Source organism: Petromyzon marinus, chromosome 26 (genome assembly GCF_048934315.1).
Source record: "Petromyzon marinus isolate PM22_M1 ecotype Great Lakes invasive population chromosome 26, UKy_Petmar_22M1.pri1.0, whole genome shotgun sequence".
NCBI classification, from domain to species: Eukaryota; Metazoa; Chordata; class Hyperoartia; order Petromyzontiformes; family Petromyzontidae; genus Petromyzon; species Petromyzon marinus.
Window position 1 is genome coordinate 11,729,928 of NC_133692.1, and position 60,948 is coordinate 11,790,875.

The following is a 60,948-nucleotide window of genomic DNA, read 5'->3' on the forward strand; positions in this document are numbered from 1 at the left end:
CTTTCTTTACAGTGGGGGTGGTAGGAATGAATGTGTCTTGAAGTTAGCAAACGTTGGTGATGTTGGTGGTGCCGATGGTTCCGCTTGTGGTGTTGAAAGTGGTAGTGCTGAGGGTAATGGTGCTGCTGTTCGTTCTGGTAATGCTTTGCTAGTGGTGGTTTGCTGGAAATAATTGTGGTGGTATTTATGGTTGTTGTAATGGTGGCTGTTTACGAGGCAGCTGGAAGCTCCTTTTGAAGTTAAGACGGTAGCCACTGGGGGCCCATGATCGGTAGCCAGGGCTGCCCACATGGCTGTTGGCAAGAATAGTCAATGCATTCTTCCACTTTCCTAAAGTTTAGGGGGGCAGTTGAACCCCCCCCCCACCCCCCTCTGCTCCCTATGTTCTTACACTTTTTTTAGTCACATACTGTATTATAATAATGCAGTCCGCCTGCTGTATTTTTTCACCTGAAGACGGCTGACACGACACAGTCCAACCATGCCCACCAAACGTGCAAGATCATCGCTCGTGATTTTTTATTAGTTTATTAATTTTTCTATCTACGCGACTTGACCGAAAGATCCAAAGAGAATGCATGTACATTTTTTTCATGCCCATTTGGATTAGTGGTGGAAATTCCACAGTTGCACGACGGGTACCGGGTACCATTTTGTCCGTGGATACAGCCAGCCAATGTTTACTTCTCACCAAGTAATGCATGGCTGCCGTTGTGTGTTTTGACGAACCCAAAAGGGCCCTTAAGCCCTTAGCAAGTACAGCTCCTTGAGACAAAGGAAACTCTTGAATGGCTATGTTCATCTGTTTGGTGATTGTACCAGGGTGTGAGTACACACAGGTTTAAAGCTGAAGTTGGAGTACTTAATAATAATGGCTGTATTGTACTGATGATTCCTAGCAAAAATGAAAATGGCATAGAGTTATATGACTGTCCTATTGCCATCTACAATAAAACTAATTTGAGTTGGTAGTCTAATACAAGGATGTGTGTGCATCGTACATGAAGTGTGCTGATGTCTCATGGCATGTGAATCATGTTGGGCAATCCAATGTTATGGTCAAAATCGCACCTTTTGCTGTCATGAAATTACACTTTTGTGTGTGTTACTGATATTTTTTCCAGCCTGCACACTTTTATATCTGATGAGTTTTGCAACATTTACAAAGCGTGTTAGAATTTCATTCACAAATATATGTGGTAAATGCAGACATGGTTCCTTGCAAAGGTTTCAGTTTGGTGTTTGAACGTCTTAACACCTGTTTTAGTGCCAGAAATAGGAAAACCATATCATAACGTGTTAGAATTTGCTTAAGTAAAACAAAATAAAATCTGAGTTTTTAAACTTGGAAATTATTGTTGAACATACACAATGAAGACATTTCAATTAGCATTGTAGATGTTGGGTGGTTGCTGGTTATAATGTTCATCATTACCAGCAGCATCTATCAATTGCATAAGTATCACAATAATTAATCATCGGTAATATAATTCATCATAATTAGGAACACTAACTTTACACCATCAACATCAGTGATGTCACCGGCAGATACAGCAAAGATGGCCACTAACAATGCATTGGTCCATAGGTTTAGATTGTTATGTTCAGATACGTTTAAGAGACATTTAATATGCATGTAAATGATAGAAAATTAATATCATGCTACATTTCGGTGAATAGAACAAAAGCATTTCTACAAACTGGACAAATAAATGAAAAACAATCCAATGAGGCCAAAAAATATGATTCTGGAATCAAATCATGATTTCAAATCAAATCATTATTGCAGAATCATGAGAGTCCATCGAGTTGCTTGGGGATTTCAACACCATACGTTTAATGGCCACCATCAGCTTTGGTATCGGACACGTTGCCAGTATTGTTTTCATCAGCTGTTCCCAGTCAATTGTGGAATCAAAGCCTTTAGCATATTGGTGGCCTTACAGTGTCATATCCTTCCCACATACTTTCGTCTCACCCCCCAATGCTCCATTTGTATCCACCTGGGTTGATCCCACATGTGTTCAACCTTTCTTAGATGCCATACAAAGTAACAATTTTTGCTCCTCACTTGTCGCCTCATTAACATGTCCTCTAAAGTCCTCTTGTTTCGTATTAAAGGCAAAGGACGATTCCTGTTCTGCAGGCAATGTGGCTGATCTGTCATGGATTTTGGAGTTATTTCTAACACATTTTCCCATAGACATTACCACTGTCGCCACATGTCTAATATGACGTTATCATTGCACAGTTGCAATAAATTATAGTTAAAAGATACTGTACTAAATGAGTAAAATGAATGTGCAGATGTTCCATTTGTTGAACGACAGAGCATATGACTTCCATTGACAATAAGTTACTTCTCTAAATATATACCGTCTCTTTAATGTTATTTTGTTTAATATACAAAACGTGCTTTAATGGTTTTGATAGCTTTTAATAGATTCTGACAAGGTACTCCTGAATTATGATTACAGTGAGGGTAAAAAGTATTTGATCCCCTGCTGATTTTGTACGTTTGCCCACAGACAAAGAAATGATCAGTCTATAATTTTAATGGTAGGTTTATTTGAACAGTGAGAGACCAAACAAAAACAACAAAATCCAGAAAAACGCATGTCAAAAATGTTTTAAATTGATTTGCATTTTAATGAGGGAAATAAGTATTTGACCCCCTCTCAATCAGAAAGATTTCTGGCTCCCGGGTGTCTTTTATATAGGTAACGAGCTGAGATTAGGAGCACACTCTTAAAGGGAGTGCTCCTAATCTCAGCTTATTACCTGTATAAAAGACACCTGTCCACAGAAACAATCAATCAGATTCCAAACTCTCCACCATGGCCAAGATCAAAGAACTCTCCAAGGATGTCAGGGACAAGATTGTAGACCTACACAAGGCTGGAATGGGCTACAAGACCATTGCCAAGCAGCTTAGTGAGAAGGTGACAACAGTTGATGCGATTATTCGCAAATGGAAGAAACACAAAATAACTGTCAATCTCCCTCGGCCTGAGGCTCTATGCAACATCTCACCTCGTGGAGTTGCAATGATCATTTGAACGGTGAGGAATCATCTTCTTTGGTTCTTTCGGTAAAGTCACGTAGAATGAGAATAAAATAATAAATTGATAAAATAAAATAACACAATAATATTCTCACGACGTTTCGGCCACAACACAAGCGGCCTTCATCAGGTGAAGGGGGCGAGACTGTCTGGTAGGACAGCGCTGGAGTGAGAGAGCCACGTTCAGATCACGGCTTTTAAGCTGTGTGAGAGGAACAAAGAGCCTTGACAAAGGAATTAGCATAAAATTTAGCATTGAAATGGCTGAATGATTAGCTTGTGACTGGTCACAGAAATAGCTATGTTAAAAGTTAAAGCATACACATCCGCAGAGGCACCCATTGTTAAAAGGAATTAGCATAGAATTTAGCATTGAAATAGCTAAGTTAAGGCATACACATCCGCAGAGGCACCCCTTGACAATGGGATTAGCATAGAATTTAGCATTGAAATGGCTGAGTGATTCGCTTGTAACTGCTACAGAAATAGTTACGTTGAAGTCAGAGCATACACATTCACCGAGGCACTTAGTACAAATCAAACAGGAGAATTTAGCATTGAAATAACTAGGCGAATTTAGCATTGAAATAACTGGGTGATTTGCTAGTGACTGGTCACAGAAATGACTACACATCTGAGCTATTCACAGTACTATATAGTGAACCAATAAAAACTAAAATATAAATTACCTTCATGTATAAATTACCTTCATGTTATCAATAAACTTTATATTCTCCAAGAGGATCCTTCTTCATGACTGGAGTGATGGCTTTGCAGATTGTGTAGTAGGAGTAGCCATTAGCCCTGAGAGCCTGGTGTACGTGCTTGAGTTCACTGGTAATGTGTTCCTGGTCGGAAATGCATTGGGCTCTATGGTATAGAGTCTTGATGAGGCAGTTCTTCTGGGATGGATGGTGGTGGGAATCCGGTTTCAAGTAAGCATCTGTATGGGTAACTTTCCTGTAGACAGAGTGGCTCATTGAACCATCATGTCTCCTTTTGAGGAATCAGCCCAGAACTACACGGGAGGATCTTGTCAATGATCTCGAGGCAGCTGGGACCATAGTCACCAAGAAAACAATTGGTAACACACTACGCCGTGAAGGACTGAAATCCTGCAGTGCCCTCAAGGTCCCCCTGCTCAAGAAAGCACATATACATGCCCGTCTGAAGTTTGCCAATGAACATCTGAATGATTCAGAGGACAACTGGGTGAAAGTGTTGTGGTCAGATGAGACCAAAATGGAGCTCTTTGGCATAAACTCAACTCGCCGTGTTTGGAGGAGGAGGATGCTGCCTATGACCCCATGAATACCATCCCCACCGTCAAACATGGAGGTGGAAACATTATGCTTTGGGGTTGTTTTTCTGCTAAGGGGACAGGACAACTTCACCGCATCAAAGGGACGATGGACGGAGCTATATATCGTCAAATCTTGGGTGAGATCCTCCTTCCCTCAGGTCATTGAAAATGGGTCGTGGATGGGTAGTCCAGCATGACAGTGACCCAAAACACACGGCCAAGGCAACAAAGGAGTGGCTCAAGAAGAAGCAATCTGTGGAGGGAGCTGAAGGTTCGAGTTGCCAAACGTCAGCTTCGAAACCTTAATGACTTGGAGAAGATCTGCAAAGAGGAGTGGGACAAAATCCCTCCTTAGATGTGTGCAAACCTGGTGGCCAACTACAAGAAACGTCTGACCTCTGTGATTGCCAACAAGGGTTTTGCCACCAAGTACGAAGTCATGTTTTGCAGAGGGGTCAAATACTTATTTCCCTCATTAAAATGCAAATCAATTTATAACATTTTTGACATGCGTTTTTATGGATATTTTTTTTTGTTATTCTGTTTCTCACTGTTCAAATAAACCTACTATTAAAATTATAGACTGATCATTTCTTTGTCAGTGGGCAAACGTACAAAATCAGCAGGGGATCAAATACTTTTTTCCCTCACTGTATGCTGCTTTAGTAAGGTTGAAATTTGTGTTTGTGATAATCTGTTTAACACCGTTGATGCTGTTTCACTATCGTGAATATCATGACTTGTTTTCATATGCTGTTCTTGTTACTTTAATGCTTTTAATTGTTTTTTTTATCTGTAGGCGTAACCTGTAAAACAACAACAATCCTTCTGGATGGACGACGTATTAAACTCCAGCTCTGGTAACTTGGAACACAAGTACCGTAATTGTATAGAACAGTAAACATTTGTAACACAATCTGGTGCAATGGTAATAGCTGCTGTGCACTAGCGAATGTTGAGCTTTTCATGCCCTAGTGAGATCCATTGTCACTTAAAAAATAGACATCAGTTTTTAGAAGCTAACCTCATACAAATCCCAATTTTAACTTCTCATCCAGCCGTAAATCCGAGTATTTTTCTGCTTATACGTTGCTTACTCATAAGTGTCTTGATCAATGAGGGTTTTTTTACATAGCTATTTTTTTGTTTTAAGACATCGTTGAATAACGATTGTTTTTTTCCTGGGAGGTGCACCAACAATTTACACACGGTTCTGAATTGTGTTCGTGCAGGGACACGTCAGGACAGGGAAGGTTCTGTACAATCTTTCGCTCATACTCCCGTGGCGCGCAGGTATTTGAGAATATATCATGCATTTTGCATCGCCTCAAATTATTCGCATTCAATTGCGAAATTGCTTGCAAATGGCAGCAACCCGCAGTTTCCAAATAGCGGACCCATGAATACGTTTTTTTTACACCATTTCATTACTTCAATGTGTGTGACTGCCTTCATGATTGTCTAAGTAATGGTTATTTTAATTGGTGCAGAAATGATCATAGTGTGTCCCTTTAAAAACGGCAATGATATAAATAATACAGGACGCCACCACTGCTGTAGCACCCTGATGAAAGACACAAAATGTAAGCCTCTTAACATGTCCCAAGAGGCCTTGTTTTTACTTAGTAACCACAGTTGTGTTTTATTTTATCTTTGGACTCTGTTGCTTCAAATAGGGCATAGTGTTGGTCTATGACATCACCAGCCGTTGGTCTTTTGATGGGATCGAGAGATGGATCAAAGAAATTGACGAGGTGAGAACTTTGGCCCTTTATTCTCAATGTAACCAGTTTACTTGCCTACACATGTGACCCAAGACGAATGAGAAGCAGCTAATAATTAAAAGTGCACGCATACAAGATGCAGTTAAGAGGGCAGTGGCAACCTAACCAAATAACAATCACGTACTTAGTCAAATTATGCTCTATACAAATATGATCGAATCCAGCGATGTGAATCTCTCACGTCTGATATATCTGGCTAGTGGAGACGTTTGGGTGTTTTGTATTTTACGGTCAATTGGCATGACTATTCGTTTGTGACCTCGCGCGCACGCCCGCAGCATGCGCCGGGTGTGCCCCGAATCCTGGTGGGCAATCGCCTGCACCTAGCGTTCAAGCGGCAGGTCAGCACCGAGCAGGCACAGGCCTATGCGGAGCGCCACAGCATGACCTACTTCGAGGTCAGCCCGCTGTGCAACTTCAACATCACCGAGTCGCTAACGCAGCTCTCCCGCATCGCCCTCATGCGGCACGGCATGGAGCGCCTCTGGAGGCCCAACCGAGGTAAGTATCGCACGCGCAGCGTCGCCAAGGCGTTGTGACAGCGAGTGTCTGCAGCACTGCGAACGCCTTGGTGGCGAGCATGATTGATGTGCTCGATCGTGGTGCCACAGTCCTGACGTGTGATGCCGGAAGCAATGGAGATCGTGAAATATGTTGGAGTTGGCAGATGCTCGCCTCCTTTATGGGCCAATATTGTTAGTTACATTTCCCAGGTCGAAGCTGCATTGTGGATCAAAATGATTTATCGGCCATAACTCCAAAGGTGTGCGAAATACCTCGCTGCTATATGGAGATTCAATGTGTCATGCTACCAGTACACAGGTACGATGCACAGTTTATACGTGAAATGTGTTTTTTGTTTAATGGGATCATATGTTTCGACTTCATCATGTTGCATGAAATTTCGGGTGGAGCAGTGGTTAGCGCAGTGTATTATGAACCCAGCAACTTGAGCTTGATTCCAGTCTATGGCTAACACCAGTGGCGAGTGATGTCTAAACCGGTCCTATGAGCACACTTCATCAACTTGCACTGAGCATCTCAGTGAAATAAGGTCGGATAACTCCCAAGATCCAAAGGCATCATCCAGCAGTGGATAGATGGTCCTACGTCTTTTTTGATGCAACTTAGTTTGCAAGTCTTATAATTTAAACTAATAATATTTAATGTTTGTATTCATACTGAAATCTTTATATAGTAACACCATTAAATATATTTTTCATTGTGAAATTAGACTAAAAGTGCATGTAAATATTGTTTATCTGATCCAGATTCCTAACGATATACAAATTCCCCAAAAATTGCTGGGGAATAGTTATTTAAATCTAAATTGCCAATGTTTTAATTTCGAACCTTTTGTACCACATTATTTAAAATAGTACTAAAGGAGTTAAATAGGACATTAATTAATTGAAGTGACTTAAATAACATACTTCAGATACGAGCCAGGCTGCTTGCTGAGCGCTTTGAGATGGGCAAAGCAGACGATCATTAAACAACCGGGTTTGTGCTTCGACAAAATAATATTCACTCGGGGAAACGTCTCCTAATTCCATTTACAAAAATAGAATCACGGGTGGACCACTGCATATGCCAGTGTGGTTTATGCCGCTGCAGGGCTATGCCACGTTGTGGCCAGAAGAGGGCACTGCAGCGCAGCAGAAGCAAATTTACTTTGTCTACATTTTGTGGAGAGGCCATCGATCCGTAGTGGATTGACAAAAAAAAAGCTTGTACATAACAGTAGAATATGCACCATGCTAATGTTAATGAAAATGTGTTTGTCTTAATTGTGGAAAGACAGCAGAAACATTAAACGACTTTCTATTTTGAGATTGTGCTTTTACATGTGCTGTACAAATGCTGGAAAATGTTAAACTATAGTAAGAGGGGCATTTCGTTTAGTGCAATTTCCAACTGTAAGCCAATCTTTTCATCCTCTCCCTACTTTGAAGTAGAACCATTGCCCAAACCATTAGGCGACTAAATATTTTGTTATGAGACGATATTACTGAAAGTGGTGGTTTTGTTTTTACAAATGTGATGAGAAATGTAGTGCTTAACCTTTCCTTGACATGACGGGGTCCCTGGCAACATTCGCGTATTATTCCTTGGCAACCTTCCTCAGTGCTGAGCCTGCAGGACCTGTGCTGCCGGTCCATCGTCTCGTGTACGCCAGTCCACCTCATTGACAAGCTGCCGCTGCCCGTGACGGTGAAGAGCCACCTCAAGTCCTTCTCGATGGCCAACGGAATGAACGCCTTCACCATGCACGGCCACTCGTACTTCCCACACACGAGCAACGCCGGGAAAAGGAGCAGTCTGAAGAAGTCTCCCTCCATCAAGGTCACACGGCCAGTGCTGTCCCCTCCAGAGAGCTGCACGAGGAACAGCTGTAAAATATCTTAGTCGTCAAAACGAACCCCCGTCCTTGGGTCTGAGAACCATTTTGTTGGCCCAGTCTTAATGTTATTGTGTTTCGTTCAGAGGACTCTTAGTCATTGTTGAAATGTTGTTCATGGGAGATTGTCAAAAAAAAGTAACACTTTTAAACGATTGTAGGTCATCCTATGCACTTTTTGCTATCAGTGTTTGGTCATCTTTGTGCAGGTGTGTATATGTACAAGTTTGTAACCTTGTGCACTGCTTTTGTTGAAGCTGAGCAAAACAGATTTGGATGTCGATAGTCATGATTTATTGTGATGTTGAATTGACTGCAAACTTGTACAGTGTAAATATATTGACATGTACACTCATGTACATATATCTCTCTCGTAATTTTTTCACCCTTTTTATGGCGTATAAAGATCTTCCTCAAGTTGTTTTTAAACATGGTCAAGGTGATGTTCACAAACAAGGTCTACTATGAGTATTTATTTGTAGTAGGTTTTTTTTAACGAATTGTCACCAAGTTCTGGCTCTCGGTGATCTTCTCTGCCTTCGGTCATATCCTGAAGGGGTTATTTTTGAGCTTGAAGATGCACCACTCTAAGAATATGTTTACAGGTTTTAAAAATATTTTAAGACATAGGCTTACACAGCTAACATATCATGTGCAGCATGCTTAGTTACAGCAAGCAGAGCATGGGAAACTTTGGAGGACCATGCAAGCAACAGAGCCATTACACATGCATCAAATGTTAGCCAATTTGATAGCTCTCATTTGGTTGGTGTGTTAAATATTGATATTTTTTTGTATGTGTGATACTTGCTGTCATGATGTCTTTTAATAGTGGCATGTGCCAACCGCAGTGTTCCGTGTGCTTGACATGTTTATACGAAGCGTAGATTTGTCCACCGTTACGCAATTGTCCAGCAATGCACAATGGTTTAAAACACTCGAGGTATAAAGTGTGTGAATAGGCTGTTGTACACTAAAAAAAATCGCTACAGCGCTGGAATCTGAAAATCGCAGCCTCCACAGACATGGCGTCTTAAAGTTAGTGGTACACACATTTTAGTATGCAATCAATTTATGTTTTAAAAAAGCTGGGTCTGTGCATCTTGCTGTTGGCCTCGCATACAAAGGTGTTCTTTTGCAAAGTAGCATTGTGTCTGAGTGAAATGTGTAAGATGTGGCGGGTCTGCTTGGGGGGGGGGGGGAACTGGTTTCAGCATTTGACGGGGGGGGGGGGGGGGGGAAGGATCGAGGAAAAGTAAATAATTAAACAAATCTCTCTTTCCGACCTCGAGGAGTTGCTGCATCCCATGGTGCATGCATCATGCTGAGTATAGTCCTGGAGTTCTGTGGCACCATTTCGAGTGGGTGGGGAAGCTCCTGTCATTGCGACTGATTAGTGCAGGTGATTTCGAATACAATAGTGAACTAGAGGAAATGATTAGTTGCCCCAGCGAGTGCTGGCCTGTGGCCAGACCTGTTCTTCAGGAAGGCTATGTGGATTTCTTGGATGGAAAACCTGTGAAGCTTACCGCTTTTCTGATTTGGTGGACGGTATGCAACTGGAAGTAGGACAAGAAATGTACATTTGGTCGACCAGCTTGGCTTGGCCATTTGTGATGAGCAGCTAATAACCTTGATGTGATTAGAACCGCACAAGCCAAACACTACTAAAGAAACCTGTGAGCAATACAGCTTATTAATGAACAAGAAAACGGTGCAATCGGAGCAAATGTTCAACTCTGTCCGACGCCCAAATGTGGGTGACTCCAATTTGATTTGGCACAGCATCTCGGTTGTGTGGAGTGATATGGTGAATTGTGTATTGCGTGGCACCAGAAATAGAATATTTTTAGATCCTTACAATTGCCTTGCACATGTTGGGCACGTGTCAGTGCGAGACACTCAGGAGTTCATGGTCCGTGTTTTTATTGACTTTTGACTTAATAGTTTGTTTCATTTTCATTGTGGAATTGTTTCAAGTGGTTTAACAGGTTTCATTTGAAACCAAAGATTTTAATGTGCATGTGTGCTTGTGAAGTGGACAATGGTGGTGTATTTTTCATGTCAAGTGTAACGCAATTTTCCTTAACTATTTCATAAGGGGATGACGAGTAGTGTGTTTTATAATACGTAGATAATTTGATAATTATATGTATATAAACTTTAATAAAATAGTGCTGTTGAAATGGATTGTACCTTTGGCCAGTTTTGAAAGCACATTTGCAGATCTATGCAAAAAGACTTAAAAAAAGAACATTTCTTAGTAAGAGTGCATGATGCTATTGATTTCATGCATACCATAATCTGGATTGTTTTTATTTTGAATGGGCATTGACATGTATATTAAATGTTCCTGTTGGACAACAATATTAGTTGATTGAGTTTATTGTCAAAAACGAGGGACTTTTATTATAGACTTATGAACCAAATTAGTTGGTAAAGCTTCACACACACCAGAGCATCTGTTAAACACTCAGCTTTTAGTTTCTTGTGAGAAACCTGGTAAACCAAAACAAACTTAACATTTTTGAACAATGTATTGTAAACCAGCAGTTTTTTTATTTCATTATTCCATGCATCGTTGGCAGGACAGAATATTTTTTTATGCCATCAGCACCTGAGTAGTTAAGTTATTGCAATGGCCACTAATCAGCATTTTTTCCACGAGAGGCATGCTAAGTTAATTAAAATTGCCACGGTGTACTGGTTAGAGCGTTTGACTTGCAATCAGGTTGCAGGTTCAAATCCAAATTGCGGTTTAAACTCACCATCAGCCAAGTGTGGTCATCCTTTGGATATTTCCCCCCTCCCCATCACAGATGTGGAGGTTAGAACACCGACACCAATTGATGGGCGCTGCTTAAATGCTTGTGGAGGAAGACATCTGATCTGTGTAACAAGTTATCAAAATGTGCTGTTGCATACGTTCAGGTTTAACTTTGTATATTTATCTCTATCAAATAACTCGGTACATAACCCCAAGTGTTTTCTTCAAGGTTTGCCATCACAATTTGGTCTGACTTTGGGCTTCAATATTTGTTAACATTAAAATATAAAGCTCGGTCCCAGAGGGCTTGTACTGTATTGTATTTTATCCAGTAAATCCTATATCAGGGTCCGCATGAATTGGGCATGTTTACTGTGCACCGTATTTGTAAAATATAAATGCATGTAGCTATGTACTGACATTGGCCTTGCATATAGATTCTAGCAACATCCCTTTCTGCATGAGCACTGATAATGTGTAAAAGTTAGGGCATGAAACAACGATAGGAAAGAGGAAATAAACTATCAATTTAATTTATTGACGCTTGAAAAACTACATCCTTTGGTAAATTAAAATAAATACATAGTTAAACATAAACAATTTTGATTTAAAGCTTTCGTGACTGCAGTGATTCATATTCTTGGTTCTTTCGGTAAAGTCACGTTGAAGGGAAGCAATAAAATAATATATTGTTTCATAGATATTTTATTGTTTCCCTTCAACGTGACTTTACCGGTTCTTTCGTTGAAGGGAAACAATAAAATATCTATAAAACAATATATTATTTTATTGTTTCCCTTCAACGTGACTTTACCGAAAGAACCAAGAATATAATATTTACAGTGTTTGCTTTCATGTATGCAAGCCATTTACCCCATCAATGGGGGGAAAGTCTACTTCCTGAGGTTGATACAGTATATCAAAAAGTCTTGAAAATTATTCATAAAAAGGCATGTGTAGCTGCTTCAACTTTTAAAATCACAAGCTGTTGAAGAAATTGTATTTTGGTACATTATAATAAAATGAAGTGGCGGTAGCTGTACGGTTGTGCACTATTCTTAAACATGTTTTTTATTATTAATGACGTGTAGCTAATATTTGACTTTGTTATTTAATTGACCACATTTGGTATTGAGGAAACGTAAGGTGGCGAGATGTGAACTACATCGCCTGGTATACAGGAGGTCGTGGCTTCGATCCCGACCCTGACGCCTCTATATTTGGAGTTTGTGTCTCTCTTCCCATGGTCACGTGGATTTTTCTCCGGGTCCTTCGGTTTTCCCCTCCACATATAGAAACATGAGTTTAGAGCATTTGGCTGCTATAATTTCCACATGATAAGCCACTTCGTTGAGCCACTTGTGACCAGGCCTTACCTGGTCAAATAAAAAATAATTAAGATGTTGGCTGTAATATATATTTTTTACGTTTGGCAATATGTTCAAGAGCTAAATGCCAATGTTGAGATCTGCTAGCCACGAGGGTTTAAGGAGAGAGCTCGTGGAGTCTTGCTATTCCTCCATTGAAGCACAGACCAGTGGTTTACTACATGGCCAATAGTTTGGTTTGCATGGTCACAATCGCACTACCGTGGCACGTCTTTCAATTTCCTTTCATGAAGGAGATGTGTGCATCAGCCTGTTAATATTTTAATGTGGCTCATTGTCACACCGCCAATGTCTTCAAGTAATGTCCAAGCCAGAGGGTGCGATGTTTGGGTCTCAAATGAGGTGTTGATTCCGCACGTTCACGTTCCACTTTGTTCACCAGCGTTCTTCTGGATCTGGGTGAGATTCAAGGATGGCGACAGGATGATACCAGACGTCATGATATATTAGAACCTCTAAGCATGGGACCGGTACAAAGTTCAAATACATCGACGTCACTCCAGAGAAGACAGTCTTGTTGCGGTAATGCACCGTTTTTAGTTATTTATGGAGTAATTTAAATAATTGAATTTTAGGAAGTTTAAAAAATAGATTTAATTAGGTCCCTTGTGAATGCCATTGGATTTCAAGTGAAGCAGTAATGTGCTGTGAAACCATCTGTTCAAGCTTTGGGGAGCTCATTGAATCGTGCCACCTTTTGACCCATTGCCTTTGTGGCAGTAAGCACAGCTGCTACGTTGGTGATTGTTATTGATTACAAAGCGAGAAGACGACATAAGCAACAACTGGTCATGAAATCACATGCAGTCATATCCGAATGTGGTTAAATGTTGAATTTTATCCTAGGCTGCAGAAACCTCTAACCTAGCAGAAGCAATCTGACGCCACTATACATTACTGCATCACTTCTTCTTGATGTCCCACGTAATAATCTAAAAACATTAAAAAAAATTAAACAGTGGAATGCAAATATCTTGCTGAATCAGCTGTAACAACTGGATTTATGCAAACATGATATCCATATTCAGAGATGAATCCATGGATTAATACTGCATTTGAATCGCGGAATCATGAGAAAAAGCGATGATATTCGGTTGCAATTGGCTACAAAATAACTGGTCGATTATAATCGTTTGTAAATTAATCTACTTAATCAGCGACTCGTCCCATCTCATACCTGTCAACCCATACGGTTTACCCGTATTCTTGTACAGGGAAATTGAGTTTTCAGGTCCATACGACGTACAGCCGTTTCAATACGGGCAAAAAAGGTCTATTTGTGTTTCTCCTTTGTGATGGGACTTTGTGGAATGAACATTGAGATTTATAAGGGCACGGGGTGATCAATACGGTCTGAATCGGTCTGTAATAAGGCAGGCACTGACAAGGGGTTGACACGGATGCCATGTCCAATTCTAAATGTCCAGGCAACCCCGCACCCCCTCAACCCCCGTCATGGAGATTTAACTTGTGTGCAGTTTCCCTCTGCGGGCCAGTCTATACAACTGCAACATGGGATTGTAGGCAATCCAACCCCATTATTCACAAGCTGTGTGTACAATACAGTTCCGTGCTGTGGTGTCAAATACAACCTAATGAGAGTGAAATTCGTATCGTCCACCATCAACTGCAGTTGCGTGCACGTGCCCTCTGCAAATGCATAACTCCTCTGGGCTTAAGCCTCAGGGCAAAGGGAAACCGTCCAACTTGCCACCACCGGACTACATACATGCCCCCGGCATTGTATTAGACTCAGTGCATGACTGCAAACATTTCATGAAGTGCATGCTAACACGTAGAAAGGTCCACATTTAAATCAAATACTTGCAGCCGCTACAAGGTGATGAAAAAAAATGTCTAAAGTTGCCAAGACTGATGATGAACACTTAAGCTCAACCGTGAAGTTGAGCTTAAGTGTTTAAAGGTGGGGGGAGCACAAACCGACGCACGTGGCGGTGGGGGGGTGGGGCAGAACAATCAATGTAAAGCAAATGGTAAACACAATGAGCAATCAATGGTGAGTTCTGCTTTGTGTTTTTGTTTTCTGCTTGAGCTATCCCCCCCCCACCACCCCCGTGTCTATGAAGAAAGGCTGTGACACCCATCCCTGAATTATACACATTTGAAAATTATATCAACATTTCTTTTCCCGATTATAAGAAATTAGAAGGGGGGGGGGGTTAGGGGGGGTCCTCATCCCTGTTCGGACTCCCTCCCCCGCACCCCGATGGCGACAGGGCTGCGTTAGCCACTCCGAAGAACATTCTTTACATTCTCAGGTCTCTCGTTTATTTTGTTCCTTTTGTGTCGTGACGATCAACCGAGAGGGACGTGTGTTTACGCTCTTTTTTGTGTAATTTAAAGCACATTTAGAGTGACTAATATGTTTCTTCACGAGGGCGTGCGGCGTGGGTGCGTCAGAAGCAGCGCGTTCCAGTTTCGGCCGCGGGTCTGAGGCGGTTTGGTCCAGCGCAGAGCAGATCCAGCGCCCTGGTATGTTGTTACCTTTGGGAAAGTTAAAAAAAAGCCAAACCATCAGGCCTTTTCATGCCAACTTAAAAAAAAGCGATGCCAGAGCCGTGGGGAAAAAAAAACGTTCTGCAAAAAAGTGTACATACCACGAGCCCAGCTTTCAGAAGTTTGTTTTTTTCGTGGTACGTCTGTGGTATCTGATTTGCAGCTCGGGTGGGCTTCTCTCAGTGATACTAACCACTCTAACTGGTTTGATATGTTTACGTGTGTGTTATAAAACTAAACTATTGAAACTTTTTTTATTTATTTTACCAGGTAAGGCTCGCTGAGCGAGAGAGCTCTTTCTCAGAAGCGACCTGACTATCACAAATGACAGCTCAACGAAGTGGCTTATCGCGTGGAAATTTATAGCCATGGAGTCAACATTGGGAGGGACCAAATCTTCCAGGAGGTCTGGGGGTCCCCCCCCCAGAAAAAAAGATCTAAATTTGAAAATTAATTTCCCTCCATTTCCTGCCTAAAGTATTTTAAAAATTCACTAACACATAGGATGGACTGTATTTATTTTTACAATAATGTCTAATAGTGTATTGTATCACATTGCTCTGTTTTTACTGTTTTACCTTTTCTTGTTTCATTGTATGTAATGGCAGAGATTAGGGATTAATAAAGTACAACCATAACCACAATCATATAAACAGAAATCTATTTTATAGCAATATATTGGGGGGGGACATTTTGAGCATATTTGAATATTGGGGGGGGGGGTGTGTGTGTCCCATTATATTATAATTACAGCCTTGTAGCAGCCAAAATACTCTACACGCGTGATGTTAATTTGTAATGTGGAGGGAAAAACCGGAAGACCTGGAGAAAAATCCACGCGACCACAGGGAGAACATACAACTCCAAATATGCAGGCGTCAGAATCGGGATGGAACCCACGACCTACTTGCATACCAGGCGAGGTAGTTAACATCTCGCTACCTCGGCGCTCCCGACCTCTATGGGTGCTATCGCAGTGTAGTGGTTCGCAGAGCGAACTTTGCAATACGGAAGTCGCCAATTCGATCTCCCCGCACGGCAGTTGTAACGATGGGCAAGTTTCTTAAATATTAGCAAATGCAAGTGGTGATTTTAAGCCTCGTTTGGATCTCCAAGTTTTCGGAAACATTTAATCAATTTGGATGGTTTTCAATAGGACACGTCCCGAATAATAACGCAACACCATCATCAAGTCTTGTTCATATTGGATCATCATTGCGAGCGTTAGTGCCTCCACCGTTACGAATGGACAGAGCTAATAACATAAACGCTTTCAACCTTAGTTGGTAAGCGTACACCACGCACAGGGTTATGCAGTTATTTAATTTCTGCTGGAATGCTGAGAGCAAAAGGTAAGTTGAGTGGTTTTCTGGACAACATAAATATAGCCCATCTAACGGCTGTGTCCACACTTCTGACATTACATACCGGGCAGCAAATACACAATTTCAATTTTAAACGCACAGGGAGCGAAAGCCCACTCTAAGTAAATTTGTTTTTTGTTTGTGCCATAAGCAAATGTGTGCCGTCCGCTAATTATAATGTGTTCTCTGTGTGGGCGCAGGGAGACGGTTCGTGCTCGATATTGTCCCTGAATCTCTGAGCGAGTGTTTCTCGTCTCATTTTAATTGCATCCGTTCTATTGACAAATCGCCCATTTGTCAAGCAACTGGTGGATGGGGTCCGACCCACGCGGCACCGTGGGGATGTAATTGACCGCACTGCACTGATCAGTGCGGGTTTGCGAAAGTGGGAAGCATTAAAAAAAAAACACGTGCAAGCATAGAAGCACAGCACAACAATGGATTGTGCTCGCTTTGTTCACGGTGGCCGCACGTTCAAACACGTTGCAGGCTGAACGCGACTTAGCTGTTGAGCTCATGCACATTCTGTGTGATTTTGCTCATAGGCACTCTATTAACACAATCACGAAGATGTCTGATCGGCATGCATATTTCATACACAGGGGCTGTCCATAAATGACGTCACGCGATTTTGGACGATTTTTGACCCCCGTCCCACCACCTGTCGTCGCACGGCGTCACAAAAAGTCAGACCCCCCCTCCCTCAAATATGACGTCACAAAGCTCTCCCCCCCCCCCCTCCAAAAAAAATAAAACATGCTTCAAATCGCTTTAAACTATTGTCATTGTAGTGCCTTTTTAATGTGGCGCTGCACTCTGATGTTGTAGGAGAAAAAATATATTAAAAAGTCTAATTATGTAGAACGTGTTGTCTATATTTATTTATAGTTGCGCATTTTGATGTGACGTCACATTTCTCAACCCCCCCCCCTCGTCACACATCGTCACAAATGTCTGCCCCCCCCCCAGGTGCGTGACGTCATTTATGGACGGCCCTACATGTGTGTATGTTTAATTTACATCTCACCACTCAGTGGTGATAATTTACATCTCACCAAATTATCTCGCCTGGTATGCAGGAGGTAGTGGGTTCGATCCCGACCCTGACGCCTGCTGTATATTTGAAGTTTGCTTGTTCTCCCTGTGGTCGCGTGGATTTTGCTCCGGGTCCTCCGGGTTTTCCCTTCACATTTAGAAACGTGCGTTTAGAGTATTTGCCTGTTATAAATTTCCACGTGATGACAAGAAATTTTGTTGAGCTTTCATTTGTGGCTAGTTCGCTTCTGAAAGAGCTATATAGCAGCTCAGTGGGCCTTACCTGGTAAAATAAAAAATAGTTTAGTGTGCAAGGTAGCCATTGGACAACGGTGCATAACTGGATTATTGAATCCATCTGTACAAAACATGATTATTTGTGGCTTTCTCCGAGTATTCCAGTTTCCTCACACATGCAAGACGCACAATGAAGGATCATTGGTAACCACTGGATGTGGTACAATTCTCAATTTTATCAACCCCGGAGGGATGATGGGTTTGAACCAAGACTTGGACTCGCAACCTTCCGATTGCGAGACACTTGGCCTGTAACTGGCGTTTAACTCGGACCGAGTTGAGGTGTTCTTTTTTATGGCAGAGGTTGCACTGTTGGCAAAACACAATGCTATTAAAGTACACCTCGTTTATGTGGCAAAATAACCAACTCACTGAGTCACCACCGCATGTGCAAAATGAGCTGTTTGCCTGGATATCTGATCGGCGTACGATTAAACCCACCCCGCCACCCGCCCTTGCAGCGTACATTCTGGGAAACGTGTTCTGGCCGCTCTATTAGAGATCCGGTAAATTTGCTCCAGAATGGGAAGCAAAAGGCCCAATGTCCTCAAAGGAGGCGATTGCATGGAACTGCACTGTGTGGCCGGCAAAGGCTGGCCTACCCTCCACAATAACTTGATGCCTATACAGGGCACCCACCATACGTCGATGGTGATTCAGTGTGAGAAGACAATAACAGGCATTGCGGTTTCTTGCACCCAAAAACCGCAAGATGTGCATGCATATCATGTGTGCATGCATAATGTATGTTAATTACTCAATGAATAACCCAACCGGTATTGGATATCCATTGTAATGTATATGACCACATTAACCCCCCCCCCCCCCCCCCATCTGGCCTCGCACCTGATTGGCTCACAAGTGATGACATCACATCTATCCCTCTATTTCAGACCGGATTTCTCCACAACTCTGGCTGTCGCCTGATTATGCTGGTTGTAATTCCTGGCGAAGCATCGTACTCGAATTGTAAATGTTGTGGGTTTACTCTCCAACTCACTGGTGTTGCTGTACTAGTGTAGTGATTGCAGCATCACCACTGTGTACACACGCACACGTGTGACGTCACTATGTGGGGGAGCGTCACGACCACGCGGGTCTACACAAACACATGACGTCATCCCGGCTGGAGGCGGGAATGACGTCAGGGCCGGTTCTGGACTCGGGAGGCCACGAGGGTGGTGTGAGGTCGTGGCACTCTCTGTGACCCTGGCTGGACACCTGACTGGACCCCAGTGGGGGCCAGGGGCCTAGGGGGCACCTCAGGGGGCACGTGGACAGCAGAGGGGCTTCGAGAGGGTTCTCGAAGGGAGGCGTGGCCGGGGCGGGGATCTGGCACGCTGAGGCCCATATAAGCAGCCTCCGAACGGGGTTCGAGGCTGCCCGTATCAAGAATGAAGATTCATCGTGAAGACGCCAAGAAGAGTCAAGCCTCCAGTCAGCGAACCTGCCAGGAGCCCACCTGGCTGGGTCACGCTAGAGTATCTGAGAAGTGTGTGTTAGCTAGAGTAAGTTGGTGGTCACCACACTAGGCGTAATGTAAGAGTTAACTGTTGTGTTCATTAATAAATAAGTGTTGCCTCCCAAGAAGTTGGGTGTGCACCTAATTCGAACCCACTACATTTGGTGTCAGAAGTGGCTACGGAACCACGCCGACATGTCAAAGAAATCGGCTAAGAGGAAGAACGTGCCGACGGACTCGTCCGACGACAGCAACGACGTGGACGTGATTCCCGCATCAGGCAAGTGGGTGCCGCTCCCCTGGCAGACCTGGGTGACCAGGTGTCTGCGGGGTGGGAGGACGGGCCGAGCGGGGCTGAGACCCCGGGGCCGGGTCATGAATGGAGGGCCCTCATGACCCAGTGAGAGAGCAGGCTGGCGACGCTGACGGAGGTGTTCGACCGCTTCATGACGATGGAACGGGCGTTGCCGATGGTGCCAAGCCAGCCCGCGGCCGTTCCCGCGCCGCCGGGAAACGCCGACGTTGTAGCCGCACCTCCCGCGGCGCTGCAAGCGGAACCAGGTGCCGATGGGGCGCCAGGGTCGCCACTCCCGGGTTCGAGACGGCGGCTTCACGTCCAACGCTTCGAGGCCAAGGTTGGCGATTGGACGGCATTCACGCGACGGTTTCGAGCGGCGTATCAATCACTTCGAATGGACGGAGAATGACGCGGTGCGGACCTTGCCGACTGCCCTCGATGACGACTCGCTGGGGACATTCAACAGGATTCCGGCCGGCGATCGGGTGTGGCTGGCGGGGGCGTTCGCAGCGATGCAGGTCGTGTACGAGCCGCGTTCGGTCGCCAAACGTAAATTTCAGCAAAGGAAGCTGGAGGACACGGAATCTCCCCTCGCGTTCCGCATCGCTGTTGGCCCTCGCGCAAGCAGCCTACCCGGCGATGGACCAGGCGGCCCTAGACTCTCTGGCCCAGGAGAAACTATTGCTGTTGGCGAAGGAGCTACGTGTCGTCCTTTCGTTACCCGAAAGCAACAACGACGACGACATGTCATCTCTACAAATCGCCACAAACATCCGAGTCAACCTGGACCTCCGCGACGAACCAACGGCGGCGGGGGCACAGCCTCTGATGGTGAGCGCCAACGTGTCTGGGTGCGCGGTGGAGCTGGAGGAGCCGCCGCAGGCTGCATCGGCGGCCGGATTGCCGCCTACGAGCATGCCGTGCCGCTCCACGATGTACGGAGGTGGCGCGCAGCGGGCGTGCTACGAGTGCGGACGGCGAGGACACCTCGCCCGCGACTGCTGGCGGCGCAGGGGCGCTTTTCCGTGGGCGCCGGCCGACTACAACCAAGGATTTCCCCGGCTCCGAGGTTCACAGGAGCGCCACTATTAACTCGGAGGAGGCTTTCTGGCAGATTCTCTGGCCGTAGGCCGGTTTGGTCAGCCGCAACCTCGGGATGCGGCCCGGGATGCACAGGAGCGGGATGCGATCACGCCAGCTGACGATCGCTGTGACGAGGAGGGGCACGCGTCGAGGACAGGACGCAGCCCCGGGTTAACGAGGGAGCGTTCCCCGCCCTTGTCCCGTGCTGACCCATTCAGGGGTGATGGACCGGCCGCTGGAACCCACTCCCGAGGCTGCTGTACACACGTTGTTAAGCGACGCCATTGTTGTTGATTGTTGTGTGATGTTATTGTTACTCACCACTGTTCAGGTATCGGATTGTTGTTGTAGCCGGGACGGATAATTATTTCATCACGGGGGGAGGGGGGGGTGATGTAGTGGATTAACACGCGCATAGAGGGTGGATGGTAAAGACGTGCGAGTTATGGACAGTGGGGTCACGTCGGGCTGGCCATCTATCACGTTGGTACGTGATAGATGGCTGTGATCGGCCGGGGGTGTTGTGAGCGGCAGAGTGGCGCCGAAGTGTCTGGAGATGGGGGGGGTGATAGCGACAGGTGCGAGGAGCACGAGGCGCCGTGAGCACGCCGCCTAATTAATTGGTAGTTGATGGGAACGGGGATATATTCGGGGGGCAAGACAGCGGAGTTGAGTTGTTGCTGGGACTGGAACGGAGCAGGTCGGGGAGAGACGGAGAGAAGACAGCGAGCGACGGAGAGAGACAGGGACAGCGAGTGACGGAGAGAGACAGAGACAGCGAGTGACGGAGAGAAACAGAGACAGCGAGTGATGGAGAGAGACAAAGACAGCGAGCGATGGAGAGAGACAGAGACAGTGAGTGACGGAGAGAGACAGGGACAGCGAGCAACGGAGAGAGACAGAGACAGCGAGCGATGGAGAGAGACAGGGACAGCGAGCGACAGAGAGAGACAGAGACAGCGAGCGACGGAGAGAGACAGGGACAGCGAGTGACGGAGAGAGACAGAGACAGCGAGTGACAGAGAGAGAGACAGAGACAGCGAACGATGAAGAGAGACAAAGACAGCGAGCGACGGAGAGAGACAGAGACAGCGAGCGACGGAGAGAGACAGAGACAGAGAGTGACGGAGAGAGACAGAGACAGAGAGTGACGGAGAGAGACAGGGACAGAGAGTGACGGAGAGAGACAGGGACGACGCGGAGGGACATGGAGAGATAGGGGAAGAAGCGGAGTGAGCGAGACGGGCGGAGCGCGGCGAGCGAGCCGCGGCTAAGCAGAATGACGGAGTCACAGACGTAATGTGGGGAGTTGTAATAAAAGTGGTGTCGGAGAAAACAATAAAGTTGTCCGCGTGAAGTCAACCACTACACTAATAACGAATTGGCATGTTCTGTTTACGTGACAAACCTTACTAATTGGCTGTGTCGGGTGGTGGCGGGTTTAACGACGCTTATATTTACGCGATCTAACTAAAAAACCTCTATTATGGATAATATTGGTTCGCGAAAGCTTACCACCATGACTACTACTCCGTGTTAAACCGGGCTTGACCCTGTGTGCCGAGCGCTCTTTGTTTCGTCAACACGATTCACGTGGGTGAGTGATGGCCCACGATGAATGTTCGTGCTTGTGAAACAACTCCAACTAAATAAGTGGTCCCCCCCCCCCCTCTCTTTATTTGCGTTATATTTCCCGGGTATATGTTTAACATCGTCGCGTGCTGTAATGCGATATCTTTAAAAAGTATATTTAAAAGTTATAATAAAAAATGCCTTTATTAAGGTTGATTTAAGAAAAGTTAAGGTGCAGGCCTGCCAAATGGCTGGCTCACACCACTGCTAGTGGAAACTCAGCTCTGCAGAGCACCTCGAGAGGGGATTTTGGCCAACTCCACCACACTGGCCAGACGTCTTTGGAAGAGTTTGGAGCACCAACACGCCACCCTACAACACGTGACCTGCTGATCAACTCTGGTGCACCCTGTGACCTTGGCTTCAACGGTCGCTCCAGCAGATTTAATGAAACCATCGACCACAACTGCAGCGTCGACAACCATTGCAATGACCACGGTGGGCATTGCGCCTCTTCCGAAATGTCAGACCAGCGTGGCACCACAGGCAAGAATACCCCCGAGAGAGAGAGGCCCTTCATTCGGGCCCATTCTCGTGGTGGCCTTTCCACCAACAGGGGCATGAGAAATCAACTGCAGGGGCGCATGGTGTACACGCATACTCTTCCTGACGTAACTCGGTAAGCTTATTAACCGTTACATTGCCGCAATGGCTGTTTTGTGTAAACCACGTTCACCGTGTCATAAACTTAATGTTCTGTATCTTCATTAAGATTTCTGATGGGTCAATGGTTGCTGAAGCTGGTTCAAGCAGTGGTGGTGATGGCTCATTGAGCAGAACCTATTTTTTTGACCCTCTATTTATAAACTCCTCGTGAGATGACAGAACGGATACATACAAGAGGTGGAGATGTAGCGAGATGAGAGGTATGTGGGCACCATATAGTGAGAGACAGACAGCTACAGAGACAGAAATGTAGTGAAATGAAAGAGATGATAGAGAGATGCAGTGAGATGAGAGGTTATAGCTGAAAATTAGATGTGATCAATTAATTAGCTTGTTTTGTTTATTTGATTATTATGTTGATTAGGATCAGAATTTTGGTGCATCTGATATTTGGTGCATTGCTCTATACATTTTTGGGGCTTTCATTTGTTTTAATGCACCACTGGGTTAAAGAATACACATTTGCTGTTACTTTCCGAAATACACATGGTTTTTCAGTTGCATGTGATGATAAGTTCTAATTATTTATACTTTTCTGTGCAACCAATAAGAACATGAGTAATTTTAAATATTTGGTATTAGAAACATGTCATATTGGCAGAGCTGTTTGTACTGAAAGTATTAAAAAGTCTTCAGAATATTTGAAAAACACCATTCAAATCACACGTTGTCAGTTGTTATATTCAGAATAGGTTTTTCCCTTTTTTCTGGCAACAAAACAGCTGTGTTGAGTTGTTAAAACACCAAACTGAAACCTTTTACAAGGAATCATGTCGGCATTAACCACAATACTTGTGGTCAGAATGCAGACAAAAAACACTGATAATATGATGCATTGTCCTTGAAACTGATTGATCCACATCAGAGACAGTTTTCTTTTGAGCCTAGTCCCAAACGGTGTTAGACCAGTGGACGCCAAAAGGTGAACGCCAAAAGGCCAAAAGGCGTTCACCTTTTGGTGTCCTCTGGTCGAACACCGTTTGGGACTAGGCTCAAAAGAAAGCTGCCTCTGGTGTGGATCAATCAGCTTCAAGGACAATGCATATGTTATCAGAGTATGTTTTTTGTTTGCATTCTGACCAAAAGTATTGTGGTTAATGCAGACATGATTCCTTGTAAAAAGGTTTCAGTTTGGTGTTTTAACATCTTAACACCTGTTTTGTTGCCAAGAAAAAGGGGAAAACCTATTATCGTATTTTGGTACTGGCAAAGGAGGTCTCATGATGTAGTTGTTATATTCACTTTATTTATCTCAAGTCAAAATATTGATATGTAAGTACACATTACACATTTTAAAATCAATGAATGGGGCAACCCTATAAACTAATTTTACAAACATCATCTCTACAAGTAAGTTCTATGTCTAAAAACCACTCAACGATTATATTGATCATCCAAAACTATGGTAGTGAGACTATTATATGGTCAATATGCAATGATACTTCAGGAAATGTGTAGGCAAGTAGGCATACTAGAATACATTGATTCGTTGATTTAAAGGTACCACCATTTGTACATACAATCAATCATTCAGTTGTGCATGTGAGAATCGAATGTTTGTAATTCATGCCAATTAAATGGCTAATGAGCATGAAAGAGTAGGCCAAATACAATCTCGAGTGGCTCTTTGAACTCTCTCCCGTGGAGGCCCTTCTGCCAGCAGTGGCATGAGCAAGCAATTGCAGGGCTGCACCTTTACCTATATGGCATATTTGTATGTGCTAATGTTAAGGTATTATAATGGCAGTGAAGCAAAACTACAAATGAAACAAAAAACTCAGCAACAATAAACAGTAGAAATGATACATAATGGAAGTCTCATGAACTTTTGACCCCAAATCATGACAATTAAATTACTCTGTGCGTGTTAACAGCGAATCATTATGTGTTTATTAAGCAGTGAAACTATAATTATCTTTTGATTTAAAACTTTCGTGACTGCAGTAATTCATATTCTTAGCTCTTTCGGTAAAGTCACGTTGAAGGGAAACAATAAAATAATAAAATATATATAAAACAATAAAAATTCTCACGACGTTTCGACCATAACACAAACGGTCGAAACGTCGTGAGAATTTTTTTATTGTTTTATATATATTATTATTTTGTTTCCCTTCAACGTGACTTTACCGAAAGAGCCAAGAATATTACAATTACCATTATTAATGTCATTAAAATTCGAAATTTATAGGAAAATAGTTACAGACTTGGCAGTCTCTTCTCATAGAGGACAGAATGTGATAGAAACTATAGTAGTTTGTCAGAGACGATGATGGAAGGTAGCTTAACCCATGTGTTGCAATTTGTAATTCCTCCATGCAAATGTTGATACAAAGTCATCTTACTTTTTAAGCGATTTATGGGACAATGCCTTACGTGCCCAAAAGTAATTTTTCTTGACCTTAGATGAATAACTGTACGACACTTTATGCCTTTTTAAATGAACATTTTACAGTTTAACTTTTAATTTCCACACTTTGCAATACTGCCCAATTCACGCAAGAAAATGCACTCGTTCCATTGCAGTCAGAAGCTGTAAGATGTATGTTTTCACCGCAGGATACATTTTTACACCACGTAATCGTGCCATGAAATCATAACAATGACCCGAACAACATTCCCCAATGGTGGTAGTCTGACAAATCGAGCCATCAGTGTGTCTCATTCTTGAAATCCAGGCCAGGACCCACGAGGCTCAGCCTGGGGCCGAGGTGTGAAAGCCAACAGGTCAATATGAAGGCCAGTCAAGGTCAAATTCTTTGGGCTGAGGCAGTATGAGGGTCGGCGCCTTTACGCCTGGGGTCGGACAACCTTCATCTCGAGAGGCGCATGCAACCGTTTACAGACTGCGTCGTGACGTAATGTATGTATTCACGTGCATTGGCGACTCTGGAAATCTTGAGTTTTGTTACCGAATTCAGAGAAACAAAAATTGGCTCTTCCGAGTTATTTAGGTTTCGGACCCCCCACCCACCCCCCTTCCCGCTCCAAGCCAAGTCCTCGGATCGAGGCCAGGCCAAGACATCTGAGCAGGTGCACTCGAGACGGCCTAAGGCCCAGGGGCTGACTCGAGTACCTGAGACTGGTTGGCTGTATTCTGGACGGTCGAAATGATAAACAATACAACATATTAGATGATTCACAAAACATGTTAATGATTTCTTACATTAGGCCTAATGACATACAAACAAAAAACACAAAGGATACATAGCAGTGGTTTGCAACGAAAACCTTAAACTCCTGTCTGCACTGGGCATATTTGACTGCAAACACATGGGCAGCATCGATGAAGGATATTATATTGGCTACAAATAACAAATGACAGGTAAATCAGCCTACTATAAAATTTATTTCTAATTTACCATGCTTATATTAATGAAACTTGCTATGCTTGTGAATATGTATTTTGTGGTATAATGGTTAATCACCATTTTTTATAGGCTGATTGAAATGACTTCTTTATATTGCACCTAACAGTCACTTTACTCCATTAGTTAAAACATTTGTTTTTGTAGTGGATTAGCGGGCCCTTCAAGTGACCCCATCCGCTGCATATGGGAGCAATGTTGTCACATGCCAGGCCAACCGATATTTTAATTCTCAGAACTGAAAGTACAGAGCCATATATTTGCTTTTTGTGTTTAGTTTGTCGTCCTTCCCCCGCACCTCCGATTAGCACGGTTGGCTACGTACGGTAGCGAAAGAAGTTCAACGTGCTTACATACGAATATGATGGATATTTTGCGTAGTCGTTGTTGACCAGGCTGAGAACCTCAACTCGCTACACTCAAGAACCGGCCTTAGTCACGGGAGGCTGGCGACCCGGATTCAAACTCAGGTGTTCGACGGTGCTGGCTCAACAACACTCGTGACCTCCGAGCCAAAACATTTCACTTTCTTTTACATCCCAAAGCACCAATAACACACCCCCCCCCTCCCCGCCCTCCCCGCCCTCCCCGCCCGATCGGCCATCACGAGTGAAGCGCTTGGCCTAAATGACGAATTCGCCATCGTCGTCCGAATTGATCTCGTCGTGCAGCTCGGTCTTGCTGATGCGCAGGGTGTCGTAGTGCGGCGGCGGAGTGCCCGGCACGTCCGGCTGCTGCTCCGCTGCCGCTGCGGGAGGCTGCGCCGCGCTGCCGTTCGCCTCGGGAGCCTCCCCGGGTGGCCCCCGCTCCTCCATCTCGAAGCCCGAGTTCCCCTGGCCCTGAACGATGGAAGAGAGCGTGGGCGGCTCGTCCGAGTAGCGTGGCTTGCGGCTCGTCTTGCGGCGCTCGCGCACGTCGTTCGACGCCTTGATCATGCCGATCCACACGCAGTCGATGATGATCTCGATGAACTCGATGATGCACAGCACCGAGCCGCCCATCCAGAAACCAAACTGCCCACCCAGGTTGGACAGCAGGGTGACGATCTGCAAGCGGGGCGAGGTTGACGGCGGGCGACAGTGTGAAATCGAGAGCGGTGCGTCCCGTTCGCACCTGTTACAGTATTTGTCGTGTGCAGTCCATTGCTGTATGAAAGCCTCTCCACGTTGTGTCAGATATGCGGTAAGTTTGCACACACTTCACCACCTGGTGAGTGCGAGTTAGTGAAGTTTTGGTTGGGGGGGGGGGAGCAGGATTGGTTCTGACATTCTCCAGTTCGTGACTATGGTCAAACTTCCCCCATGACCAATAGAATGGAGAGGCCTTTGCATTTGTATACACAGTAGCAATGGTTATTTTTCGATATTGCCCATGCACGTATTGATTCACATCCCCACCAATTCGATGAATTGTCAAAAATCAGGGCTGCAATTCAAAATGCCATTCCTGTCTCATTTTGAGTGTCTCATTTGGAGCATTTATAATATTTTTCACGTTTTGCTTGTACAATTTTGTTTGGATGGGGATCCAGACATTGGTTGTTTCGCACTGCATTCACTGAAATGTAACATTTCCACGTCATGTGCAGCTCATGCAAATAAGTGAATCCCGCATGGATGGTTCTATGCAAGCAACATCTGCGGAAGACGTTTACATCCATGAACATGCCAAGGTGCTCCTTAACGTTACAATAAATAATTCACCGTTTGTGCTGGCGACTCAGATATTGTCATGGAGTTGAATTCTTGAAAGAACAAGTTCAGCTTTATGATGTCCTGCCTAAAGACAAAGGCATAAGGCAGAATCAGTGTTTGTGTTAATGCTGTGAAATTAAATATTTAAAAATTACACATTAGAGGATGCGACACTTTTCCTGTTTTCGGTTAAATATCCTACTAAGTAGACTAGATTGAAGTTTTATCGCATTTATCATTTGACAGTTTATATTATACAGAACTCCTGTGATCCGCGACCCTATTACCCACCACCACTGCTGTTTTCCATGGTAGTGGAAAGGTTAATAAAACTCCTGGTAGTTGTGGTCCTATTCTTCCTATTATCCACCGTCACCCACAAAACTGCCCCAAGTACATTGCGGAGAGGCATCCAATTACCAAAATTCCGTCTCCAATAATTTTAATTAATCTCCTCCACATGATGACGGATAAAGAGCAGTTCTGTATATGACATATGAACATTTGGCGAATGCACATTTCCTTATATACATATATAAAGGGAAACTCTATGTTAATTAATGAAAGGCAAGACTGTTTCTCACATCTAAAATGTTGTTTTCTTGGAGGGTGTGCACTAATTATCATTAGAACAGGCATCAAGAGGCTTAGAAAACAATTCACTCCTCGGGCGAATGTGGTTGGTTTTTATCGACACAAGCTAATTGGAGCATTTATAAAGTACCACACTTTGCAATTTGCACACTTTGTATTTACTACCTGCTGACATTGTGCTTTCTTTCCTTTGATAAGATATGGAAAATCCAATCCTGCAAAATACAATTCTTCAGTTAGAAACTGCAGAAGAATGCTCAGGGAATGTATACTTTTTTACAAATAACAAGCAGCGACCCCCGGTGCTATGCAACTGAAAATAACAAACATCTCTACATTTTTATTTTAATACTCTTCTCACAATTCTGTACTCGGAGCACTATTTTTTATGACATAAAATGCCAAAGGTCGTAGAATTTCAAGAATATCCTTGCGAGACAATTACATTAATAGGAGCACAAATTGAAAAGTTAGAACCATTTCATCAAATGAGCCACGGTCAGTCTTCTGAATTTTTTCCTCCCACCTTTATTGGTGTCAATATCTATTCTATGTCAGTTTAACACGTAGTAGTAGTCGTAGTAGTAAGCTTTTGCGACCAATATCATCCACAATGCAGCTTTTTTGGGTTAGATCGTGTAAATATAAATGTGTCGTTAAACCCACCACCACCCGACACAGCCACTTAGTAAGGTTCGTCACGTAAACAGAACATCCCAATTCGTTACGAGTAACACATCGGTGTGCTGTGCTGGTAACGAATTGGCACGTTCTGTTTACGTGACAAACCTTACTAATTGGCTGTGTCAGGCGGTGGGCGGTTTAACACATTTATATTTACGCGATTTAACAAAAAAAACCTGCATTATGGATGTATTCCATGTATTTCTAAATTCTTCCACCAGTTAAATTCGATGTTTGTTACACGGAAAATCCGGTTTATCCAGTTACTCAGCTAGTTCCGGTGACAATGACTCAGCATCCCTGAACAATAGAATGCTTGTTGGGGTGGAGAAGATCCCAGCCAACAGCCAGCCAGCCAGGAAACTCGACGCATATATCATTTTAAATAATAGTATCATAATGCGTAATGGAAATATGCATTTACCTCCGAAGATTGCGATGGCCAGTCTGACATGCTGATGCTCATTTTGTATTCACTTTCACTGTGCGTTAAGGAGCAAGAAAACATGTTAAAAGGAGACAGTCAAAATACATTAAGTATTATTTTTGTATAATTTTGAAACAATGTATTATTGTTTGATTGCTTATATTATAATAATTAATATATTATTGTTGCACAGCTTGGATGGATTTTCTAGTGGTCAATACGGTAAAGTCACGTAGAAATAAGCAGATTAGCATGCCCACAGGGACTGTGGATCAAATTGAAATAATAATAAAATAAAATTACATAATAGCATACGACGTTTCGATTGCAACGCAAGCAATCATCATCAGGTATAGAAGATCTAAATTTATGTGTCTTTGCGTTGTCTCTGTTTGTGTCTCCGTGTATGTGCCGTGTCTCTCTCTCAAATGTCACACTTAACTGAAGTTTGTGTCTCTATGTTGTCTCTACCTGTGTTTTTGCCTCTGTGTCTCTCCATCTCTCTGTGTTTTCCCTCTCTCTCTTAAATTTAGCTCTTCTGTACCTGATGATGACTGCTTGTGTTGCAATCGAAACGTCGTATGCTATTATATAATTTAATTTTTATTATTTCTACGTGACTTTACAGAAAAAAACAGAGTAATTCCTGCAGTTATGAAAGCACCAGATCAAGTTATTGTAGTTTGTTAAATATGTAGGATATTGTAAATAATCACTTTCTTTATTTAACCAGGAAGGCCTCACTGAGTCTAAGGACATCTTGTTTGGGAAGCTCATGCATTCAGGTGTTTGTTCAATGCCATTAATGAGTAATTTGCATATGGAAGGAAAACAGATGGTGTCAATATTCCATCGCTGTACTGCCATCTGTTAGTCACATTGCAGCCCAGTCTAATAACATTCCCATTTGCACATTTACTGTTAAATCAGCCAAGTCATCGATGGCACCGCTATTGGTAGACGTGTGATGTGTTTTAAGTTGAATGCTGTTCAAACTCATCCGCACCTCTGATGAGCACGACTGGCTACGTACGGTGCAAAATAAGTTCAATATAAATACGTACGTCCGTCCGTCCTGATCAATTAAACAAGCATACCCAGTGCGGAATTTGTGGATTACGGCATAACCATCATTTTCTACAGATGTTCACAGATCCGACCTTATCACATATCCGCCTATCAGTCCCCAACAAGCCGGCTACACTACACTGTGCTGTACTCGGTTACCCTTCTTACATGCACGGTTGCTTGCAGATGGTGTAACAGTCCATATCTTCTTCAACAAACTGCTCGTACAGCTTGTAATAGCAGTATCCTACAGGGTACACGCACACAGAAAAATATATGTCGTAAGACTTCCCTTTGCACGATGGCTATCCGTGTACCGAGTAACACAATTGTGGGGGGCGAGCAACTCTCGCAGCTTACGCCAGCCAGTGAAGTTCTGGTTCTGGCAGTACTTCTCCCCTGGTGGCAGAGGGTACAGGTAATAGCCACAGCCACACATCTCGATCATCTTGGTCTGAAAGCAGGAGCGCAGGCAGGCCTGTTGAAACAAGACGGGGAGGGGGGGGGAAGATGCACGCAATCAGTTTGTGGTCCTTCCTCCACAACTCCGATTAGCAACTCCGATTAGCACGGTAGGCTATGCACAGTCGCGGAAGAATTCCAACACGCAAAGATACTTCGTGAGTTTTTCAAAGCAAATTATAAACACTTACCTTCATACGCTTGGTGTTATGCCAATTGAAAAGTTTTTTTTGCTCAACTAATCATGTAGTGGTGCTCCTCTCCCGTTTGCAGCCTTGAGCCAGTGATGGGAATTCCACATTCTTATACCGGGGGGACAGTGTGTTCATTGGACAACTGCTGTTGACTTTCCACAAAGCAGTATACATTTTATAGACCACAGAGGAATGATGACTTGAGTCGACCCTCCAACTGTGATTTGAACTCATAACCTTCTCATTGTAAACCCACTGCTGCTGTTCTACCCAGTAGGAAATAACGCAGTGAAGCCGATTGCCTTGATAGATGTAATCTTCCTGGAAGTATCAATCACCACTAACACATGGTAAAATGTGTCGCAATGTGTCCTGAGAAGAATGTATGCATGTTGAACTCTCGCACCGCGCTAATCGGAAGGTGCGGGGGGAAGGACAAAAAACTAAACACAAAAAGCAGTTCTAAAAGAAGTGAGTTTTCAATCAAGATTGAAAAGTGCAAAGCTGCAGTGGCTTTCTGATGTCGAAACAGCACTCCAGATGGCCACAAAAAGCTCATCTGAAAGCGCGCGATGCAGTGACCATCTTTGTTTAATGGCCAGCCAAAAACCACCCTGAAGATGGCCAGAGTTCGCAAGCAATAAAGGCAGTAAAAAAAACACCAAAATTACTCTCGAATGTCTCACGTGCTCAGTGCATACCTGAACACTGTAGGCAGTGCCGTTGTAAAGATTCGTTATTGGCAGATCTGTGCCGTCCATGGTGCAGTCGCTGTATGGAGCACCTTGTCTTTGTAGTTGACCCTGGAGAGTAGGATTATGAAATCAGATGCGATCATCAGCGGACATTCATTTCTGTACCATGAAGAAGGGCCATTGCCCAAAAGTTGCCTATGTTAAATTCATCCTCTTTCAAGCAGTGTTATTGACGAATATGTTGTTGGTGTTGTTGTTAATTGTGCTTATGCACCGCTGCCAACACAGCAGCACCACCAAATAATGTGGCTAAAATTAAGGGTGGTTTATGGCGTATATATTTTTTTATGTTATATCTCAATTATGTGAAAACGGTGTGTACGGCAAATTATCCGTTTCTTCTTTTTTACTTGTGTGTTCCTTACCACTTCAATCCCCACAGAGGTCTCAACACCGGTCTTGACGAAGACACCCAGGTCGCTGAGGAAGGGGTAAGTGTTCTGATCATGCACCATGATTACAGCTCCCGCGATTGTGGTCAAGAATGGGATGTATTCATCTTGATCAATGCTGAGCACCAGTTTCAAACCTGAAAGACAACATTTTGAGTCGACACCAGAGGGCAAATGCTTTACAATTCCAGCTGTTCTTAATCCACCAAAGGAAGAAGGCCTACCCATATTCCACAACACTCGTCAGTGCAGGTTCGTGAAAAGGGCAGGGTAGAGGGGGGGCAGGACTGGGTCTGGATAACTATTCCCATCTCAACTTGTTTTGTCCTCGTGATAATGTGGTGGTGGTGTGTAGGAATATAGGATACAACAATATAGGATTATTATGGAGAGGCATACTTTCTCGTGGTAGTGCCTTATGCCAATAATCCCGTATCCAAGGCAGCCTAGCAGCGTTCTAGAAAAGACTGAGTGAGAAATTAAGCCCTGCTCGTGTCACGCATGTTAGCCCAGTCAGGAATTGAACTACGGTCGCTGGGTTCATCGTGCATCTCGCTCACCACTCTTCCGCTTCTCAGTCCCGTAGTTCCGTTACAATGCAATTCAATAAATATACTGTTGCACAGGCTAGACGTTTGTAAAAAAAAACTTACCGTACTCAACCCCAGGGTTGGACACCTGCATCACTGTTTCGTTTTCACCCCAGTTGAAGATGAAGCAGTTGCCATACATTGGGTGGAAGAAGGTTGTGAAGTTTCTGCTCATTGAACGTGAAAAAAACATTGCCAAGGAAATAAGAATTAACGTGGAAAATTATTTTCATGCAGTCGCAAAACATTGTTGGCTTTACGCAAGACAATGCACGATTGTGTATTGTGACAAGCCGACATTTCGATGTATTGTTTAAAGGAAGCCAATTCGATTAATTGCATTTAGACTGCTTTGGGGACGATGTGCAATGGGAAAAAGATATCTCACGTGGCACTGCACGTGTCGCTGCTGAAGAGACACGATCGGATCAGTTCGTCGCCACTGGAGCTCAGGTTCGATTTCTCCTCGGTGGAGAGATTTCCCAGCAGGCTCAGCAGGTTGAAGTGGAACCACTGCTTCACAGCAGTCATCCCCGAAAGGTACTCGCTGTAAAAGCACTTATCACCTGCAGAGTCGCACTAAAAAAACAGGACAGCACGCTGTATAGTGAGGGAAAAAAGTATTTTATCCCCTGCTGATTTTGTACATTTGCCCACTGACAAAGAAATGATCAGTCTATAATTTGAATGGTAGGTTTATTTGAACAGTGAGAGACAGAATAACAACAAAAAAATACAGAAAAATGCATGTCAAAAATGTTATAAATTGATTTGCATTTTAATGAGGGATATAAGTATTTGACCCCCTCTCAATCAAAAAGATTTCTGGCTCCCAGGTGTCTTTTATACAGGTAACAAGCTGAGATTAGGAGCACACTCTTAAAGGAAGTGCTCCTAATCTCAGCTTGTTACCTGTATAAAAGACACCTGTCCACAGAAGCAATCAATCAATCAGATTCCAAACTCTCCACCAAGGCCAAGACCAAAGAGCTCTCCAAGGATGTCAGGGACAAGATTATAGACCTACACAAGGCTGGAATGGGCTACAAGACCATTGCCAAGCAGCTTGGTGAGAAGGTGACAACAGTTGGTGCGATTATTCGCAAATGGAAGAAACACAAAAGAACTGTCAATCTCCCTCGGCCTGGTGCTCCATGCAAGATCTCACCTCGTGGAGTTGCAATGATCATGAGAACGGTGAGGAATCAGCCCAGAACTACATGGGAGGATTTTGTCAATGATCTCAAGGCAGCTGGGACCATAGTCACCAAGAAAACAATTGGTAACACACTACGCCGTGAAGGACTGAAATCCTGCAGCGCCCGCAAGGTACACGAGTGCTTTGGATTACAAACACGTTTCTGGAACGAATTATGCTCCAAATCCAAGGTTTTACTGTATTCTCTTGGGGGGGGGGGGGGGGGCGCTCTCGGAATAAACTAAAAACTCTCTCAGAGCTATGTACACTCCACCACCCAACACAGAGTTCCCTAGTGGAGGTCCCTCTGCCGTATGTATGTGTAGTGACTGACCCAGAGGCACTATTGTAGGAGGCGCTCTGTTTATTAACATGACCTAATAGTTAACACTTAGTAACTACGATTCCCAGTCAGGACAGCTGGTAGACTGCCTGACTGGCGACGCCGAGATGGTGAAGACGGAGACGACGGTGAAGACTCCGGCAGCGGCACGGCGGGGATCCCCCCCCCCCCACTCCACACGACAGCCACGAGGTCCCCTCCCGGGGCCCCTCTTATACTGTCAGCGTGGCCTGGCTCCGCCCCCGGCCACGCCCCCTTTTGGAACCTACTAGCGGGTTCTCGATGTGCCCCTTCCGTAACCTTTCCCCTAGATCCCTCTCTGGTCTACCACGTGGCCTGCTGTTAGTCAGGGCTGCTGTAAGCTGCAGATCCCCTTCCCTGCCAACAGCCAGCACTATGCTGCTACTTGACCGATTCTATGTCACTACAAATGTATGCACGTGTGTATGTTGATCTTTTTTCGCATCGTACGTAGCCACCCGTGCTTATCGGAGGTGCCAGTGGCGTGAGCGGTATATATTCCAGGGATGGATAAACCGCAGCACGCGCTTTCTGGGCGATTGAAAAGCGGCTTGGTGGAGATGCGGCTCATTTCAAATGTTGCATGAAACAGGAAAGCTCTGCCAAAGTGGGACCTGACCCAGGGCCATTGCCCTCTGGCAGCAGAACCAGACATACTCCCAAGGCGCTCTTGCAGAAGCCCAAGTAAAAAAACTCCACGTATACCAGTGGAAACTAAACTTAAACAATTTGTTTTTTTTACCAGGCCCATTGAGCTAGAAGAGCTCTTTTTCAGAAGTGACCTGCCCACAAATGATAGCTCAACGAAGTGGCTTATCACGTGATAATTTATAGCAGCCAAATACTCGAGGAGCCTGGTGATTCTAAATGTGAAGGTAAACCCCAGAGGACCCAGAGAGAAACCTACACGAACACAGGGAGAGAGACACGCAAACTCCAAGTATACATTCGTCAGCGTCGGGATCGAACCCACGTCCTCCTGTATACCAGGCAAGGTAGTTTACATCTCGCCACCATGGCACTCCAAGTGACAAACTCACGTGAGTTGCAGTTCTCAGCCACATGAATATTTCAGTATGCGGTTCATAGGATCAGAAATTTTTGGACACCCTTGGTATATTCAGAAACTTTGTAGAGTACCTATATGAAAAACTCTGTTGTCTACGGTGTGGGTCTCAATGCCAACTGCAGCTCGACTGCACATCTGCCAGACATAAATGTCAACTACTCGCGCAGCAAATGTGCAGACACAGCAGAGTTTCTTTTCAATGATCTCACCAGTCGGAAACCGATCCTCACGTCCTTCCCCAGGTGAGGAATGAGCGACGAGGTGGCGTCCGTCACAGCTCTCTCGGGTGGCACGGACACGGTGTCTATGGAGCCGTTGATCAGGTGTCTCTTCTTGCTCACCACCTCCGTCACTACCGTGCGGTTGGGGTCACGCCTGTCGATCAGCACCAGAGGAATCTCCTGCCATGGCCCCACGGCGTACGAGGTGTCGTAAGCTGACGGAGTGCTCGAGTCGGTGTAGTTGTACAGGGTTTGGAGCGCTACGCGTGTGTAGGCCTCCAGGTCCTTGATTTTGTCCTTCATGGAGCTGTACCTGCAGAACGTACAGCGGCACGCACGCTGTTGAAGCCCCAGATCGCACCACTTCCACCTAACACACTAGAATGCAGGAAGTGTTGAGCAAATATGAACAACTGCAATATGGGAAACCTCCTCACAATTTGAATTCGGCCATTAACGAGAAATGAATGTTACTCATTATGATGTTTAAATGCATGGGATAATTTTCATCCTTAATGCTGAAATATTACCGGAAAACTACTCAACTTAGATTTCGATTTAATGATTTCGTGACGGCAGGGATTCATATTCTTGGTTCTTTCGGTAAAGTCACAGTCACACAGAACAGACATACAACACGTCGTGAGAATTTTATTGTAAAAATTTCATTATTATTGTATTATTTCCCTTCTACGTGACTTCACCGAAAGAACCAAGAATACTCAACTTAGGTTACACACAGCACTCATCACTCCCTACTGAATATTTGACTAGAGTGGAGCCCCTGTGGGTAAACAAGTGTAGCTATAATAATTCTAAATAATCATTTTCTGAGATTAATTAAGTAAGCGCTCGTGCGTATACAGGATTTGAGTATAACCACTCTTAACTCAACACCTAAAATGCACAAGTGCAGGGCGTGAATAGAACCCCTCCACTCGAGAACCTGGCCTTTGTTGGGCCACGTGGCCTCACAAGCAGTCTCCACCGGTAATCTACCTGTAAGCGTTCAGGTTGCACACAGTGACGGCAGGGAAGTTCATCCTCTGGAATCCCATGTTGACCGAGACGGAGACCCCGTAGGACAGGTACGCCTGGAAGAGAAGCACCCACTGCCAGAGGACGACGCCCAACATGATGATGGTGATGAGGAACCACAAGACCCGCTTCTTCTTGCCGTACACGACAATGCGCTTGCATCCGTGCGTGTTGGTGTTCATGCAGTACCAATAGAGCAGCTCCGACACCGACGCCACGGGGCCCTTCTGCAGCCGGTGCAGGGATCGCGTAAGGTACTTCCGGATTTTCATGTTGGCCATCGTGAGTGGGACCTTAAAAATTGGAAAACATTCAAGCGGGTGACTGCGGTGACCCAGAACAGACATACAACGTATAACGACGCAATGTCCTATACACAAATACGAAGGAGACATCCTGGCGATCCACTCCGCTGCTCCTGACACAGTTGTCCGGCTTGACCACCTGAATGTGAAATTGCAGTTTTTGCTCAGTATCTAAATCAGCCATACGAAAGAGGTGTGACCTTGGGATTTTGTACATTCATCTAGCAGCTATTTGGTTACTGAGTTGCTTGTTATCCACCATTGACTTGTGCCATATACACGACCGTGTACTCTCGTATGTGATGGTCTTCACAACACGGCAGATGTAAAGGAAGGTGCAGACCTGCAATTACTCACACCACTGCTGGTGAAAGGGCATCCTCTAGAAAGTCCCTCTAAAGAGTGTTTGGCCTACTCTTCCACACTTGCCAGACGTCTTTAAAGAGGTCAGTTACCCATACTTTACCCCACCACATGCTACCTGCCGATCAAACGACTACTCAACACAGAACATTGCATTAAATGAAACGTACATTTTATTTTATCTGACCATTAACAATGTATAGAAGTCAACAGTAGAATTACACTACGACACCTTGAGATTCTGCTACATATTAATACCATTGCATATATCCACTTAGCTTCTGTGTGTTTTTTTATTGCAGGAAATTAAATATGAACCACACAAGGAGAATAGAATATGAATAACCCAACCGGTATTTGATATCCATTGTAATTTATATGACTACATTAACCGCCCCCCCACTCGGCCTTCGGACCTGATTGGCTCACAAGTAAAGAAATCACATTTATCCCCTCTATTTAAGAACGAAACAGGAGGATTTCTCCACAAATCTGGCTTTCGCCTGATGATATTAATTGTAATTACTGGCGAAACGTCGTACTCGAATTGTAAATGTTGTGGGTTTACTCTCCAACACGCCGGTGTGCTGTACTAGTAACGAATTGGCATGTTTTATTTCCGTGAAAAACCTGACTAATTGGCTGTGTCGGGTGGTGGCGGGTTTAACGACGCATCTGTGCTTACGCGATCTAACCCAAAATAACCTCTTATGGAAAATATTGGTCGCGATCGCCGTGTTAAGGAGAATATATGAGACGGTACAAGCTGATGATGCCCCATAGCCGAATAGCATTCATTTAATGTGGTCAGATCAGCCTGGCTGACCTCTATGCGAGCTGATGTCACCATGCGAAACCCACCATGGGTTTACATAGGAACCATGCATTGCTTACTATACCCTGAGTATCAAGGTTCTTCAGGGCAGAAACAAGTGAACTCAAATGACCCAAGGGCCTGGTCTGAAGGACAATTGCCTGCAATGCCAGCCAATTAACCGCAGGCTGCATTCTTTAAAGGACCTCTGAGTAACAAGTCATTTTAAATGCACGCCGTTGGAGTGGCTTGCGTCTCGATTATCCTGCCTCCACTTTGCTGCCAAGATTGTAGCCTCCTGCCCGCAGCCCCTGGTTTAAAAACGAGTCGCTCTACCGCAGTCAAACAAAGTTTCGCTAAATGCCAGCCGACCGATTGCTAAAGGAGCACGTCAAGCCACATCGCTGAACGCAAATCGGCGTGCCTATCTGTTATGATTGATGAGGATTAACTTAACTTCGACAGGGTGATAATAGCAGCACTGCCAACACTAAAGCGCAACTGCTTCCGCAGTAATCGGTAGCCGATTTGTCAAATTTGTCTATGGGTCATTAGTCACACTTTCTACGGAAGGCGAATTACTCGGTTCACTGATGATGGGATCTTTATCAGTGTTTAACGCGAGACTTAAATACATTTAGTACCATGGGACCCTTTTTGCCAGTATCAAAGTATGAAATATAACAGTAGGTTTCACCATTTATGGCTATACAACAGGATGTGTTAAGATGTTAAAACACCAACTAGATACCTTTTGCAAGGCATCAAGTCTGCATTAAACACACGGACTTGAACATGCAAACATGCTCTGATAATAATATACGCATTGTCTTTTAAACTGATTGGCCTCCACCAGAGGCAGACCTCTTTATGCCAATCCGTTACAAATGTAGTGGATTAACACGCGCATACAGGGGGAAATGGTAAAGACGCGCGAGTTATGGACAGTGGGGTTACGTCGGGCCGGCCAGGTGTGGCGGCGGGGAACTGTGCGGTAATGACGGGCCAATTAAGCTGGAGAGCGATGTACGGCTGTGATTGGCTGGAGTTGTTGTCAAGGGCGGAGTGGCGCCGGGATGTCTGGGAATAGAGGGGGGCAAGTAACAGGTGCGGGGGCACGCGGGGCGTCGGTGGCACGCGGCCTAATTCATTGGTTGGTAATGAGAACGGGGATATGTTCGGGAGACGGGAAGAACGGGGGGAGTTGTGGTTGGGACTGGAACGACGCAGGTGTGAGAGAAACGGGGAGAAGACATAGGAGACAGAACAGCTAGCAGTGGAGCAGAGACAAGCAGAGACAATGAGTGACTGAAAGGGATAGAGACAAGCAGAGACAAGGAGCGACTGAGAGCGATAGAGAGAAGCAGAGACAGAGTGAGACAGAGGGAGGCAGAGAGATACAGAGTGAGAGACGGAGAGAGAGACAGAGACAGCGAGCGATGGAGACAGAGACAGCAAGTGATGGGGAGAGACAGGGACAGCGAGTGATGGAGAGAGGGACAGAGACAGTGAGTTGACGGAGAGAGACAGTGGGAGACAGGGGAGGAAGCAGAGCGAGCAAGATGGGCGGAGCGTGGCGAGTGAGCTGCGGCAACAGAGGAACTGTGAAGTTACAGACGTAATGTGGGGAGTTGTAAAAAAGTGGTGTCGGAGAAAAGAATAAAGTTGTCCGCGTGAAGTCGACCACTACATTTGGTGTAAGGAGTGACTATGGGGCCACGCCGACATGTCAAAGAAGTCGGCAAAGCGGAAGAACGTGCCGACGGACTCGTCCGACGACAGCAACGACGTGGACGTGATTCCCGCGTCCGGCCAAGAAGGTGTTGCTCCCCCGGCGGACACCTGGTCGACCAGGTGTCTGCGGGGCGGGAGGACGGGCCGCGCGGGGCCGAGACCCCGGGGCCGGCTCGTGAATGGAGGGCCCTCATGACCCAGTGGGAGACCAGGCTGGCGACGCTGACGGAGGCGTTCGACCGCTTTATGGCAACGGAACAGGCGTTGCCGACGGTGCCGACGGTGCCAAGCCAGCCCACGGCCGTTCCCGCACCACCGGAAAGCGCCGACGACAGAGCCGCACCTCCCGCGGCGCTGCCAGTGGAATCGGGCGCCGATGGGGCGCCAGGGTCACCACCCTCGGGTTCAAAACGGCGGCTTCACGTCCAACGCTTCGAGGCCAAGGTTGGCGATTGGACGGCATTCACGTGACGGTTCCGAGCGGCGTATCAATCACTCGAATGGACGGAGAGTGACGCGCTGCGGACCCTACCGACTGCCCTCGATGACGACTCGCTGGCGATGTTCAACGGGATTCCGGCCACTGTTCGGTCAATGCTGGCGGGGGTATTCGCAGCGATGCAGGTCGTGTACGAGCCGCGTTCGGTCGCCAAACGTAAATTTCAGCAAAGGAAGCAGGAGGGCACGGAATCTCCCCTCGCATTCCGCATCGCTGTTGGCCCTCGCACAAGCAGCCTACCCGGCGATGGACCAGGCGGCCGTAGACTCTCTGGCCCAGGAGAAACTATTGCTGTTGGGAAAGGAGCAACGTGTCGTCCTTTCGTTACCCGACAGCAACAACGACGACGAAATGTCATCTCTACAAATCGCCAGGAACATTCAAGTCAACCTGGACCTCCGCGATGAACCAACGGCGGCGGGGGCACAGCCTCTGATGGTGAGCGCCAACGTGTCTGGGTGCGCGGTGGAGCTGGAGGAGCCGCCACCGGCTGCAGTAGCGGCCGGATTGCCACCTGCGGCCATGCCACGTCGCCCCACGATGTACGGAGGTGGCGCGCAGCGGGCGTGCTACGAGTGCCGACGGCGAGGATACCTCGCCTGCGACTGCTGGCGGCGCAGAGGTGCTTTTCCAAGGGCGCCGACCGACTACAACCAAGGATTTCCCCCGCTCCGAGGTTCCCAGACAAGTCACGATGCATTCAATACACGGCCGCTTTCCCCACATCACCCATCCGCGCCACCTCACCTTGTAACCGCTCATTCGTACGAATCGCACAGCCAGGTTGTGTGGGGCGCATTGGTGCATCGCGTTTTGGGTGCCGCGCCGGGCTCGTCGGACGTGATGGTGCTTGTTCAAGGAGTGATGGTCAGGGTCATTGTCGATACCGGGGCTTCAGCGACCCGCATCTCCTTACAGACCTTTTGTTCGTTGCCAACCTCGCCCCAGGCCCTGGAACCGGCTGACGGGCCGTGCATAGCGGCAAATGGGGGTAGCCTCGGGATTTTGGGCCGCATGCTCGCAACAATCCAGATCGGGGAGGTGTGTGTGACGGGATACATTTTTGTTTCCACGGCCTTGGCGGTGCCGTGTTTGCTGGGTACGGATTTTTTGCAGAGGATGCCGCTCAAGATCTCCATAGAGAGGGGTTGTTTGGAATTGCCGTCTGGGAAATGCCTTAAATTTTTGGGTACCCCGTCTAAATTCGCGGTGGCGAACGCTGTGGTGCAGGCCGTGGTTAGCCGCACCATGCATGTTCCGCCTGCCACGCAGATGCTCGTGCCGCTGCGCTTCAAAAAAAGCTTGCCCTTAGATGATCCGGGCAGGGGTATATTGCTGACACCTTCCAACGCTGTGTCACGGACGCCCACCTTGGTCGGGGCTTTAAAGATGGTACCAGCGAATTGCGACCCCATTATACAGATTGTCAATGTGGGGCACGAGCCCACTGTCATTCAAGAGGGTACCACGCTAGCGCATGCGACGGCAGCGCCGGGTTCGGAGGGGGAGGTGTGCTTGGCAACGAGTGTGGGAGATGCATTGCCGTCGAGCAACGATGAACCAGACTGGTTGCGGGATCTGTACATGCAGAACATCGAGCTGACGCCTGTGCAGCGGTCGCGTCTCTATGGGCTGCTTGTGGAGTTCAGAGATGTTTTCAGTTCGGGAAAATATGATGTTGGTCGTACGTCCCTGTTGCAGCATCACATAGAAACTAGAGATGCACCTCCGATTCACCTAAATACCCATCGCATGAGTCCGCTGGAAAAGGATTGTATTCGGCAAATCGTGGATTAAATGTTGGAACAAGAGATCGTTTCTCCTTCCTCCAGCCCGTGGGGGGCTCCCATCATACTGGTTAAGAAACGTGACAGGTCCCTGCGATTTTGCGTCGACTATCGCAAACTCAATAAGATTTCCATTGCGGATGCGTACCCGCTCCCACGCATTGATGATACGTTAGACGCCCTGTCTGGCGCGAAGTTTTTCTCGACCCTCGACCTCTTGTCGGGCTTTTGGCAATTGCCCTTGGACGAGGAGTCTAAGCCAAAAACCGCCTTCCGAACACCACAGGGATTCATATTCTTAGTTTTTTCGGTAAAGTCACGTTGAAGGGAAACAACAAAATAATAAAATATATATAAAACAATAAAAAAATTCTCACGACGTTTCGACCATAACTCAAACGGTCGTCTTCAGGTGTGTTGGTTTGCATAAATTTATTTTTAAACGGCGCATTTATTTATTTATAAAAACGTTAGCGCCACGCGCAACGATTTGGCAGTTTATTTAGGACTAGTCCATCTATATTCTGAAAAGAGTAGGGGGGAGACGAAATTTGTTATAATGTATGCTGTCTGAAAGCCACTGTAAGCGTGAACAATCAATTAAGACCTGAAATGGTTTATCAAATCTTTCCAATGATTGCTAAGATAGAATCCATCTTCTCGGTTGAAATTGTCTCTGTGCTTGTATATGTGGATAGCCTCATGAACGAATCTCTCATGGAAGCCAGATGGTTTACACAGAACCTCTGTCTTGGAAAAGTCAATGGCATGTGAGCCTACTGAATTAGAACAATGATCTGCCACGGCCGAGGTGTTGGTCCTACCGTGTTTAAGGTCTGCTTTGTGTTCACGAATGCGGTCCGAGACATGGCGTTTGGTTTCTCCAATGTAACTACTACCACAGAGGCAACTTAGTTTGTAGACACCAGGGTATTGTATGTCCGGAATCACATCTTTTACAGACGGAACCAGATCACGGATTTTATGTAATGTGTTGAAACGGACCTGGATCTTGTGTTTATTCAAGATTTTGGAGATCTTTTTTGTGATCCCTGCAATGTAGGGTAAAGTGATGGTTTTGAAAGGCTCCTCAAGAGGGTTCTTCTTCATGGTTTGAGTGATAGCTTTGCGGATTGTATAGTCAGAGTAACCATTAGCCCTAAGAGCTTGGTGTACGTGTTTGAGTTCACTGCTTATGTGTTCCTGGTCGGATATGCATTGGGCTCTATGATACAGAGTCTTGATGAGATAATTCTTCTGTGATGGATGGTGGTGGGAATCCGGTTTCAGATAAGCATCCGTATGGGTAGCTTTCCTGTAGACAGAGTGGCTCATTGAACCATCAGGTCTCTTTTTAATTAGGACATCCAAAAAAGGTATCTTGCCATCTATTTCGACTTCCATGGTAAATCTGATGGCTGGGTGTATGGAATTGATGTGGTCGAAGAATTGGTCTAGAGCAGGCCGGCCATGTGGCCAGATGACAAAAGTGTCATCCACGTACCTCTTCCATAAGGTTGGGCGCAGAGTGGCAGTCTGGATGGCTTCAATCTCAAATTTCTCCATGAAAATGTTAGCTATAACTGGAGAAAGGGGGGAGCCCATTGGGGTGCCCTCAGTTTGTTTGTAGAAAGTTCCATTCCAAGTGAAGTATGTATTGGTTAAACAGTGTCTCACCAGGGGGGGTACCTCAGTGTTTAGTCCTTGATGAACCAAGTCTTCAATGATTGCAATGGTGTCAGGTACAGGAACCTTGGTGAATAAGGAAACTACATCAAAACTGACAAGCAGGTCGTCTGGGGACAGGGAAATACCCTTGATTGTCGATACCAGGTGAGTAGAATTTTGTACCGCAGAGGCTTCCATGAGAGATTCGTTCATGAGGCTATCCACATATACAAGCACAGAGACAATTTCAACCGAGAAGATGGATTCTATCTTAGCAATCATTGGAAAGATTTGATAAACAATTTCAGGTCTTAATTGATTGTTCACGCTTACAGTGGCTTTCAGACAGCATACATTATAACAAATTTCGTCTCCCCCCTCCTCTTTTCAGAATATAGATGGACTAGTCCTAAATAAACTGCCAAATCGTTGCGCGTGGCGCTAACGTTTTTATAAATAAATGCGCCGTTTAAAAATAAATTTATGCAAACCAACACACCTGAAGACGACCGTTTGAGTTATGGTCGAAACGTCGTGAGAATTTATTTTTTATATATATTTTATTATTTTGTTGTTTCCCTTCAACGTGACTTTACCAAAAAAACTAAGAATATGAATTACTGCAGTCACGAAAGCTTTAAACCACAGGGATTGTTCCATTTTAACGTGCTCCCGATGGGGCTCCACTCTGCGCCGGCCACCTTCCAACGCCTGATGGAACTCGTGTTGTCCGGATTGCAGTGGGAGTCGTGCTTGATATATCTTGACGACGTCATTGTTTTCAGTCAAGATTTTGACGAGCATTTGCAGCGGTTGCGTGCCGTGTTTGGCCGAGTGCCATTTGCTGAGGACGTCTGTTAAATACTTGGGTCACCTTGTTAGCGCATCAGGAGTCGCCACCGATCCAGACAAGACGAGCTGTGTACACACCTGGCCGGTGCCAAAAACGGTTTCGGAAGTGCGTAGCTTTGTGGGCTTCGCGTCATATTACCGCCGATTCGTTAAAGATTTTGCCACAATTGCAAGGCTGCTGCACACGTTGACTGGTAAGGGTAAGAAGTTCCCTTGGGGTGGCGAGGAACAGCGTTCATTTGAGACACTTCGGGGTGCTTTGGCGGACACGCCGCCGCTTAGATATCCAGATTTCACGAAAATGTTTATCCTTGACACGGATGCCAGTGACACTGGCATAGGCGCCGTCTTGGCACAAAATGTCGACGGTGTTGAGAGAGTTGTGGCGTACAGCAACCGCGTGTTGTCTCCGGCTGAGCAAAAATATTGCGTGACGCACAGGGAGCTGCTGGCCATCGTGCACTTTGTTCGGCTGTACCAACCGTACTTGTATGGCAGGGAATTTTTGGTCCGCACTGACCACGCGGCGCTGCAATACTCCTTGCGGGTTGACCAGCCTTTGGGCCAGATGGCCCGTTGGCTCGAAATCCTGCAGGGGTATTCCTTTACGATCCAACATAGAAAGGGTACGCGTCATGTCAACGCTGACGCTTTGTCGCGGTTGCCGCAGCCGACAGGCTCGTGTCGGTGTGCAAAGGGCTCGCTGTGTTGTGGTCCACCGCTGCAGGACGTTCCGGCTATGGTCGTCGCGGTCGATTCGGTCACAGCAGAGGGGGTTCCCGCTGAGGGGTCCGGCATATTGGGGATGACGCTGGCCCATTGGAAGCGCCTACAAGTGGAGGACTCCTCCCTGGCCAGAATGAGACTTCGGGCCTCTCGTTCAAGGGGATCGGAGGATCGCCCCTTCCTTCGGTTTGTCGACGGTCTCCTCGTGCGCTGGGACGTCGAACTGCAAAAATTCTGTTTTGTGGTTCCGTTGGAGTTGCGAGGAAAGCTCATTCACGATACGCACAAGAAACTGATGCATTTGGGTGAAAAAAAAAACTGACTTTGGGGAAGGAGTTTTACTGGCCGGGCATGCATAATGATGTACAACAATTTATTAAGTCCTGCCACGAATGCGCACGGCGGAAAGCGCCGGCGCAACCCTATCGCGTACCATTGCAATCGATACGGGTTTCCCGTGTCAACGAAATTGTTGCCCTAGACATATTGGGTCCGTTTACCATCACCCCAAGGGGGCACAAATACTTGCTCGTGGGCGTCGAGTACCTCACTCGCTGGCCTATGGCATGGCCACTGGTGGCACAATCTGCGGGGTCGATCGCGGAAGCTTTCCTGCAAGGATACGTCCGTGATAAAGGTGCCCCGGAGCACCTGCTCACCGTTCAAGGCAAAAATTTCTCATCCCGGTTACTTTAAGAAGCGTGTGATTCACGAGGGACTAAAAAAATTCGGACGTCCCCGTACCACCCGCAAACCGACGGGATGGTCGAATGCCTGCATAGGACGCTAACGTTTATGCTATGCCAACAGGTCAACCCTGCGCAGAATGATTGGGACCTTTACGTTCCGGCAACCCTAGCCGCTCACAGGCTGGCCCCGCATGCCTCGACGGGGTACTCGCCCTTCTATTTAATGTACGGTCGGGAACCGGAGGCCCCGGCCCTGGTCAGATTGGGCGTGCAGGCGCGAGGAAAGTCGTCGGCGGTACCTGCTCCCATGCAGGTGGCATTGGACCGTCTGAAGGAGGCCAGGGAGGCCTCGTTTGGTAACACCGCGAGACGGCAAGCCGCCAAAGAACGGTTGCATGGCACACAGCCTCCTCGGGAGCCCTGGTGTGTGGGGGACAGGGCTTGGTTGCACTGCCCCATGGTGCCAGTGGGCAAGTCTCCAAAGTTCCATCGACCCTTGCAGGGCCCCGTCGAGATTGTGGAAACTCGTCGGGACCAGAGTGTACGGATTCGCTTTGGTTGCCGCATATGGCATGTTCACCCGTCACGCCTTAAGAAATTTGTACCTCCCTATGACGCGTCATCTCTCATCCCAAAGCGGCCTGTATTGGATGTGTCCGACGAACCTGTGGTACCATCGCATGTGAACGCGCCTCAGAAGACTGCCCCCCGTGTTCCTGCAGGACCGCCACTATTAATTCAGAGGAGGCTTTCTGGCAGATTTTCTGGCCGGAAGCCGGTTGGCCAGCCGCAACCTCGGAAGACGGCCCGGGACGCACAGGAGCGGGATGCGATCACGCCAGTGGATGATTGCTGTGACGAGGAGGGGCACGCGTCGAGGACAGGATGCAGCCCCGGGTTAACGAGGGAGCGTTCCCCGCCCTTGTCCCATGTTGACACATTCAGGGGTGATGGACCGGCCGCTGGAACCCGCTCCCGAGGAAGGACTTTCCATTGACAATACACCTCATACGGCTGCTGTACACACATCGTTAAGCGACGCCATTGTTGTTGATTGTTGTGTGATGTTATTGTTACTCACCACTGTTCAGATGTCGGATTGTTGTTGTAGCCGGGACGGCTAATTCTTTCATCACGGGGGGGGGGGGGGGGGGTGATGTAGTGGATTAACACGCGCATACAGGGGGGAATGGTAAAGACGCACGAGTTATGGACAGTGGGGTTACGTCAGGCCGGCCAGGTGTGGCGGCGGGGAACTGTGTGGTAATGACGGGCCAATTAAGCTGGAGAGTGATGTACGGCTGTGATTGGCTGGGGTTGTTGTCAAGGGCAGAGTGGCGCCGGGATGTCTGGGGATAGAGGGGGGCAAGTAACAGGTGCGGGGGGACGCGGGGCGTCGGTGGTACGCAGCCTAATTAATTGGTTGGTAATGAGAACGGGGATATGTTCGGGAGACGGGAAGAACGGGGGGAGTTGTGGTTGGGACTGGAACTATGCAGGTGTGAGAGAAACGGGGAGAAGACATAGGAGACAAAACAGCTAGCAGTGGAGCAGATACAAGCAGAGACAAGGAGTGACTGAAAGGGATAGAGACAAGCAGAGACAAGGAGCGACTGAGAGTGATAGAGAGAAGCAGAGACAGAGTGAGACAGAGGGAGACAGAGAGAGACATTGGTACGGAGAGGATACGGAGAGAGACAGGGAGAGATAAACAGAGTGAGACATAGAGAGCCAGAGTGAGACAGAGGGAGGCAGAGAGAGACATAGATACGGAGAGGGTACAGAGAGAGACAGGGAGAGATAATCAGAGTGAGTCATAGAGAGACAGAGAGAGACAGAGAGAGACATAGACACAGAGTACAGAGAGAGACAGGGAAAGATAGATGGAGTGAGGCAGAGAGAGACAGAGTGAGAGACGGAGAGAGACAGAGATGCAGAGTGGGAGAGAGACAGAGACAGCGAGCGATGGAGAGAGGGACAGGGACAGCAAGTGACGGAGAGAGGGACAGGGACAGCAAGTGACGGAGAGAGACAGAGACATCGAGCGACGGAGAGAGACAAGGACAGCGAGTGACGGAGAGAGACAGAGACAGCGAGCGACGGAGAGAGACAGAGACAGCGAGTGACAGAGAGAGGGACAGCGAGTGACAAAGAGAGACAGAAACATCGAGCGACGGAGAGAGACAAGGACAGCGAGTGACGGAGAGAGACAGATACAGCGAGTGACAGAGAGAGACAGGGTCAGTGAGTGACAGAGAGAGACAGAGACAGTGAGTGACAGAGAGAGACAAAGAGAGAGAGGGGAGAAAGTGGAGCGAGCGAGACGGGTGGAGCGTGGCGAGCGAGCTGCGGCAACAGAGGGACTGTGAAGTTAGAGACGTAATGTGGGGAGTTGTAATAAAAGTGGTGTCGGAGAAAAGAATAAAGTTGTCCGCGTGAAGACGGCCACTACACAAAGACAATGCTATATTATTATTATCAGACCATGGTTTGTTTTCAAGTTCACCACAAGTACGTGTGGTTAATGCAGATTTGATGCCTTGCAGAAGAAGGTATCTAGTTAGTGTTTGAACATCTTAACACCTCCTGTTTTAATGCTATTTAGTACGTTAGACTACTCCTGCTCCACGAGTAACGTTATTTCTTCTTGTTCCACGGCCCATATTTGAGTGTTAAAGTTTATTTAACGAGGTTCATCTCTTTAGCCCTTCAAGAACATTGTGCTAGAATGCTCACCAGTCATATACCGTATTAAATCATCCATACAGTCAATTCGTTCTGTAGTCGGTTTCGAAATGACACTGCCCACACCGAGCCCTCTAATTTTATTCTGGATCACCTTTCCAATTTACGTACGTACACACACACATACACACTATCTCTTTCAGCATCCTTCAATAATGTCATCGCGCGCGGAGTTCATTGATGTAAAGACACCATATGCATATTCATTATACAGAATATCCTTCACATGCATCTGGATGGCGTGCAGTAGAGTGCCATGCAGTATTTATATATATGCTGTACTATATAAATAACTTCGTAGAATCAAACACAAAAATCTTCGCCCGAGCCTTTGTTCGCATAGAGGCGAAAACTATGGCAGAACAACGCCGTGTAGGGCAAGAGGCAACACCGCCTTCTCGTGCAACATGCTCTAAGTCGGTTTAACATTCACGATCGTGCCACCCTCCCTCCAGTTCTTTGGCCTACTCTTCCCCCCCCTCCCCCACCATGAACACGGCCCCGTAGCCTCACGGGTGATGCCCCGCGTGTGACTGACGGAGCAATATTTGCGAGAGGCTCACCTCGGCGGAGCCGCGCGGTGCTGCTGAGTGGGTGCGGGATTCGTCGTCCTCTTAGCTCCCTCCTCACAGCGCTCACATCTCGCCCCGCTCCGCCAGACTCCGCCTGCCCGAGCCGCTGCTGCTGCTGCCGCTTGCGAGCGAGTGGAGTTGGGGGAGGGAGGGGAGGGAGAGGGGGGGGAGGGGAGGGAGAGGGGGGTGGAGAGGGGGGGGGGTCGCGCAGCTCTTCCTGCGCGCGCTGACGCCGGCCACGACAGCGGTCCACCCCAAGGTGTCGATTCCCGCTTCGCCACCGCAGGCAGCAGTGGGAAACATTTGAAGCGGTCCCGGCAACTCCTCCCCCCATCCCCCCATCCCAGGTGGACTCAGCGGCTGAAACGAGCACCTTGGTGTGCGCTGTGCGGTGAGGCGTCAGCGCTGGGGAGACCGAGGCGACCCGGCGTGGAGCTGGCTCCTACAGACCTCGTGTGCCATGCCGGCATTCATCGGCGGTTACTTGCGAACATCATTTGTCCCCGACAGTCTGTCCAGGCGATACGGTTGTACATCTTTGTCTTTTTTTGTTGTCTCTGCTGCCGCTACCACCGACACATGAGCGTGCTCGTACCACAATAAAAACAACTCAACACTTTCGTCGATAACGCTGTGGGCCTTTGAATTAATTATGTATCATAGGCGACGTTTCGGGCGATGACCCTTTTTTCGGAGCAACTAACTAGACAGGCCAGTAGAGAGCTAGAGTGGATCATCGGAGTTGGATGCTGGACTGTCTTTACACCATTGGGGCCTGTTGGGAAATGAAATGTAAAATTGTGTTATCCTGAACAGTCGTGACATTGGCATATGAATCTTATGGCGAGACCCCGGGGTCCGCGGAAGTCAAACTCGTAATGAACTAGTTTAACACGTAGGTATATCGTAATGAACTAGTTTAACACGGAGGTATATCGTAATGAACTAGTTTAACACGTAGGTATATCGTAATGAACTAGTTTAACACGTAGGTATATCGTAATGAACTAGTTTAACACGGAGGTATATCGTAATGAACTAGTTTAACACGGAGGTATATCGTAATGAACTAGTTTAACACGGAGGTATATCGTAATGAACTAGTTTAACACGTAGGTATATCGTAATGAACTAGTTTAACACGTAGGTATATCGTAATGAACTAGTTTAACACGTAGGTATATCGTAATGAACTAGTTTATTTTTGTCAACTCCGTCCCACCGTGCACATCAATGCCTGGTGTGGGATCGTTCTGGTGTCGTGTCGTGGACGAATGCGCAGAAGAAACTAAACTTTGACACTTTGAAACCTTGTATTCTTTGGGTCGTTCAGTAAAGTCACGTAGATAGGTACAAATTAATAATAAAAAATAAATCTAAATTAGAAAGGTACAAATTAATAAAAAAAATGTACAATGAAAGCAAAAAATAGAAATATATTTTTAATTAATTTGTACCTATCTTATTTAGATTTATTATTTTTTATTATCAATTTGTACCTATCTACGTGACTTTTACCGCAAGACCCAAAGAATATTAATTCCTGCAGTCACGAAAGCTTTAAGTCAGGATGTTGCATCGTGTAGAGCTCGTCTAGAGGGACAGATTGCCGCATCGTTCGCCTTCCACAGACATAAAACGACGTCGCAACGCAGTTCATGCGAGAGCCGGGGGCTTATGGGACCCCGGGGTCCCGCCATAAGGTTCAATATGAATAGTTCACCTATTCATGAGTAACAGACGACCCCCTACAGTAAGCAGAGAGTGTTACTAAATCAAATGTCTACCAAAAGTTCAATTAAACATTGCAGCCAGTACCACCGTCACATTGCTGCTGCAACGTGACCACAGCTAAAGCCTCAGGTGTATTTTGTTTGACCCGCTGAGAACTCTCAGAGACCAGGATTTGGTCGCAATTGCAAGAGTGACCCAAGTCACCAACATTACAAAAGCAAAAACAAAGTGCGGCCCTCACGCAAGTAGAAATCAATCTCTGCCTGCCGCCGTAGTTAGCGAAATGCATTCGCACGAATGCAACTTTTCTTCTTTGTACTCGCTGATCCGTCTCATTTCAATGGACCTCTTTCTTCTTAATGAAGAAACACAACACAATGGCCAACAGTACCTCACCCAGGAAACTTAAAAACCCACAAAGCATACACCAGGCATGATCTCGGGCAATGCCACAAAACGCAACGCAGAGGTCGGAGAGAGAGAATCATTCTTAACTGGGTGATCGAATTCCCGCATTGTGAATGCCATATAGCTCCGTGTCTCACAGAGAGACAAGGAATACCATATAGCTCCGTGTCTCACAGAAAGACAAGGAATACTATATAGCTCCGTGTCTCACAGAAAGACAAGGAATACTATATAGCTCCGTGTCTTACATAGAGACAAGGAATACTATGGTGCTCCGTGTCTCACAGAGACAAGGAATACTATATAGCTCCGTGTCTCACAGAGAGACAAGGAATACCATAGAGCTCCGTGTCTCGCAAAGAGACAATGCATACTATATAGTTCCGTGTCTTACAGAGAGACAAGGAATACTATATAGCTCCGTGTCTCACAGAGAGACAAGGAATACTATATAGCTCCGTGTCTCACAGAGAGACAAGGAATACCATATAGCCCCGTGTCTTACAGAGAGACAAGGAATACTATATAGCTCCGTGTCTCACAGAGAGACAAGGAATACTATATAGCTCCGTGTCTTACATAGAGACAAGGAATACTATATAGCTCCGTGTCTTACAAAGAGACAAGGAATACTATATAGCTCCGTGTCTTACAGAGAAACAAGGAATACTATATAGCTCCGTGTCTCACAGAGAGACAATGAATACTATATAGCTCCGTGTCTCACAGAGAGACAAGGAATACTATATAGCTCCGTGTCTCACAGAGAGACAATGAATACTATATAGCTACGTGTCTTACAGAGAGACAATGAATACTATATAGCTCCGTGTCTCACAGAGAGACAAGGAATACTATATAGCTCCGTGTCTCACAGAGAGACAAGGAATACTATATAGTTCCGTGTCTCACAGAGAGACAAGGAATACTATATAGCTCCATGTCTCACAGAGAGACAAGTAATACTATATAGCTCCGTGTCTTACAGAGAGACAAGGAATACCATATAGCTCCGTGTCTTACAGAGAGACAAGGAATACTATATAGCTCCGTGTCTCACAGAGAGACAAGTAATACTATATAGCTCCGTACCTTACAGATAGACAAAGAATACTATATAGCTCCGTGTCTTACATATAGACAAGGAATACCATATAGCTCCGTGTCTTACAGAGAGACAAGGAATACTATATAGCTCCGTGTCTCACAGAAAGACAAGTAATACTATATAGCTCCGTACCTTACAGATAGACAAAGAATACTATATAGCTCCGTGTCATACATATAGACAAGGAATACCATATAGCTCCGTGTCTTACAGAGAGACAAGGAATACTATATAGCTCCGTGTCTCACAGAAAGACAAGGAATACTATATAGCTCCGTGTCTTATAGAGAGACAAGGAATACTATATAGCTCCATGTCTCACAGAGAGAAATAGAATACTATATAGCTCCGTGTCTCACAGAGAGACAAGGAATACTATATAGCTCCGTGTCTTACAGAGAGACAAGGAATACCATATAGCTCCGTGTCTTACAGAGAGACAAGGAATACTATATAGCTCCGTGTCTCACAGATAGACAAGGAATACTATATAGCTCTGTGTCTCACAGAGAGACAAGGAATACTATATAGCTCCCTGTTTTACAGAGAGACAAGGAATACTATATAGCTCTGTGTCTCACAGAGAGACAAGGAATACTATATAGCTCCGTGTCTCACAGATAGACAAGGAATACCATATAGCTCCGTGTCTTACAGAGAGACAAGGAATACTATATAGCTCCGTGTCTCACAGAGAGACAAGGAATACTATATAGCTCTGTGTCTTACAGATAGACAAGGAATACTATATAGCTCCGTGTCTCACAGAGATACAATGAATACTATATAGCTCCGTGTCTCACAGAGAGACAAGGAACACTATATAGCTCCGTGTCTCACAGAGAGACAAGGAATACTATATAGTTCCGTGTCTTACATAGAGACAATGAATACTATATAGCTCCGTGTCTCACAGAGAGACAATGAATACTATATAGCTCCGTGTCTCACAGAGAGACAATGAATACTATATAGCTCCGTGCCTCACAGAGAGACAAGGAACACTATATAGCTCCGTGTCTCAGAGAGACAAGGAATACCATATACCTTCGTGTCTTAGAGAGAGACAAGGAATACTATATAGCTCTGTGTCTTACATAGAGACATGGAATACTATATAGCTTCGTGTCTCACATAGAGACAAGGAATACCATATAGCTCCGTGTCTTACAGAGAGACAAGGAATACTATATAGCTCTATGTCTTACAGAGAGACAAGGAATACTATATAGCTCTATGTCTCACAGAGAGACAATGAATACTATATAGCTCCATGTCTTACAGATAGACAAGGAATACCATATAGCCCCGTGTCTCACAGAGAGACAAGGAATACTATATAGCTCCGTGTCTCACAGAGAGACAAGGAATACTATATAGCTCCGTGTCTCACAGAGAGACAAGGAATACCATAGAACTCCGTGTCTCACAGAGAGACAAGGAATACCATATAGCCCCGTGTCTCACAGAGAGACAAGGAAGAAGGTCGTACCACTGCCAATGCAGTCATCCAGAAGTTTGTTGTTGTTTCATTTGGAGTTGCACATTGTTTGCATGAAGTGTTCGTGTGTTCATAAGTACGATGCATTTGCAGGTCCTATCCCAGGTCTCACGCATCATGAGAATCAATGGATTCTCATCTGTTAAAGGGAAATGCAAATGCATGGAAGATAGAAGTTGTATTTTTGAATGTCGTTTACTTGTGATGGTTCAACGTGATATCAGTTCCATATAAAGGTAACATCATCGGCAGCCATGATCAATCCACTGCTGGATGAAGGCCTCTTCCACACTATCGTCATTTGTCACGATCCTAAGATGTTAAAATCCACCAATCACCTGCGCACGAACCTATTTAATCGCTCCACTGGTCCATATGCCAGAGGAGAATTAGTACCATTTAAGGCAGCAAAACTTACACGAGTGATTCACTTGCTAAGCCACTCATTTCAAATAGTAACCACATAATTCACCGTTATTGGCCACATTAAGAAATTGGAACTGCTAAAGTGATGCCACCTTCAGGTGGGGGCTGACAAGTGAGATAGCTGGTCTCGGCTCATGGACCACACGTTCCATCTCCATGGTGGTTGTAGCTATAGAGTGCTTTACTGTGCACATACATCCACGATTTAATGTCTCGAGTTGAGGTTCCACATCAGGAGAAGAGATGCATCACCCCGAGGTCAGGAGTCGGCAACCTTCTTAACGAACTGCTTCGTGACATCATTTATTCAGGACCACCGTCTCGTATTCACATTACATTGCGACTCTTCAAATATATATTTTTTACCGAACTAGAAAAAAATGGCTCTTGTTGTTACTTTGGTTGCTGACTCCTGGCCTAGGTTCTTGGATTCGTGGTGCGTGGGTGGCTGATTTGGTGTCAATCAAAACCCCGGGATACAAGAGCCGAGATGAACATTCTGTAGAAAAACTAACCCATTGCACGGTCTCAGATATGCAGAATACAGTATACGGCTGTGTTGCTATTCCCCACGTTTTCACACACACCCACGCACACCCACGCATGTCCTATTTCTATATACAGCGTGAGCCATTTCTATACACCCCACTAAAGTGGGGAGAAGAGAATACAGTGAAAACATTTTATTTCGAAGCCTCCACATGTCCTCCCACCAATTGCAATCTTTCAACACTCAACTGTGTAAGATGTAGAGTAATATATTTAACAATATTCAATCAAAGTAATAGAGTAATACAAAATATAGTGGGGTGTCTCGAATTGGATCACCCTCTATAATCATTTGGTGATTCTAAGCCGCCATTCCATTCAATAATAAATTATTGTTGGCTGCGCTTTTACATTTCTGTTTCATTTGTACATTTGTGTCCATCACATTAGCCTGAATGTATGTTTCGAACAATCACTTGCACTCAACACACACTTGTAAAGGTTACATCTTCCCAGTCCTGGATTAAGCTCGTGCGGAGCCTGTAGCGTGATGCTATAAAGGGGCCCTGAATAAAAAAAAAAAACCACACAAATATTAAAACACACAAAAAAAATTTACTTGCATAGTAAAGTAATTGTACTTTTTTTTCATTTGCTATACAGCCAGATAATACGACAAATCGCTAACTTTAAACACCCAATCGTTCGTAAAAGTTGAAGGAGGTATAGTACTATAGTGATAGAGCAAGTGCAGAATCACTGAAGCGCAATTGATTGCTTGAAAGCGTTTAGCGCGGGGCCCGTAGATTATGTAGCTACTTTTGCTACGAGGATAATCCGGCACTGCGTCCTCCCCGTTCTCTACAATATACAATGTGAAACAATACTGTGGAACTGTGGCGCCATGAGTCTGATTGATATGTGCTGGTTTTGCATATCTGCGTGTCCGACCATTCACTCATACCGAAAGGACGAGCTGATAAGCCCACAGAGGAGGAAAGAAAGACCGGTTTTGTAACAACCACTGCAATACCCATAAAGGACCCTCCCTCCATTCCTGGGCCAGTTTAGTGCAAGATAAGTGACACTCAACAAGAGTGAAAAAGCCATCAGCAAAACGTTACAGGGATGCTATGACATCACTACGCTTTGGCACATTCTCTGTGCAGCCTGCTGCACTGGAATGCCTCGTGTATTTTCGGTTGGATGGCGAGGAAATATAAATGAGGACGTTCAATAGGAACAGGTAGAGGAGGAGGAGAGAAGTCTCGGTTAGGATAAAACAAGAGACAGCAAAACCAATGTCAACTGGGGCTACATTCTGAGACGTCAAAACTCAGTGAGGGAAGTGCTGGAAGGAAGCATGGATGTTGGGAGAGGGGCCAAGAGACATTAACATAAAATGTTGCAGCTACAGGACTTGAAGGAAAGCGCAACACTCCGAGTCAACGCGTCTGGCTCGAACCCAATACACAAACTCCTCACCTATAACAATAACGTCCACAGCCCATGCATATACCCTCTCTGTATGGTCTGTATATACTATTTAAATGCTCAAACTATTCATATTTTTTGGTTTTATTCGGTAAAGTCACATAGGTAAAAAAATAAAATAACAAAAAATCACTGTGAGTATGGATCCTTGCAGTCACGAAAGCTTCAAATCTAGAAGCTCAAACTATTTTTATTTTACCAGGTAAGGCCCACTGAGCTGTGTAGGTCTTTTGTAAGAAGCGACTTGCCCATCACAAATTATAGCTCAACGAAGTCGCTTATTACGTGGACATTTACAGCGGCCAGATACTCTGAATGCATGTTTCTAAATGTGGATGGTAAAACCGGAGGACCCCGTGGAAACAAAAAAAAAACACGCGACCATCGGGAGAAAGTGCAAACTCCAATTTACACAGGCGTCGATGTCGCGATCGAACCCAGAGACGTCATGCACACCTTGGCGAGGGAGTTAACATCTCGCCACCACGGCGCCTATTTAGGTCCTACTGCATGCGTTATCATGGCTCAAGGCACATTGCTCATCAATGGGACAAAGCGCTTGGGAGATCGCAGCGTGCGGTGGGTTTGAACCGTTGTCCCAAGATGTAATTCGGCACGAGGCAGGCACGTGGGCGCACGCGCAGTCGGGAGACGCCGCACAGATGGGATCCTCGAAGCTTGCTTCCCGTTTCATGACGGATCAGAGAGAGGCGTTCTACCCATAGGCGGAGTTTGACTACTTTATATTGGGAGAGGGGAAAGGGGGCGGTCAGAGGTTCGCTTTGTCTCGCACGTTTGGAATCACGGGTGCATATAATAATTATTATTATTTTTAAAAGATTAATTGTGCTGAAGATTGCATGCTGAAGATTCTATCTTCAGCACAATTAACCCCCCCCCTTAAATCGGTGTTTGTGTCACATTGTTGAAGGGGGGGGGGAGTCGGAAACCCCATCATAAAAATATCTCTCTTTGTTTCGTCCAAAAAGTTTGTTCCTTTTAGAAATGTCTAAAAATATTGGGGGGGGGATGGGGGGGGATGGGTGGGTGGATGTGTATCGAGACCAATGACACCCAGACAGGGGCACGGGCACAGTGAGGGTTATACGGTGAGCCTTTTGTTCACGAGATAATTGAATTTGCAGGTCGGTTATTTTTAGGATTGCAGAAAGGTACACGTGGCCGGAGATGCCACTCAAGTGTCACCTCTGTTCAATGGAAGTGCCGGGATGAGACGAATTGTAGAGAAGCGCTGCTTAATAAAGGAACACAGAATCAAGGCGCCGCTAATTAGCTACAGTTTTTGACCCTCCCCCCCCCCGCCCCTTCCTGGTAGTTTAACAGGCGGCTAGAGAGTCATTTGCTCAGTAATACATGAATATTTTGGTCCCACATTGTGTTCTAGCACTTTGGCTACACAATAGTGAAATAAAACTAGATTTTAATTGACTTTATTTTTCATTATTCTTTTTCTATCTACGTGACTTTACCAAAATAATCAAATAATAAAAAATGCATGTTTTGTTAAAGCATGTGCTATTGAGTATATGTTCTCAATCCACGCGTTCTTCATTATGTCTCTCTGTCTAATTCCAAGCATGCATCTCTCCATGCGTTTGTTGTGCAATTTTCTGATTTTTTTAAATGAAAAGTAAATGGACATTGGCAGGACACATCGCTTGGCGGAATTATAATTGTCAAGATGTTGATGTAGTGGCAGTCAGCGGACGGAGCCCATCCTAAAGGACGTACTCGACTGAGGATGCGGAGCGATGAAAGCGTCTCGTGTGCAGGTGCCAGGCGGATTACGACAGTGGCGGATGGTGAGAGACGGTGGCGAATTAGGGAGGCTTTCATCCATCAGCGGACTGCTTTTTGTGTTTAGTGTTGTTGTCCTTCACCGCAGCTCCAATTGGCTACGTACGGTGCGAAAGAAGTTCAACATACGTAGCTGCTGATGACGATGAAAACATGGGCATGTACAAAAAAATAATAAAGTGACAAGATCAGAACCCTGCCGTTCCGTAGATGTAAATTCACACCCACATGCATATTTCACCATATTCAGCACAACGAAGCCACGGGACACGCATTGTAAGGTGCGTGCAACGCGCAGGTACAACGCGAACCCTGGGTCAGCACATTTTTCACTCTTATGGGGGTAGCAGAAGGGCAGTGGAGCTGGACTATGTAAAGAATGGATGATGGAAGAAACAGGAAAATCCAGAACCACGGAATGTTGTCCGATTTTGCCCCCGATATTTGTTTGGAGAGTACAACCCGCAGACCTTACAGTCCTCTAAGCGCCGTGATAAATCCTACAGTTTACTTGGCATCTAAACCAGAATTGAAATATGTGTCGGTATTTTAACTTACATTATTATTTTACTTTACAAGTAACGTATCGCATTTAAAATCTGGAACTGAAATAAACCTTCGTGGATTACACTGGGGTTTCTTTGGGGCATCGGGCATAGGTGACGATGAAAATCCTGGGCCCCCATGAAACCTAATCTTGTCCTAAATATGTTACTTGTTATTCCTTTCCCCCCCGGCATTTGATACGTGATCGTGTTTGTACTGCAGTCAAACATTTCCCGTAATGCTGGTGTCGGCAAACCAAAATAACAAGAGGAGATATTTTTTTTTATTTGGTAAAAAAAACATTACCTTCATTTCAAGAGCCGCAAAACAGTCCTTAAAAGAGCCACACGTGACTCCGGAGCCGCAGGTTTCCGACCCCAACCGTAACAGGAAGGCTGTGACCATGTCAGTCTGTCCGCTTATGTCGGGTAAGGACTATACATTATATTGGCATCAATGCTGCCGTAGAACGCTTCGATAGCCCACCTGAGAATGGTGTCCGATCATTCAGATGGCACACAATGCTACCGTTGGTGCTTTACAATTTATTGTTACCGTTCTTTGTGTGCGACTGCTGTAGTTTATCATACTCCTGGGGTTGACAAGGTATATATATATTTTTTTAAAAATGGTGCGCTTTTTGAAAAGGGTGTGTCATTACACCTTGGGGAGCGGTGGCGCAGCGGTGAGCGCGCTGTGCGCGCTGTGCTACGACCCCGACGACCCGAGTTCGATTCCCACTCACAGCCAACACCAGTGACGATTATCTAAACCGGTCATGGACCACCGCTAGGTCGACTCAGCCTCAAAGGAGGCCGGGCGTGGTGCTGGCCACCGTGCCGGCCTTCATCGGTGCTCGCTAACAGCACTTGGCTCAACAGTCTGTTAAGGCCATATGGGTGAGGGGGTCTTTGTCTTTTGTCTTTGCTGCCTGTACCGCGAACACAGGGGCGTACTCATGCACACAAAAACTCACCACGTTCGTTAACAACGCTCTGGCCGAAAAGGAAAAAGACACTACACAATATTACAGGACATGCCTTGAATGGGCTCTTTCATGTCGCTAACCATTGATGTTGTTATAAAGACATAAACAGGGTGGCTACATGTGTGGCACTGCCTATACAAAATTCCCGACTGAAGGTCCCTGTGACGAGATCAGATGTTGTGAGTTTGTTGATCCCACCAACACAAAAAGCTTGTATGAACTGAAAATGTAATTTAAGGGTTTCGCGTTGCAGTAGTTTTATTTTACAAGCAGTATTTTTTCCTTATTCTCTTTTTATGGACTTCAAGTTTCTGTTATGTATTCTTTGTACTGTAATGCCTAGGCCTGGACGTACGTCATATATATGTATACTATTTAAAGAAAGGGGCCATCCATTTAGTACGTACGCATGGAGGGGGGAGGGGGGGTTAACCCAAATGCGTTCGCTTGCATATGGGGGGGGGTCTACTGACAATGTGCGGACGCATAGGAAACTGGTGGGG

General features: G+C 45.7%; 2 protein-coding genes across 2 annotated transcripts in view; one reads left to right on the forward strand and one right to left on the reverse strand.

Moving 5' to 3' along the window:
* Nucleotides 1–12,355, forward strand: part of LOC116946276 (ras-related protein Rab-40B-like) — a 14,087-nt gene extending 1,732 nt beyond the window's left edge. The window contains exons 3-7 of the mRNA XM_032961320.2: nucleotides 5,167–5,227; nucleotides 5,600–5,660; nucleotides 6,044–6,121; nucleotides 6,430–6,652; nucleotides 8,280–12,355. Of these exons, the coding sequence (XP_032817211.1) occupies nucleotides 5,167–5,227; nucleotides 5,600–5,660; nucleotides 6,044–6,121; nucleotides 6,430–6,652; nucleotides 8,280–8,560 (704 nt within the window). The 3' untranslated portion in view covers nucleotides 8,561–12,355. The remainder of the gene's footprint in view (nucleotides 1–5,166; nucleotides 5,228–5,599; nucleotides 5,661–6,043; nucleotides 6,122–6,429; nucleotides 6,653–8,279) is intronic.
* Nucleotides 12,356–27,022: 14,667 nt separating this feature from the next.
* SCNN1B (sodium channel epithelial 1 subunit beta) lies at nucleotides 27,023–50,211 on the reverse strand. Its single transcript, XM_032961318.2, has 13 exons — nucleotides 49,925–50,211; nucleotides 37,141–37,472; nucleotides 36,130–36,454; nucleotides 33,678–33,868; nucleotides 33,353–33,456; nucleotides 32,673–32,836; nucleotides 32,254–32,355; nucleotides 31,257–31,374; nucleotides 31,065–31,143; nucleotides 29,826–29,883; nucleotides 28,883–28,932; nucleotides 28,133–28,208; nucleotides 27,023–27,475 (listed from the first exon to the last, which is right to left on the reverse strand). Exons 2-13 carry the CDS (start codon nucleotides 37,458–37,460, stop codon nucleotides 27,053–27,055), a joined length of 2,010 nt encoding a protein of 669 aa, XP_032817209.1. The 5' UTR covers nucleotides 37,461–37,472; nucleotides 49,925–50,211; the 3' UTR covers nucleotides 27,023–27,052.
* Nucleotides 50,212–60,948: the final 10,737 nt, after the last annotated feature.

Excerpts from the sequence above, each read along its gene's own strand:
- SCNN1B (XM_032961318.2), bottom strand. The coding sequence starts at position 37,460 with ATGGCCAACATGAAAATCCGGAAGTACCTTACGCGATCCCTGCACCGG. Across the intron at positions 32,837-33,352 it reads CAACCCTGGGGTTGAGTACG|GTTTGAAACTGGTGCTCAGC; the intron begins GTAAGTTTTTTT and ends GTTGTCTTTCAG. Across the intron at positions 29,884-31,064 it reads ATCTGCAAGCAACCGTGCAT|TGAAAGTGAATACAAAATGA; the intron begins GTAAGAAGGGTA and ends CTTAACGCACAG.